Below are 70336 nucleotides of genomic sequence, written 5' to 3'. Positions count from 1 at the left end.
TTCAGAGTAGCAGCCGTGTTAGTCTGTATTCGCAAAAAGAAAAGGAGGACTTGTGGCACCTTAGAGACTAACCAATTTATTTGAGCATAAGCTTTCGTGTGCTACAGCTCACTTCATCGGATGCATACTGTGGAAAATACAGAAGATGTTTTTATACGCACAAACTATGAAAAAATGGGTGTTTATCACTACAAAAGGTTTTCTCTCCCCCCACCCCACTCTCCTGCTGGTAATAGCTTATCTAAAGTGATCACTCTCCTTACAATGTGTATGATAATCAAGGTGGGCCATAACCAGCTCAAATCCAGGGTTTAACAAGAACATCTGAGGAAGGGGGGGGGGAGGTAGGGTAGGAAAAAACAAGGGGAAATAGGTTACCTTGTATAATGACTTAGCCACTCCCAGTCTCTATATGAAAAAATGGGTGTTTATCACTACAAAAGGTTTTCTCTCCCCCCACCCCACTCTCCTGCTGGTAATAGCTTATCTAAAGTGATCACTCTCCTTACAATGTGTATGATAATCAAGGTGGGCCATAACCAGCTCAAATCCAGGGTTTAACAAGAACATCTGAGGAACGGGGGGGGGGGGGGGGGTAGGGTAGGAAAAAACAAGGGGAAATAGGTTACCTTGTATAATGACTTAGCCACTCCCAGTCTCTATATGAAAAAATGGGTGTTTATCACTACAAAAGGTTTTCTCTCCCCCCACCCCACTCTCCTGCAGGAACAAATAATTCTCCATTCAGGACAACAGATCTAATAAAACACCCAAAAGTAAACAAGGGGTACATCTACACTGCATAGCTGTGTCTGGCCTGCGGGGCTATGAAATTCCACTATAGATGTTCAGATCCAGGCTGGAGCCTGGGCTCTGAAACCCCCCAAGGTGTGGGGGGAGGGGCTCAGAGCTCAAGTCTGAAAGGCTACACTAAATTATTCAGCCTCACCCACCCCTGTGAGCAGGAGTCAGCTGACCTGGGCTCTGAGACTCAGTGCTTGGGGGGGGGGGGTTTATTGCAGTGTAGACATTATGAATCTTAGCTGTATCTTGAGGCCAAAGACGACATTGCAGGTGCAAATTATGCAAATTTAGAGAAATATCATTTTGCCTTTTTAAAAATGTATTTTATACCAGTATAACTGAGATCAAATTCTACCCCCTAAATGCTGAACCTTCCCTTCCTGGGGATTTCTAAAGCTAATAAACTAGAAGCATCATCAGACAAGTGACTTACATTTGTGCGTAGTCTAGCTCCTGTCACATCCGTAGACTATCATAGAAACCTAGAGTCGATGCTCAGCCTCTGGCTACTTCAACTGAAAGTGCTGCATCATAATAAGCAGCTTATAACCTTCTGGCTTCTTCATGCTGATGTCTGAGCCAGCTGTGGCTAATTTTTACTGTTTATAATGTAACAAACGCATGACCATTCACTGTGACACAGAGATAACGGCTTCTCCCATGATGCAAATTCTCATGCACTTAAGATAAAAGGAAATTACTGGCAGACCTTAGCAGTTCCCGACTTACTCATTGAACAGTTCAAGAAGTTCTGATCACTGCCAGTAGAGAGCAGCAGTACACATGTCACAAGCTAGTCAACTGCAATAACCATTATTTTCCAATAGAGCAGAGGTTCTCAATTGTTTTCTTTCAGAGCCCCCACCCCACCACCCCGCATGCTATAAATACACCACGGCCCAGCTGTGCCACAACAACTGTTTTTCTGCATATAAAAGCCAGGGCCAGCATTAGGGGGTAGCAAGCAGGGCAATAGCCCTGGGGCCCTATGCCACAGGGCTGCCCTGCAAAGCTAAGTTGCTCAGGCTTCGGCTTCAGCCTCGGGTGGTGGGGCTTGGGAACCCAGGCTGCAGAGCTGCACAATGAGGCTTTGGCTTTCTACCCTGAGTCCTAGCAAGTCTAACGCCAGCCATGCTTGGAGACCCCCCCCCGAAACCTGCTTGCAGCCCTCCAGGGGGCCCCAGATCCCTGGTTGAGAACTACTGCAATAGAGGACTCCCTCTAACTTCTTGCTCGACACACTTTCACTTTGAGAAGTCTGTTGTCACATCAAAGCAAAACTGTGCTTATTTTCAGAGACTTTTGAATCTCCTGCATGTACAGACTTAATCATTTGCCCATTGGCAAGCCCTGTGAAAGCTAACAGTATGTCTGCTGGCAAGATGTGCTGTTAAGCAATAGACTACTGTGATTTTGGGTTAAAGAAATGAGTTTTTTGCATCAGCCTCGGATGAGCGATTAGCAGTTTTCTTGAAGGGAGTAGGGAGGTGTTGTATGCACACGGGAGTTGAGGCAATGAGCCTCTCTGAACAAAGTATAAATGAACAGTGAACAGCAGGAGCACCTGGGACAGCTTGGAAAAGTAAAGGAGTATAAAGCATAGCAGGATTAGGGTGGTTCAATTACCAGTTGTGATTGTGCAAGCAGCAGATAATTTCTGTCCTCTTTATCCCATGCTTTAGTGCAGGAAGAAATTCCACCAGCTTTGTTGCTGGTTGAGGGGCAGGTGACTTGTGCTGGGTGCAGCTGGGTGGTATTTCTAGGGTTCTGAGGCCTGGTCTAAACTACAAAGTTTTACTGACACAGCTCTGTCTGCTAGGAATGTGGGGAAAAATCATACCCAAATACACGCTTACAGCCAATTCTTATTAACTAAACTAAAATTTATTAAAAAAGAAAAGGGAGAGAGAATTGGTTAAAAGAACAGTATACATACACACGAGTCAATCTTGAGATTCAGATTCATAGCAGAGATGGAGAGCTTTGTAGATGCAAAAAGTTCTTTCAGAAATAGTCCATAGGTTATAGTCCAATGTTTATACTCAGGGCGGTCCAGTGAGAACTGGGATCTCAGTCTTTATAGCTTAAGCCTCCCCTGTAGGAAACCTCAAGCAGACCGGTGTTAGATACAAGAACTAGAATGGATAAAGCAGCAGGGAGCCCCCTAACAATCAACGAGCTCTCAGTCCTTTACTGTGAGACCAGCCTCTATCATCTGGTTGGCTATCACCCTCTACCTTGTCATTTCCCTCCTGCTTCCTATGATGGATAATGAAGACAGGTGTACGTAAACCAAACAGGAAATGTGTATTTGGGGAGCTGTATACAAAGCAGGGACAAGGGAAGTGAGTAATCATGAACTGAAGCATATTCTTCTCCAGGTACAGTAACCTAGTGAACGTGTGGTGTGAAGCCAGGACCCAAATCAATACCAGATGAGGTACAAGGTCAGTATGAGACACAGATATCACCCTTCCGTCGGCCGCTCAGGACCTCTATCTCTTAGCTCGTATCAAGTCTTGAGAGAGGAACACTGAGGCGATGCCTCGTCAGTCTGGTCTTCCCTGAGGACACCAAGACAGGTTTCCGCGATGACAGCGGGGCGTCTGCAGGCAGATGATAACGACTGTGATGGGTAACTGGTCCGGAGTCTAGACGGCTTGTTGGAGCAAGAGGCGCGCACCAGCCCTGAGGATGGGCAGCAGCCCCTAACTGAGGTAACTGCCGGCCTTCTAAAGAGTCTAAGGCAGGAAACCCGCCACGCAAAACCGGTTTGAGGTGGTACTTGTTTACCACTGCTGACTGTTGAAAAGGGCGGGAAGCATTCTAGCTAATGCTCAGGTCACATGACCAATACTCCATTTTAGATTATAACATGGATGCCACCCAAATACAATAAACAATAATACAAACACAAACTTTAGGATTTTGCCCCTAACACCTGAGATGACAGGATCAGGAGCCAAGGGTCTTTTATACAATTCCAGGCCTTCCTTGATAGGTCAGAGTCCTTAGGCAAACAATAGGCAATCAGGGCAACTTTGAAGTAGGTTTATTTCCTGAGCACCAGTAATTAGCTACATGAATTAACATAAAACAATTGCCTGTTTTTCCACCATTCACAGATGATTTGCTATACATTTCAAGGAGAGATGAATACAGCGGTATCCTTTGCAGTTCATTTAAATGTTAAGATGTTCTTTTGATCTCCGAATTAACAGAATACAGCAAAGACAGAGACTGTTTGATTATATTGACAGGTTTCAGAGTAGCAGCCCTGTTAGTCTGTATCCGCAAAAAGAAAAGGTGTACTTGTGGCACCTTAGAGACTAACAAATTTATTTAAGCATAAGCTTTCGTGAGCTACAGCTCACTTCATCGGAATGCATCCGAAGTGAGCTGTAGCTCACAAAAGCTTATGCTCAGATAAATTTGTTAGTCTCTAAGGTGCCACAAGTCCTCCTTTTCTTTTTGATTATATTGTTGGCCTCTACCAATATATAGGTATAAATACACAAAAACACAAACATTATCTCCCCATATGTTTTTAAGAGTTGAATTTGAGTCATTTATCCTGCAGGATGCTTAATACTTTCTAGTCATGTGTCACTGGGAGGCTGTGAAGAAAGGAATTACAGGCCCCAAGAGGTGACTGGGTCCGCAAGCTGGTTTGGGAAATCAATAATACTCCATCAAGCCTTTCATCACCTTCACTACTGTCACCTGTCAAATCCAGTCCTGGATGGAAAATTATTGCCATCTGATGGCTGTTAGATGCCTGCCCCCACCTTTGAAAGATGAGCTTTGTCATCTCAGGCTCTCTCCCTGTCATGTGCTAACCTGTCTCTCTGAGGTCTGTTTTTTGGCTCTCTTTTGACTGAACTCCTCTCTAGCCCAGGGCTGTGACTCCTTGGCAGTCACCTGCATAGCATGGTTGCTCAGCTGCTGCTTATACTGTATCTACTAGACCAACAGTCCTGGATGCAGCTGTGCACCTAGCATCTTTCCCTAGCATCACCTCCTCACAAGAAAGCTTTTGCAGATTTGAATCTCTCTGGTATCTTCATCACTTACCCCATGATCTAGTCTCATTATGCTTTCCGCTGTGGCCTTCCTTGAACATATACACACAGGCACAAAAATCACCTGGGCAGTCCTGGAAGTAGCATTAAAGCCTAGAACCAAGAGTTCATTGGAATGCCAGCATCACTCTCTTCCTTTGTGATGCTTGCTAAGCCCAAGGTACAAGGATCTGGGTGAATGGGGGAAAAATCATCATGAGAAGAAATTATTTGGATAGTCAAACCAGCATGAAACCAGAACCAGTGGAACTGGGGAGCTGTGTGTGTGGTGGTGAAAAGCAGGTGGAAGAACAGTGTTAGGCTGCTGGAATCCCATTCTGTTTCCATATTCAGGAGGAGTTGCAGCAGGCCAATTAAAATGGAGGAAATGTAAGCTCTGGCTTCAGCCCCAGGCCCCAGCAAGTCTAAGCCAGCCCTGGCAACCCCGTTCAAAGGAGGTCACAACCCACTTTGTGGTCACATCCCACAGTTTGAGAACTGCTGAGTTAGAGCAACCTAGGGGCTACTCTAACTTACCCTCCAGCGCCCAGGACACCCTGTGGGCTTGGGCAAGCAAAGACTAGCCAGAGGGTAACATGCTCCATGTGGCCCTCTCCTGATAGGTCTCTTATTGCGGTGCAATGTACCCCTGCCTAACTGACTCCCAATCAGAATACAGGTAGTCCATTCCTGAACCCCTCTGAGAATCTGGGCCATTAGCTTTCCTTTCAAGTTTGTAAAATTATTGAGTTTCCATATAATTATCACTCAACAGCAACACGTATATGGGGTGGGGAGTGGAAACAATACATGCCAGAGCAGGGAAATAATTTGCTGAGGCTTTACCAATGCTTTCAAGATCTGAAGGCACTAAGCCAGAATTCATGAACAATAGCACTTTGCTAGGTTCAGGGCTTGCCTATGCAACAAAGGCTTTGCTGGAATCAGTATGCCAGGAAAGCCCTCTAGAAGAGATGCAGCATATACGAGCAAAAAGACTTCTTTTGCCAGCATAGTTAAACTTCCTCCCTGAACAACATAAACTATGCTGGCAAAAGGACACTTTAGCCAATATGAACTGCATCTACAGAGGGGAAATTGCCGGCACCGCTCTGTCGGTGAAGGATGTGATTTTTTCCCCACATTCCTAGCAGACAGAGCTGTCAGTAAAACTTTGTAGAGTATACCAGGCTTCAGAACCCTAGAAATACCACCCAACTGCACCCAGTATAAGTCACCTGGCCATCAACGAGCAACGAAGCTGGTGGAATTTCTTCCTGCACTAAAGCATGGGATAAAGAGGACAGAAATTATCTGAAAAAAAGAAAAGGAGTACTTGTGGCACCTTAGAGACTAACCAATTTATTTGAGCATAAGCTTTCGTGAGCTACAGCTCACTTCATCGGATGCATACTGTGGAAACTGCAGAAGACATTATATACACAGAGACCGTGAAACAATACCTCCTCCCACCCCACTCTCCTGCTGGTAATAGCTTATCTAAAGTGATCACTCTCCTTACAATGTGTATGATAATCAAGTAGGGCCATTTCCAGCACAAATCCAGGTTTTCTCACCCTCCGACCCCGCCACACAAAATCACTCTCCTGCTGGTAATAGCCCATCCAAAGTGACCACTCTCTTTACAATGTGTATGATAATCAAGCTGGGCCATTTCCAGCACAAATCCAGGTTTTCTCACCCCCTCCTTTTTTTCCCCCCCAAAAAAAATCCCACCATGATTTCAACAATTTCCATCCCACCATCAACCTCAACCTGGTCCAGTCCACACAAGAGATCCACTTCCTGGACACTACAGTGCTAATAAACAATGGTCACATACACACCACCCTATACCAGAAACCTACTGACCGCTATTCCTACCTACATGCCTCCAGCTTTCACCCTGACCACACCACATGATCCATCGTCTACAGCCAAGCTCTGCGATACAACCGCATTTGCTCCAACCCCTCAGACAGAGACAAACACGTACAAGATCTCTATCAAGCATTCTTACAACTACAATACCCACCTGCGGAAGTGAAGAAACAGATTGATAGAGCCAGAAGAGTTCCCAGAAGTCACCTACTACAGGACAGGCCTAACAAAAAAATAACAGAACGCCACTAGCCGTCACTTTCAGCCCCCAACTAAAACCCCTCCAACGCATTATTAAGGATCTACAACCTATCCTGAAGGATGACCCAACACTCTCACAAATCTTGGGAGACAGGCCAGTCCTTGCCTACAGACAGCCCCCCAACCTGAAGCAAATACTCACCAACAATCACATACCACACAACAGAACCACTAACCCAGGAACCTATCCTTGCAACAAAGCCCGTTGCCAACTGTGCCCACATATCTATTCAGGGGACACCATCACAGGGCCTAATAACATCAGCCACACTATCAGAGGCTCGTTCACCTGCACATCCACCAATGTGATATATGCCATCATGTGCCAGCAATGCCCCTCTGCCATGTACATTGGTCAAACTGGACAGTCTCTAAGTAAAAGAATAAATGGACACAAATCAGATGTCAAGAATTATAACATTCATAAATCAGATGGAGAACACTTCAATCTCTCTGGTCACGCAATTACAGACATGAAGGTCGCTATCTTAAAACAAAAAAACTTCAAATCCAGACTCCAGCGAGAAACTGCTGAATTGGAATTCATTTGCAAATTGGATACTATTAATTTAGGCTTAACTAGAGACTGGGAGTGGCTAAGTCATTATGCAAGGTAGCCTATTTCCCCTTGTTTTTTCCTATCCCGCCCTCCTCAGACGTTCTGGTTAAACTTGGATTTATGCTGGAAATGGCCCACCTTGATTATCATACACACTGTAAGGAGAGTGGTCACTTTGGATGAGCTATTGCCAGCAGGAGAGTGAGTTTGTGTGTGTGTGTGTTTGGGGGCGGGGGGTGAGAAAACCTGGATTTGTGCTGGAAATGGCCCACCTTGATTATCACACACATTGTAGGGAGAGTGGTCACTTTGGATAAGCTATTACCAGCAGGAGAGTGAGTTTGTGTGTGTGTGTGTGTGTTTTGGGGGTGTGTGTAAGAAAACCTGGATTTGTGCTGGAAATGGCCCACCTTGATTTTCATACACATTGTAAAGAGAGTGGTCACTTTGGATGGGCTATTACCAGCAGGAGAGTGAGTTTGTGTGGCGGGGGGCGGAGGGTGAGAAAACCTGGATTTGTGCTGGAAATGGCCCAACTTGATTATCATACACATTGTAAGGAGAGTGATCACTTTAGATAAGCTATTACCAGCAGGAGAGTGGGGTGGGAGGAGGTATTGTTTCATGGTCTCTGTGTATATAATGTCTTCTGCAGTTTCCACAGCATCCATCCGATGAAGTGAGCTGTAGCTCACGAAAACTTATGCTCAAATAAATTGGTTAGTCTCTAAGGTGCCACAAGTACTCCTTTTCTTTTTTCGAATACAGACTAACACAGCTGTTACTCTGAAACCAGAAATTATCTGCTGCTTGCTGAATCACAACTTTCAGAGTAGCAGCCGTGTTAGTCTGTATTCGCAAAAAGAAAAGGAGTACTTGTGGCACCTTAGAGACTAACCAATTTATTTGAGCATAAGCTTTCGTGAGCTACAGCTCACTTCATCGGATGCATAAAGTGGAAAATACAGTGAGGAGATTTATATACACACAGACCATGAAAAAATGGGTGTTTATCATACACATTGTAAGGAGAGTGATCACTTAAGATAAGCTATTACCAGCAGGAGAGTGGGGTGGGGGGAGAGAAAACCTTTTGAAGTGATAATCAAGGTGGGCCATTTCCAGCACATTTCCAGGAGTTAACAAGAACGTCTGAGGAACAGTGGGGGGGGGGGAATAAACAAGGGGAAATAGTTTTACTTTGTATAATGACTCAACCACGCCCAGTCTCTATTCAAGCCTAAATTAATAGTATCCAATTTGCAAATTAATTCCAATTCAGCAGACTCTCGCATTCCACACAAAGATGGACTACAAGCCATCAGGAACACTATCCCCAATAATGTCACGGCAAACCTGGTGGCTGAACTTTGTGACTTTGTCCTCACCCATAACTATTTCACATTTGGGGACAATGTATACCTTCAAATCAGCGGCACTGCTATGGGTACCCGCATGGCCCCACAGGATGCCAACATTTTTATGGCTGACTTAGAACAACGCTTCCTCAGCTCTCGTCCCCTAATGCCCCTACTCTACTTGCGCTATATTGATGACATCTTCATCATCTGGACCCATCGAAAAGAAGCCCTTGAGGAATTCCACCATGATTTCAACAATTTCCATCCCACCATCAACCTCAGCCTGGACCAGTCCACACAAGAGATCCACTTCCTGGACACTACAGAGCTAATAAGCGATGGTCACATAAACACCACCCTATACCGGAAACCTACTGACCGCTATTCCTACCTACATGCCTCCAGCTTTCACCCAGACCACACCACACGATCCATTGTCTACAGCCAAGCTCTACGATACAACCGCATTTGCTCCAACCCCTCAGACAGAGACAAACACCTACAAGATCTCTATCAAGCATTCTTACAACTACAATACCCACCTGCTGAAGTGAAGAAACAGATTGAGAAAGCCAGAAGAGTACCCAGAAGTCACCTACTACACGACAGGCCCAACAAAGAAAATAACAGAACGCCACTAGCCGTCACCTTCAGCCCCAACTAAAACCTCTCCAACGCACCATCAAGGATCTACAACCTATCCTGAAGGATGACCCATCACTCTCACAGATCTTGGGAGACAGGCCAGTCTTTGCTTACAGACAGCCCCCCAACATGAAGCAAATACTCACCAGCAACCACACACCACACAACAGAACCACTAACCCAGGAACCTATCCTTGCAACAAAGCCCGTTGCCAACTGTGCCCACATATCTATTCAGGGGACACCATCCTAGGGCCTAATCACATCAGCCACACTCAGAGGCTTGTTCACCTGCACATCTACCAATGTGATATATGCCATCATGTGCCAGCAATGCCCCTCTGCCATGTACATTGGACAAACTGGACAGTCTCTAAGTAAAAGAATTATAACATTCATAAATCAGTTGGAGAACACTTTAGTCTCTCTGGTCACTCGATTTCTGACCTCAAAGTGACTATCCTTCAACAAAAAAACTTCAAAAACAGACTCCAATGAGAAACTGCTGAATTGGAATTAATTTGCAAATTGGATACTATTAATTTAGGCTTGAATAGAGACTGGGCGTGGTTGAGTCATTATACAAAGTAAAACTATTTCCCCTTGTTTATTCCTCCCCCACTGTTCCTCAGACGTTCTTGTTAACTCCTGGAAATGTGCTGGAAATGGCCCACCTTGATAATCACTTCAAAAGGTTTTCTCTCCCCCCACCCCACTCTCCTGCTGGTAATAGCTCATCTTAAGTGATCACTCTCCTTACAATGTATATTTTTTCATGGTCTGTGTGTATATAAAATCTCCTCACTGTACTTTCCACTTTATGCATCCCATGAAGTGAGCTGTAGCTCAGGAAAGCTTATGCTCAAATAAATTGGTTAGTCGCTAAGGTGCCACAAATACTCCTTTTCTTTTTTATAAATGCTTAGTATCCCAGCGCTGCGAAGGTAGTGCCCTCTGGTGGAGGATGGCTTTTTAAGGCACTCCTCAGAGTCCTATCCCTCTGATGAGGAAGGGTTTTGCTGTCTGCCTGATGACCCAGTCCCTGCTTTTTAACTACAGCCCTAGAGTACGCTGCCCTAACAGTCTACAGAATGCAAAATCTTCCTCCCAGATCCCTACAGTGGAGCGTGCCCACTGGTCTCAACTTTGGGACCGTTTGAAAATCCTTTCTCAGAAGGAAATGCCCCATCTGGGTTAGAGAGGTCTCCCACTGCAGTTTGCTGATGTAGGGAAGCAGACTAACTCAGCTGTGGTGCGGCATGGGACCCCGACAGATGAGTTTATAACGCTGAGTGCGAGCATGCACCTTTCTCTCCATTTATATACTGCAAACAGTCTTCCACAGTCATGGTCCCAATCACTCTTGCTTGCAATAGTGTTATTGCAGCGTTTAGGGACATCATTAATATATTCTTTCCCAACAAGTGTTTGCACCTGAAGCAAAATCCTCTTTTCGGATCTACACGCTGCAGCTCCACTCTGCGAGCCTGCTCTCCAGCTATGACAGGTACATGTCTTGAGAGCAGAGCACAGCCGGGATGTGAGCAGAGAATTTCATCCTCGGAGAACACGGCTGTTTTCCTGTCCATAAAACCAAACCAACCAGCTCCCGTCCACAAAACCAAACCCGTCAGTGCTCTAGAGCCAGGGTTGCACACTGCAGCTTGCCACCAGGGGGTTGGTGAAGCAGCAAGGACCAGAGCTTTTTAAATAAGTGTTTCCACAGATCAAAATCCTCCTCTTGGTAAAGGTTCAGCTGTATCCAAAACAGGGGTGGAGGGAGGACTAGGAGAGACTACACACGTCCTCACAAACGCTGGGGAGGTCCCATCTGCCTTTTCTCATGTCTGCAGTTTTTCCTTCCCAGGGGTGCACGGTTGCAGCCTAATTCCCCAGCGCCCACGTTCTGCTGTCCAAGCGTGAGAGAGCCCAACATGGTTCAAGCGCAGGAGAGACACGTGCAGCAGTATCCGCTCCCGCTGCACGCCAGGGGAAGCGACCCTGGTCCCGCTAGCCCTAGTGTCTCCACAGTTTGCAAGCGCAGCATGTGGCTTGCAGAATCTTGCTGCAGCATTTAACCAGGGCTTTCTGCGGGGAGCAAACTGCCCCCTGGAGGCTGCATGGTGCATCCACGCTGGGCTCTGCCTGCCTGGTCCCCACAGGACTGAGGGGGCGGCACGGCTCTTGCAGGGTGGGGGAGAGGATGCTGCGGGGGAAGGAACAGGAAACAAGGGTGTTTTCCTGCAAGGCAGCTAGTAGAGGCTGAGGAAGGTTTCCACGCAGCCTATTAACCAGCTGGTCCCATGGTGTAATGGTTAGCACTCTGGACTTTGAATCCAGCGATCCGAGTTCAAATCTCGGTGGGACCTCTGGGGACTTTTTGCCACCGAGTTCGCAGTAAATTCACGGACAGCGCAGAGGCGGGAGGGGGCGAGCCCCAAACTACCCGTCTGGCTAATTTCAAAGGACGAGGGGGCTAAAGTGGGACTCCATTTTGTGTATCGGGAGCAAAGGGTAGCGTTTGCACGTTCTTGCGCATGCGCGAGGAGGTGGGGTGCCGAGGAACCGAAGAAATCCGAGTGATGCCGAAGGGCCTGGCCCCGCCCTCCCTAGCGCAGATTGGCTGAGTCGGGGCGGGCGCCCGCCTGCCCCGCGCTGCTATTGGCTGGGCAGCGATGCCTTTCCTCGCATTGGCTACTTTCCTGTGGCCCGCTGGGTCTTGGTGCCGCCGGGTTCGGGGGCTGAGCGAGGACGGAGAGGGAAGGCTCGGGGGCCGCGCGCCGGGTCGGCGTCGTAGCCTTTTCCCGCCCTCGCCCCTCAGCGCCCCCGCCCGGGCACCGCGGGCTCTGCTGAGCGGCCCGCCCCCGTCTCGCGGGGTCGGTGTCTGTCTCCTGGGCCTCCCTGGCGGGCCCCTCAGATTCCCAGCCCCCGCCCCCTTAGCTCTGACCCCCAGGTTCAGGCAGTGTTACAAGGGGGCTCTGCAGCCCGCCTCCCCTCTGTTCGGAGGCGGATTTACCGTGAAACAAGCCGTGCGCCCCCCCCCCACGACAGCCCTCCCGCACCCCCCCAATGCAGGACAAATCTCATCTGACAACCTGCCTCCCAAGTCCCGGCCGGAGACCCGCTGCCCCCCTCCCCACAAGGGGCGCGCCGAGACCTGCGGGCAGCCTCCCCCCCGCGCCGTGCCGCTCCCGGAAACGGCCGGCATTCCCCGGTGGCCCCTGGGGGGTGTCTCCGCACGTTACCCGAGTGCCGACTCCGCAGCTCCCATTGGCTGGGAACTGCGGCCAATGGGAGCTGCGGGGGCGGCGCACGGAGACCCCTGGCTCTCCCCGCGCCTAGGAGCCGCTGCCAGAGGGGTGGGGCGGTCGCTTTGGGAGCCGCACTGTCCAAGGTTAGTGACGCCCCCGCTGACCGCACCCGAACCCCCTGCCCCAGCCTGCACCCAAACTTCCTCCCAGAGCCTGCACCCCTCCCACACCCGAACCCCTGCCCCAGGCCAGAGCCTGCAGACAAACTTCCTCCCAGAGCCCGCACCCAAATTTCCTCCCAGAGCCCGCACTCCTCCTGCACCCGAACCCCTGCCCCAGGCCAGCGCCTGCACCCAAACTTCCTCCCAGAGCCTGCACCACTCCCACACCCGAACCCCTGCCCCAGGCCAGAGCCTGCAGACAAACTTCCTCCCAGAGCCCGCACCCAAATTTCCTCCCAGAGCCCGCACTCCTCCTGCACCCGAACCCCTGCCCCAGGCCAGCGCCTGCACCCAAACTTCCTCCCAGAGCCTGCACCCCTCCCACACCCGAACCCCTGCCCCAGGCCAGAGCCTGCAGACAAACTTCCTCCCAGAGCCCGCACCCAAATTTCCTCCCAGAGCCCGCACTCCTCCTGCACCCGAACCCCTGCCCCAGGCCAGCGCCCGCACCCAAATTTCCTCCCAGAGCCCGCACCCCTCCCGCATCCCTGCCCCAGCCCAGAGCCCGCACCCTGCACTCAAACTTCCTCCCAAAACCCGACCCCCGCACCACCTCCTGCACCCCAACCCTCTGCGCCAATCAAATACCTCACTTTATTGTCATTTACTTCCTATTACTTATAATATAGGAGGAGGATGAAGAAAAAAAGAATGAAAAACAGGGGGAAGATAAGAGAAAGTTCTTTCTCTTGGCTGTGTCCTGAGGGGGGGAGGCAGCGAAAATGAAGCTGCACACAGGGCCCCACTAACTCTAAGTCCGCCACTGCCTCCGTTCGCAACCCTGCCTGTTCTCTCGCGCTCCCCACTCTTCCCCCCTCTTCTCTTGGTACCCCCTAGCCTGAGCTCAGCTGCAGCTCCGCTCTTGGAGGGAGATATCGGAATTCACTGGTGAGGTACTGTGGCCCAGTGGGGAGTGTGCTGGCCTGGCGCTTGGGAGACCTGGATTCTGGTCCTAGCTTGGCCACTGACCTGCTGGGTGACCTTGAGCAAGTCACTGTCCTGCTCGGTGCCTCAGTTTCCCCTTCCCATTGACCAGCTGTGAGTCTGACTCAGTGGGGTGGGTACCCTGTTTGGCCCTCTCACCTCTCCGCTCATACTCCCAGGGCCTGGTTTTTAGAGGTGTGTACACCATTGACTTGGACTGGAGTGATGGACGCGCAGCGCTCCTAATAAGCAGGCCTGAAGTAACTTGCCTCTTTTAACCAGGTGTTTGTGACGGCCAGCTGATGCAGTGGCTTTGAAATACTGCAACTTCTTAAAGCACAGGTTCTTCAAATCCCAGCCCTTTATCCTTCAATTCGCTGCTAGGTCTGCTGTGTGCCACGGGCAACTGCCTTTCCGGAGTGTCGTGTGTCCTTAGAATGAGAGATGCTAGCAAATTTTAAAATGCATCGTGTAGATTTCAGGATGATTTTTAAGGGCCATTGATGTGTGGACAAAAGTTGTGTTGCAAGAGAAAGGAAGCTATTTGTAAAGAGGCTGTAGCATTTGTTGCCATACTGATGTTGCAAACAAATGAAACATTGGAGTACTTCAGTAGCTCTCCTGGTATTTGAAACCGAGATTGCTCTGACTGATTACAGTGAAGGCTTCCTAGTCTGGGGTGAGATAACTGGTTCTCTCTTTCTGGCACCTGGATAGATGATACTACCAGCAGATGGCAGACTGGCCACAGGCGGAGATCTGACTGATTTTGTGACTCCTGGTGTCTGTCAGCTGCTGAAATAAGAGTGAGTGAGACCACTGCCTGTCTTTTGTCTATGACCACCTTTTGAGAGGGCTTCACCCTTCCTCTCTCCACTTGTTTGCAGGTGGTTCTGGGGAGTGTGTCTGAATTGCAATGTCAGAGTCAATGTTGCTTCATCCTGTGAGTCTGAAAATGGGGGAAAAATGCAGACTGAGGAATGAAGATATGCCCCCAAAAGGGGCTGAGACCAGGGAATTAGCTGATTTGGGAATATGACAGGCAGAAAAGCTGAAAACACTAAATTACCTGATGGAGACACTTATCCTTTGCTCTTACTAGAATGTTAATTTCCATGTACTAGTTAGTCTGCAACAGTTTGCCACTTACAGTGTGGTTTTACTTGCAGAAGGTGGCTAGGTAAAAATGCCCCGCTTAGTCAGCAGATCTACACTGCACACCCTCCAACTGTGTATGTTCAGAGTCAGAAATATTGGTTTTTAGTGGCAAAAATAAGATTCTCTTAGCTCAGCTGAAACACAGCAAAGAGATGGAGCTGGGTTGTCACCATTAACAGAACTTTTAACTACATTCTAATTTGGGGCCAAACTCTGCCTTGTTATACTAGTGCTCCTTCCCCCCCCCCAGAGATAATGGGGCTACCTGAGTGTAAATGAGTGCAAGATGTAAAGACAACAGCATTACACAGGCGAGGGCAGAATCTGACTTGCTGTTACTGGTGATGATGTATGTCAGAAATAACCCAGCTTGATATTCAGATCCCAAGACAGGGTTGGAGACTGGCCACTGCTGGTAAGCAGAACAAACTTAATTTGGAGTCGCTGAGAGAAGATAAACATGAAGCCCTGTGGTAACATGTCTGCAGAATTGCTTTTCAGATTAGAGCTCCACTCTTCATTCGTGTGTCTTTTAAAGAGAGACTTGCAAGTTGTAGAGGGGGAGCTATATTGCACCGTTGACTTTTAGGCAGAAGTCTCCGTGGAAGAGAGAGAGCAGTTCTGTCTAAAACCAGATGGTATAGTTGACCTGCTTGGGCCATCAGTGTGATCTAAATCTGGGACCTTCAGATCTAAAAGCATGACTCTTCTCTTTGAGCTAAAGGACTAAATCACCTGGGTGGGAATAATAATATTCTTGTAAACATTTTGTATGGCCAAGGCACTAAAGCAGAGCAAACGCCCACATTCTTTTAGGATGGGTTACACAGGCATTATAGGACACTGGACTCTTTTTTTAGGACCCTTTATATTGGCACAAATAAAGTTATTTTCCCTTAATTTTCTGCAGAAATATAACTATGTAGCAGCCTGAATCATAATGGCCATAGTTATAAGCAGGGAGTCACCATGCTGTGCTCATTTTAATTTCCTGAGGGCAGCACTTCTTGTGTCACACTGGAAGGGTGACTTTGGTTTTTCCCCCATCACTATTAATGCATTGTTAGTTCTCACCACCTACTGAGTCTGCTGCCTCTTTCTCCACAACTGTATTGTATGTATGATCCTGGACCTTGGAAATCCCACCTGCCCTATGGAAGACTTCTGACCTGCGGAGGGTATTCCATTGACTAACACTGAGTTCCTGTACCAAGCTGGTGGAATCTTAAAAGTTCCAGGATTGGAGTTGCTTGGTTGCTTCAGGGGATTCTAAGGACGCTGCAGGCAGGGTTCAGGAGGCCCTTGCTTAAACAAATTTCGTAGGCTGGTTACAACCCCTGCTTTCAGTACTGTTGGTAAATCCTTTGTAAAGACCAGAGGCCAGTCAAACAGGAAAGGCCCAGAAACTCAAATCCCTTTAATACAGATTATTTCACTCTGACGCAGGTTACAAGGAGCTCAGCTTTGATTAAATAGGTCAATCTGCTTTGAGAACGGTAATACCTGGGTATATTTGATCTATCTCCCTCCTCCCCTCCCTCTCAGGTTGGAAATGGAGACAAAGAACAAAGCTCTTATCTGTCAATGGGCAAGTTTTAATTTTTCATAAGTGCCTGATGGTGACATGATGGGTGACACATTTCCAGCAGAGGCTGTTGGGAGAGGAAGATTTGGGGGAGGGGTATGAGAAACTGGGTCTTATTTTTAACCTGAAGATGCTTGTCTAGATTAGAAAACAGCATATTCTGTGTGCTGATTGGAAAGACCCTTTGAAAGGATGTCAGATGCTTTGCCCTTTCAGTGCCAACAATGGGCCAAACCGCGCTAATCCTGATTCGGGCTAAATTTCCATGAACTTAAATTGGAATTTCACTCAAGGAAAGATTGCTGGGTGGTTTTGCCCTGTGTCAGGTTAACTGAGCAGAGGGTTCCGCGTTCTGAGCTATAAACTCAGGAACGGGTACTTCTCGAAACTACTAATACCAACACCACAAAAAAAAAAAAGAGGAAGAATGATGAGCAATGTTTAAAATATTCAGCAGATTTATTTATAGTCCACAACAGAATGAACAAAACATCTGCTAATTGCATACAAGACATTGAGCAGGATGATGTCGGCTACTGAGGAAATGCATAATTCTCAATTTGGCTTAAAAAATTAGTTTCTTGTTATTCCCCCTCCCCACGCTCATCTCTTCTATGGGAGCTGGGCTCCTTTATGATGCATGTAGGGCCTGACCCTGAGAAGGCTGAGCCCCCCTTCCACTTCCAGGAGGTTCAGCAGTGGTCAGGACTGAGCCTCAAGTTAGTGCGAGTGGTGGCTTGGCAGACAGAAATCATGCAAGTCAAATGGCCAACTACAGAGATTTGTTCGTACGTGGTGCTGACTAAGCCAGTTCTGATGCGACTTCTACTTTGCCACAAAAGTATCAGAAGCTGGTACTTTGGCATGTTCCAGCACAAACACTTGACATGCAGAATTGCTACAACAGGCACCAAAAGATAACCCTGCCACCTCTTCCCACGTGTCAGTTGTGTTTTATACGGGAGGGAAGAGAATGGACAATTCCTTCACTGAAAAAGCCTTTATTGTCTTTAACGCTACTAAATCTTACACTGATACGTGCCTGCTTCAAACATATCTTTTGTACCTCTGAAGTAAAGTGTTTCATATCCTTTAATATCAAATACACTATTACAGAGAAATCACAGGATGCAGCAGGGCTCTGAGTCGTGGTCTTGGCCACACGTCTCACTCAAAGGGGAAGTGGTAGTGGTGTAGACAGCTCTGCCTCAGGAAGCTTGGATTCCTCGCTGTCTTATTTTCAATATACATTTTTTTCTGTTGATTTAGGTTACTGCACAAATCATTTTTTGGGGGGGAGGGCTCCCCAGAAAATGAAGACACCCATAACCACATCGGCTCTTGGAACATTTCAGTCTTGGTGGTTGCAGACGGATACACTTCATCTGTTGGACGGGTAACAGCACGGGAGGTGGCAAGGTGAGTGCCTCATGCTGCCCTGCCAATGCCTCAGATCTGTTGTAGGAGGCTCAGTCTCACACTATAGCTCATTTAGTGCTGAGCCTGTTAGCAAGTTAGTGCTAAATGTGGGGCAGCTTAGGGGTACTTGACCACTGGGGATTTGACTGAGATCCACCCGCTAATACCACCCAAGCCATGGAACTGCAATCTGAGGAATAACTCTCACTATCACCCCAGGCTAGGTTTGAGCAGATGGAGCCTGCAAACATTTCTTTGTGGTGCCTTTCCCCGTCAATGCTTACTATTGGCTCCTTATTATCTTCCTCTTCTGCATACCCCACACCAGACTCAATTTGTATTCTAAGAGGGTGTTTGTGTTTTAAATGGTTAAATTACATCTGTATTAAATATTTGTTCTTGCGTAGTGATCTGAGCGCATTGCTGGGGGCAGACGAGGTAGGGGGTGGGAGGGTCTCTCCCCAAATAATGTAATTAATAAAGGAGCAACATCCAAGTAACTGGTAGCCTGGAATGTGGACAGAGTAAATATGTCAATTTATCAGTTCCCCTAAAATCCTTGGGCGTGATAGTTATAATAATACTTAGCACCATTGAAACTTAGATCTCTACGTGCTTTGCCAAAGGCGAGCAAGCATTATTATCCCTATTTTACAGGTGGGGAAACTCTGTCACAGAGGTTAAGTGACTTGCTCACAGTCACCCAACAAGTCAAGTGGAATTGGCTTCCACCTTGTGCTAGAGAGGTCAAGTCTGAAGTTAAGCTTTATAGTCTCAGGGTTTTCTTAATGCCTGATTTAAGTGTTGATTGATAGAAGTGCAGCGAGTTCAACAAATGTGTATGTCTATTAAATTAAATGGAAATCAGCTGTGAGGGCCTAGAGAAGAAGGCTGCCTTCTTGCTGCTAAATTTAGGTACGTCTCAAATATCCCTTTTTTTCGTCCCATAAATGTACTGCATTTCAAAAGGGCTGCCCCACCCAATGGAAAGATCACGCTACAGTGGTAAGCAAAATTCTCACAGTCTTCGTTTTGTAGGAGGAAAGGGTCCGAAGTTTGTGAGTGGTGGGGATCAACTAATTATACAGCCTCCCTTCTCCTTAAAAGGGTTCTTATCCTCAGGAACACCTTTCAAAAGAGGGTCCTCTGCTGCCATGGATTCTATATACTCCTTGAGCTCTTTGCCCGTCTTGGAGACCTGGAGAGAAAGAAGAATCTCTTCTTAGGTTATGATAAAGAAATCTCATTACATAGGATTGGCCAGACTGTATCAGACTCATGGTCCCTCATACTCCACTGTTGGAGAGAGGACAGTGGTGAGTCCCAGATGATTCATAAGAAGGTGCATGAAACCTCTCCCTATGTTGGAGTCATCCTAGCCCCTAATTGTTAGAGATTGGCTGAAGATTTTGGAGCATGCTGTCTTAGATCCTTACCAAACCCGTTTCTTAGCATTAACTATTCTAACTCTGAATAGCCTTGTTACCCATATAAATGTCCAATCCCTCTCTGAATCTTGCACCTTGATGGGAATTATTTTTCTGAAGCAGGCCACTTCCCTGAATCAGCAGCAGGAATTTCCCAGAGCCCTGGGGCATGGTGCTGAGAACCCTCAGCAAGCCAGTAAAGGCTCACTGGAGCTGAGGGTACTCAACACCAGGAGGAGTCAACAACTTCGCTCCTCTGGCACTATGGAACCCTCAACAATAAGGGTAAACGCTCATCTGTACGGGACACAGAACCTTCTTTGGGGCTGGTCTGAGACTATGTCATGAATTCCCCCAGGCACTCAGGGCTAGAACAGGCCTCATCACTTTTCGCTCCAAGTGCAAGGCACGTTTTTTTGACCATGCCTTCTCTAATGTAAATGTGTACAACAGAGATATATTTAACAAATAAACCAAAAACCCTAGTAAAGCATGACATTCCCCTACACACACTTCTCCCTCTGGGGAGAGGATAAGAGAATAAACATGTGACAGAGATGTAGTCACGTTGCTTAATGCACTACAGGAAGGTACTCAGATACTCTGGTGATGAGTGTGCTATAAAAACCGATATAGAGTAGACTAGCAACCCTGGGCCAATGAAATAGCCAATGAATTCCATGCAGAGAGACCGCATTGCTACCCCTGCTCCTGTTTTAAGAACTCTGGCCATGTTAATTCAGCTGGGTTATACTGTAGTAATTTAATGGTACAAGATGGAAACTGGCTAAGACTTTTCAGTCATCTAGTCAATCTCATCCCACAGCCGGTGCAGGATTTTGTCTTCTCTAGCACCTGACTTTGTCTTCTCTGCACGATACAACTAGATTATTTTATGGGGTCTCCTATACAAACTATTTCTCCTGCCCCTTAACCCCCTTTTTTTTTTTAAACCAAGTGGAACATTGCATATAAGTGTCTTAACTCTAATGTCATTCTCCATCAGTTTGGGCCTGATCCTGCTATCATTGAAGTCAGTGGCAAGATCTTGCTATTATCCAAGCTCCCATGGACTTCAATGGAGCTGGGCCAGACTTTTTATGCAGCAACAGACACTGTGGGCCAGATTTTTCAAAAGATTGTGGTGTGTTGAGTGCTGAATGTCAGGATGAGGCTAAACTCCTAAAAACCTAGCCCTGTGAGACCAATCCTTTGTGCTGAGTGCTCTCTTCTCCCATATACTGTAACAGGAGTTGAGGGCACTTGGCACTGTACATGATTGGACTGTGTTGGCAAACTGCTATTTTCCATCTGTCTTTAAATACTCAAATGGCAGCCAGAGAAGACTGTGTTCCATATACTCAGGGACCAAGATCCTTATGCCTCATTGATTTCAGTGGGAGTCAGGCACCTAAGTGCCTTTGAGATCTGGGCCCAAATCATTTTCTCTTTGTGCTCTCACTAATTGTCCTTTCCTCTAGCCTTTTTATATGCACTAGAAGCCTGAAATTTGCAATCCTGACAAGTAAAACACAAGGCTAAATCCTATCTTTAACGTGGAAATGTGAAAACTCAGCGACTGGTTTTGTATTTGAGATTTAATTGAAGGCCCTTAAATTGGGGCACACTTTGCCTGGTATAAACGTTGGTCTAGATGGTTACCCCAGAGATTAATTTATCCCATTGTGCTTAGACCCTAATAGAAATACTTGCCATTTCCCTTTCATTCTTCACTTCCTTTTTTAGCTGGTCAAGTTCCATCTTCAGCAGTTCTTTTTCTGTGAGATCTTGAGCCATGTTGCCCTGCAACCAGAGTGGAAGCCCTGTTACTGATTTACATACATCTTCTGGAAATGCTTCTCCTAAGGCAGCCCAAAAGCAGGTATGATCAACAGTTTAGCTTCTCTTAGGACTCAGTGAAGTCAGTGGGGCCTGGAGACACACTAAGGCTATCTATCTGTTTCCCCATTCTGAGCTGGTATGGAAAATCCTTGAATTTCTCCAGCATTCCAAATAGAAGATATAAGCAGATCCTCAGCTGGTTTAAACTGGCAGAGTTCTATTAGAGCCAATGTTGCTATGCTGGTTTAGGTAACATAGGAATTTCCACATTAGGTCAGACCAGTTGTCCATCTAGTCCAATATCCTCACCAGCTGTGACCAGTACTAGGGGAAGGTAAAAGAAAACCTGCAGTGGGCAGTTATGGGATTAGCTGCTACCAGAGAGAGTCTTCCTGACCCCTTTGTAGCTAGGCTGATGCCCTGAAGCATGAGGGTTAAGAAGCATGAGGGTTAATAGCTCTTCCAAAGCTTTTTTTTTTTTTTTTTTGTTACTATAACTGGATTTTTTTGTTACCCAGAAGAACATCTAATGGCTTGATGCTGATTTACACTAGTGGAGGACCTAGACTGATATTAAAACCCCCCACCCAATTCAGTATATATATATATATATATATTAGGTGGGAGATTTTTCCCAGGCACAAATGGCAATTAGGGATTTACCTACCTTTGACTTTTATTGGGTGTTAGACTCCTTACTACCATATGTGCCTTCAACCTGACCCTGAACCTCTATTACCAGGCAGCTTTAAGAGGATTCAATGACTTGAGCCTGGATATTGCCTAGAATTGCCCATTTATCTTAAATTAAAAGAATGCTCTAATCGCTAACTGCATCTTTTTGAACTCAGAGCGTACTATACTGAAAGGGAGCGATTTTTCTCAAACCCTATTCCTCCGGATAGGTTTGTTACCAGGTTGCTATTTCCAGCTAAATTCTAATACTTTGCCCTTCTCTAGCACCTTTCATCCAAGAGTCCCAAAGCACTTTATGAACATTAATGAATTAAGTGACATAATGCCCCTGTGAAATACGTAAGTATTATCCCCATTTTATAGACTTGGTGACCTGAAAATCAAACAGCTCTAGTCACTTGCTCACGGTCACAAAGCAAGTCAGTGGCAGCGCTGGCCATGGAACCCAGGAGTCCTGGCTGTCTGTCCTAGCCCAAACCATTATCTGTGCTCTCATTGTATAAAGAGCAACATGAACACAACTTCCTGGTTCTAACTGAAACACTGTTCTTAAATTCATCTGGTATATTTAATTATTGAATATCTCTCAGAATGCTGTGGGCTGGATTTTCAACTGGAGTAAAGCCGCATAACTCCCTGGAAGTCAATGGGTCTGTGCTGATTTACATCAGCTGAGGTTCTGGCCCTTGGAGTCTGAAACTAGTTTCATAGTTGATGTGGATGGGGAAAACAAATGAAGTATTATTCTGATTTTTCCCCCCTGGCCTTTGTCAGTTTAAGCCAAAACTTAAATATCTCTAATGCTTTCAGGGTTTGTATTTTATTTTATTTTTTTTTTGGCAATTTTGCTTTAATTTGCAATAATTTAACAATTAACTTGCAAAAGTATTAAAAGGAAACAGCACTATAAGGATATTTTGAACTGTCTAGAGAAATTGAACTTGTTCTGAGTATCTAAATATGTATTTAGACTATACTTCTGATCTTTATTATTTATAAGCTGGGAGATAGCAGATGCAATTAGTTAAGCAACTCCACATAAAACAGAATCCTGTTTATGGAAATAGAAGAGGGGATATGGAATCTGTGAATAAATTAGGGTTTGCAAAGAATGAGGAATCTTTAGAATAAGTGATGTGCGTGAAATAGTCATTGTTATCTTAGCAGTATTCAGTAAGGCTTCTGGCAAGAATAAGCTTGGCTGCGACTGGTCTGATGTTTGGGTCTAGTTCAGAGAGACTTTTTAAGCAAGAGTGATGTCTTTTACATAGTGTCCTTTTTTTTGAAATGTTATTCAGAATACCAAAATTAAGTGGCCCACATGATAGATTAATCAGTTTCATATTTAGAATCAAAACATGTTTGGAGGTCTGAGTGCAAAATGTATCTAAGTATAAAGCTGAATGGATTAATTTTAACACACACACTGTGATTCTTCCTGTATATTGCTAGCACTGTTATTGCCATTTTTCTTTGCTCCATCACTTCGTAAGAGTGCACTCTCTATAATGCACTGCAATAGAAATATTCAATATGTCTTGCCCTAGCTTCCTCTACCTAGAGTGGTATATAAATACTGTCAAATTCCATAGCTGAGACTGTTACACTTTCGTGCCGACCTGCAACTCATTGACACCTGAGTGATAAACCAAGGAAAAGCGAGGCTTTGAAGAGAAGCCAGGACACAGCCTGGAACACAGTGACACGAATGAACACTGCCGCAAAACAGCCCATGCTCTGAGGAAATGAAGGAAACTTACCTACTGGGGTGAAGGCTTTTTCCTTTCCGAAATGCTGAGAAGTTTTAGAGATACATCTGTACAGGCTGCTGAGAGGATGGCCTCTGCTCTCTCCTTCTGCTTCCCACTTGAAGACTCCTTCAGACTTACCAGATGGCCAATGGAGCAGATGTCTTCAGTTCCTAATCTGATAATAAACTCCGTTTATTAAGCTGGTCAGGTGTCAGGCATTAACCTCAAAATCCAGGGTAACCAGACAGGGGGTTGCAGAGGCAGATTTTAAAGCTGATCAATAATTTCATAGCTGGCAACTAACATGCTGCTTGAGTGTTGGTCCCACGATATTAGAGGTGGATGAGGTAATCCCTTTTATTGGACCAACTTCTCTCTCGGAAGTAATGCTTCCTTTTTCTTCATGTTGTGGCATTTCTATTTCAGGCAGCAAAATTCGAGATCTTCCCTGGTTGTTGGCAGAGTTCTTGTAGCTGTGTGGGTCCAATGAAAGCGGTTACCTTGCTCACCTTATGCTACATAAGGGCAGTCTAGAAAGCACCTCCAAAAGCTTGGGAGTCGGATTTCCAAGAGGCCCCAGAGTGCTCATGTGACCAGCTTCCAGTCCAGGCTGGTCATGAGTGAAAAGAATTGCTAGAGATGGGCACAGTAGGCTAAGTTATCTGGGATTTTGTCCGAGGGTCATCTTGACCCATTGCTGCCTGAAGGCTGCTCAGTCGCTTTGTGAACTGAGCTTGGTGGGTCTGAATCAAGTTCCTGGTGAGCAGGGGTCAGTAATCTAAACTGCCCTCTCTTCTCCCATTCCCACACACAACCACCGTTGGCGGTCTCCGCAGAGGGAGGTAAGGATCGAGTGGGCCTCTTTGCCTCCTCCAAGCCAGGACTGAGGAATGCTGGTAGGGCAGCATGGGAAAAAGTTTGCACTGCTTCTATAGACAGGAAACTGACTCCCCGTGTAGACATGGATAGGTTGACAGACGGATTCTTCCATTGATCTAGCTACCACCTCTCGAATTAACTACATTGATGAAAAAACATCTTCTGTTGATGTCAGAGGCGTCTACGCTGTGGCACGGCTACTGCACTGTCGTTCTGCTGTAGCAGCTGTAGTGTAGAAATACCCTGAGGGCTTGTCTACACAGGGAGCGATTCCAGAATAGCTACTCTTGATTATCTCCATGTGTGGATGGTCTTCATCTGCTTTAAACTCACACCCTACCTTATTCTGGATTAATTTTCACGTGTGGACAAGTCCTGAAACTTGTGACCTCCTTCCCCAACTTCCCCCAGGGAGAAGCAGTGATCTCTCCCTTGTCTGCAGCCCTTCCCCTTCAGCAGAAGAGCAGCCAAAGGCTGAGACCGACTGAGAATGGAGTTGCATCTACTTACTGATCTGGCATGGCGAAAGCAAGTAGGAGGGCTCCTGCACTTGAGACATAAGAGGAATTTGCAGAAGCATTTAGGGTGGGATTCAAGATGGTGCCTAAATCCCATTGATTTGAATGGGAGTTAGGCACCAAAGTCTTTTTCAGTTTGGCATACCTCTGCTGCCTTTGGAAATCAAGGTAAAAGTTAAATTTCCCTGGATTTCATCACGAGCAGTCAGGCTCACTGAAAAGGTTAATGAGATTAGAACCTCAGCCAGTGGTGAGCTGGAGCAAGTTCGCACGGGTTTGCTAGAACTGGTTGTTAAATTTAGAAGACCTTTTAGAACCGGTTGTTCCATGAGGGACAACCGGTTCTAAACGGGCTTCTAAATTTAACCGGCCCAAAGTGGCGCCTTAGGGGCCGACTCCACAGGTGCTCCAGCCCTGGAGCACCCAAGGGGAAAATTTGGTGGGTGCAGAGCACCCACCGGCAGCTCCCCGCCCCACCCCCGGCCCCAGCTCACCTCACCTCTGCTCCGCCTCCACCTCCTCCCCTGAATGCGCCACCCCTCCCTGCTTCTCCGCCCCCGCAGGCTTCCCACGAATCAGCTGTTCACGCGGGAAGCTGGGGCGGGCTGAGAAGCAAGCAGTGGCTTCAGGCTCAGGCCCAGGGAGGCAGAGAGGAGGTGAACTTGGGCGGGGGGGCACGAGGAGGGCCACCCGCGCCGCAGCAGATAACCTGGGGTGTGTGTGTGTGTGTGTGCAGGGGAACCGCTCCCCGCCCCAGCTCACCTCCGCCACCCTCGGCCTAAGCTGGAAGCCACCGCCTGCTTCTCAGCCTTCCGCAGCTTCCCGCCGAACAGCTGATTTGCGGGAAGCCGGAGGCGGGGGGGCACGGAGAAGCAGAGTGGGGCGGTGCATTCAGGGGAGGAGGCGGAGCGGAGGTGAGCTGGGGCCAGGCATGGGGCGGAGAGCTGCCGGTGGGTGCTCTCCACCCATCAAATTTTCCCTGTGGGTGCCCCGGAGCCCTCAGGGAATTGGTGCCTAAGGCGCCACTTTTGATGTGATCAGTGGGGGGAGCGGCTGCTCCCCCCGCTAGCTACGCTCCTCCGCCCCTAGGAGCCAGAGGGACGTGCTGGATGCTTCCTGGGAGCTGCCCTAGATAAGCACCACCGGGACTCCCCACCTCGCCCCCCAGCAGGTGCCTCTGGCTCTTAGGGGTGGGGTGGGCACCCACTACGGTTCTGGGGGCAGTCAGGGGACAGGGGAGGGGGGTGGATGGGGAACGCAGGGGGGATTGGATGGGGCAGGAGTCCCGGGAGGCGGGGGTGGGCAATGATGTGGGGTGAGGAGGGAACCCGTTGTTAAGATTTTGGCAGCTCATCACTGACCTCAACACAATGTATATTAACAACAAGGGGAAGGGAATGCAAGCCAAAATAGGGAAAGATCAGGGTAAAGAATATTTAGATAAGTTAGATTTAGATCAAGTCAGAAGGGCCTGAAGAAATTCAGCCTACACTACTTAAGAAATTAGTTGATGCAATCTCAGAACCGTTAGCAATTGTCTTTCAGAATTTGTGGATGATGGGTGAGGTCCCAGAGTGCTGGAGAAGGACAAACATAGTATCTATCTTTAAAATGGGGAACAAATAGGACCCAGGGAATTATAGACCAGTCTAACTTTGATATCTGGAAAGATACTAGAACAAGTTATTAAACAATCAGTTTGTAAGCATCTAGAGGATAATAGAGTTATAAGGAATAACCAATATGGATTTGTCAAGAACAAATCATGCCAAAACAACCTAATTGGGAGGGCTTATATAGTGGGATCTTGGGGCACAGGGGTCAGTCCTAGGTTTGGTACTGTTCAATATGTTCATTAATTACTTGGATCATGGAGTGGAGAGTATGCGTATAAAATGTGTGGATCACACCAAGCCAGGAGGGGTCGCAAGGGCTTTGGAGTACAGGATTAGAATTCAAAATGACCTTGACAAATTGGACAATTGGCCTGAATTCAACAAGATGAAATTTAATGAAGACACAGGCCAAATATTTCACTTAAGAAAGAAAAAAATCAAATGATAACTATAAAATGGGGAATAACTGGCTAGGTGGTCCTGCTGAAAAGGATCTGCAGGTTATAATGAATCACAAACTGAATATGAGTGAACAATGTGCTGCAGTTGTTAAAAAGTCTAATATCATTCTGGGGCATATTAACAGGGGTGTTGTATGTAAAATGTGTTAGGTAATTGTCTCGCTCTACTCAGCACTGGTGAGGCCTCAGCTGGAGTACTGCGTCCAGTTCTGGACACCGCACCCTAGGAAGGATATGGACAAACTGAAGAGAGTTCAGAGGAGAGCAACACAAGTGATAAAAGGTTTGGAAAACCTGACCTGTGAGGAAAGATTAAACAAACTGGCCATGTTCAGTCTTGAGAAAAAAAGATTGACAGGGGAACCCGATGAAGCCCTTCAGATATGTTGAGGGCTGTTATAAAGAGGACAGTGATCAATTGTTCTTCATGTCCACTGAAGAAAGGACAAGAAGTAATGGGCTTAATTTTCAGCAAGTGAGACTGAAGTTAGATATAACGAAAACTTTCTAACTCTAAGCATCGTTAAGCTCTGGAATAGGCTTCCAAGGGAGGTTGTAGAATCCCCATCATTGGAGGTTTTGAAGAACAGGTTGGACAAACACCTGTCAGGGTTAGTCTAGGTTTACTTGGTCCAGTCTCCATGCATGGAGCTGGACTTGATGACTTTTCGAGATCCCTTCCAGCCCAACATTTCTATGATTCTGTGATTAGAGCAGCCTAGGAGCTGCTCTAAAGTGCACCAACTGGCTGCGGCCCCCAAAGGGCCATCTGCCAATTGTAGAATAGCTTGAGCTCAGCAGCACTGTGGTCGCATCCCCTGTGCTCTGGAGAAGAGTAGGAACAGACTAAACTGGCTGTCAATGGGGACTTGCTCACATTGGGAGAATCCCCAGCTGGGGAGATAAAGTGGCAGTGCAGCACAGAGGGGTTGGAATGGAAGAGCCCCACTGTTGCACTTTATAGTGTAGACTGGACCATAACCAGGTTAAAGCTGTGTTTATGACTAAGTCAAGGAACAACTGCTATGTAGCATGTGGAGTGATGCCAGGCCCTGCATGATCTCTGGAAAACAGAACTGAGCTCATGGCACAAATATCTGAGCCAGATGTTGGGTTTTGATCTGCCCGAGTTCAGAGCTGTTTCGAGGGGTTGGTTCAGGCCTGTCTCTGCTGGAAACCTTGGTCCCCCTGAATATGAGGAACCCCATTGCTTTATTGTATTCATCTCTAAGGTTTCCCTACTCGTTGGTTTCAGTAGGGCCAGGATTTGACCCCCTAGATGTGCTACGGAGGAGCTGCAGCCGTAGAGAAAACTGAGCATGGCATCTAGGTTCGGCTGTGAACACAGGAACAAATGCCTCAAGCAGATGACAGGAGTGGGACACAAGTCGACGCCTAAGGAACCTGCTGTTGCCTGATAGTTTAGCTTCCTAGCTGCTGGATTCTTCTTGGAAATGCTTCTTTTTCCATCGCCGACTTACTTTTCTGCCAGCGGGAACATGACTCACATCCTTTATCGCTGCTGCTTTTCTCTCGCCTGGTCCCCAGAGCTTCCCATGAGCATGTCTGGTGGCTGTCTCCATATCCCTGCCTCCGTTGCTCCTTTTCCATCCACCCATTCCCCAAGAGGATCAGATCAATGGTTTGACACCAGCTTCCTCCTTGCTGCAGCCCAGTGCATGTTGCAACCCCTCTGTCCTACAGAACGTGGGAACCCATTTGTAGCAATCAGTAAACAGACCCAGAGCTAAAATAATAGTTTCCTCTCCTGGCAAATCCTAAGTTTCCTGAGTTATTCCGATCACCTTGGTTTCTCGTTGTATCAGTCAGCCTCCAGATCAGGGGCTGGGATGCAAGGAACCAAGGGTGGTTAGCAGAGTGTTAGGGGCTGGAAGTCGGGTGTCTTTGAATTAACCCCCAAGATGACTGGGCAAGTGACCAGTGCATAGTGAATCTGAGGCAGATGACTGAGGTCCTCCATTCTCTATGTGAAATGCGAAGGAAAAGGGTCACTGCTGCTGAAGGCAGTTGAAGTGTGACTGAGCTCCTCCCCAGCCAATGACTGCACCAGCGTGTCTGAGAGCTGCAAGGTTCAAAACCCCAGGCTAGGACAGCAGCTCTCTCAGAGAAGGAAGTGGGAACAGAGCAAAGCAGCAGCATGTCTGAACTGCAGAAACTTCAGCAGCATGAAATCCCCTCTGCCAGGCAAGTCCTGAGGGAGAATTACAGCAAACTTCACAAAGTGGCTGACTACTGTGAGAACAACTACATGCAGGTAGGTGCATGCTGTCTGCCCCCACACACCATGCCGATCTCTATGGTACTGCAGCAGGTCTTCAGGGGCTGGGGAGAATGTGTGCTGGGCATGTGGTGGGCTTCCCCTAATTTGATTGGGCATGTGCCAAAGAGGGGCAGAATCATGAGGCTGCAGGTGCAAAGATCTTGGGCATGCTGTTAGGGGCATGAAAACTTCAGAGACTCTTATGCAAAGGATCAGACATTGCTGTCTGTGCAGAGTAAAAAAAGAAGGAAAGAAAATCATCTTACCTTTGGAGAGACCAGGACTTGGAAGACCTGGATTCTGGTCTCTGTCATCTTAGAGAAACCACTCCATCTGCTGTGCCTTGGTGTCTTTTGTGTCCTTAGATTGTAAGCTCCGAGGTGCAGAGAGACCATGTCTTCACTGTGGTGGGGCATAGTGGGGGAAAGGTATGTTCTTAACTCAAATCCGACCCCAGGGGAGCCTGGTCTTCAACTTGACCTGCAAATGTCTGTGAGACGTAGCATCTGCCTTCTCGTCACTAGGCTTCTACCTTGCACTAGCTAACTTGAGTGAAGGACAAACCTTTTTCCATAGTGAAGACAAGCCCTGTGTGTTTGCAGAGTGCCTAGCACAATAATAATATGTAGCTCTTATATAGCACTTTTCCTCTTTAGAGCTCAATGAGCTTAGCTAAGCAGAAAGCGTTACCCCCATTTACTGATGGGGAGCTAAGGTACAGGCAGGTGAAGTGATGTGCCCAAGGTCACAGGGTCTGTGGGTGGCAGAGCTGGGGAGTGAACCTGGATCTTCTGTCTCCACATCCAGTCTTAATGACAACCCATCCTGATGATCTGTAAGTATAAGCACTGTACTATATGGCGATAAAGACTGGATCCACCCTAATAAGGTTTTCCCTTTGTTAATTTCTAGATAGGTTTTTAAAGGGGAAGAGTGACCAATTATTCACATACAACTGGGGCAGGAGGGGGTGGAGATTCAGTGGGAGGGGGATTGTTCCGCGTGGTGACACCAAGAATCATGTGTCAGGAAACACAGAGGTAAAAGCTGAAACTCTGTGCTCAGCTCATGCACCTGTGAAATAGCAGAACCCCCAAGAGCCGCAAGCGGCAGCCTTGGCTTTGCAGTTTCTGGCTTAGTCACTGCCACAATGCTTCAGTGATAGCTCCTGGGTGAGCAGCAGTCTTCTTCTGCGACTGCTTCATTGAAGAAATTGCAGCGTTGTTCCCTTCCATGTTCAACCTGGGAATTAAAACCCACCTCCTTCCCTTCTCCAGATGGGAGTGGAGAACGATCTTGGTATCTATTCTTGTTTCCTTTGCATTGTGGTAGCACCTAGCAGCCTCAGCTGAGATCAGGGCTCTCGTTGAGGGGTGCTCTAACAAAGCAGTTACAATCCAAATAAACAAGGGGAGCATTATCCTGATTTTATAGGTAGGAAACTGAGGTACAGAGGGTCTCTGGCAGAAGGAAGATTTTAATCCTGGTGTGCGGAGTCAAAGTCCAGTGTGTCTTAACCATCTTTGGTCCATGTGGATTCTAAAGGGCTGTACAAACTCTTGGTTTGAGGGATTAAACTAGTCACTCTGAAATGCAGCCACTTCTGGGGTGGAACACAGATGGCACCACACAACCATTCAGGGCACAAAGAGAAGAATCACAATGTGTCCAGTTGAAAATAGAGGTGGAATTTCAATACACAGAATGTAATTGTTCGAGCTGGAATTTGGGCAGGACACCAAGGGTAGCACTTGCACTGTTGTGAAAACGGCAATGGCTGAAGTGGATCTTGAGTGACTACAGATGGCCAGCCGCTTGGTTTTATTTCTCCTGTGAAAATCAGCACCCCCAGCCCCGGAGGTGTGCTAACACCATGACCACACACTGACTCAGAAAACGTTATCTACCAAATGGCTAGCACTGCTGAGGGGTTCCCGAGAGGATTGCGTCTAAGAACTAAGCTTACCTGACCCTGCTTAGCTTGAGAAGAGGACAGCTTGCAGTGACACAGCAACAGGCAAACAGTGCTGTAGCCTACCTAAGACTCTTGGGTTGTTCCCTTCAGTTCCCGCAGAACATGGGGGTTTTACAGCCTGATCCAAAGCCCATTAAAGTCAATGGGAGACTCACCATTGACTGCAGAGCCCTTTGCATCAAGCCTTCATTTGTTTCCACCCAGGTCATCTAGAACAGAAGATCCATTTCCAGCATGTCCTGGGCTCGGGGTGCAGGATTCTGGGGCCATGTCTATCGGTACAGAGTCACAGCTGTACCAGTACAGAGAGCTCTCCCATCGGCATAAAAAAACCACCTCCACAAGCGGCGGTAGCTATGTCAGCGGGAGAAGCTCTCCCACTGACATAGCACCATGTACACAAACATTTATGTCGGTGAAATATTCACACCCCTATGCAACATAAGTTTTGCCGACGTAGGCGGAAGTGTAGACGTAGCCTAGCTGTTTTGTTTCCCCTTCCCAAGTGAGAACACCCTGGCATCCTTGTCCAGAGTAACAGCAAGACGAGGCAAGCAAGGGAATATCTTTTATGGCACCAACTTCTGGTGATGAAAGAGACAAGCTGTCGGGCTACACAGAGCTCTTCTTCAGGCCTGGGAAGGTGTGTGTAGCTCGAAAGCTTGTCTCTTTCACCACCAGACGTTGGTGCCATACAAGATATTCCCTCACCCGCCTTGTCTCTCTAATATCCTGGGACCAATATGGATACAATACCGGCAAACGGGGATTAACAGCTGCCTTTATCCTCCTGTCAAGGCCAGGGTGGGGCTGGAGTAATAGTGTAGTTTCAGGCAGACACAAGTGTCCCTGAGTAATGGGTGTCAGTGACCTGCTCTTGTTCTGTTGACGCAGCTGAAGGAAGTTTGATGCATTTGGAAAGCAGAAGGAAACATCTTAAAATTAAGCCCAATGCCAATTAAAAGACGCTGTCTCTTCGCAGAGTCAGTTGGTTCCGCTTCCTGAGAGCCCCACCCCTTGCCAGCTATGAACTATCCTCCTCGGGGTCTAATTGAGCAGGGACACCACCCGGTTTGCTCCTTGTAAAAGGAATCACGCTAGTGAGCTGGGGCTGGGCTATGGGACCTTTCAACTCTGCCTCTGGCCCTGATTGAAAATCATTGTAACAAATCCAAGGCTGTTTAGGAGTTCATTGTTGTCTCAAACTCTGGCCTCTCAGAACTTCAAAGTGATGCTGGGGATAGAACATGGGATTTTCCTGCTCCAAAACAAGCAGGCATTTAACCTTTGAACTAAAGGGGAATTTCCATGTGCAAAGTAATGCACATTGGTAAACATAATACCAATTATACATATAAAATGATGGGGTCTAAATTAGCAGTTACCACTCAAGAAAGAAATCTTGGAGTCATTGTGGATCGTTCTCTGAAAACATCCATTCAAGGTGCAGTGGCAGTCAAAGAAGCAAACAGAATGTTGGGAATCATTAAGAAAGGGATCGATAATAAGACAGAAAATATCATATTGCCTCTATATAAACTCATGGTACGCCCACATCTTGAATACTGCTTCCAGTTGTGGTCGCCTCCTCTCAAAAAAGATGTATTGGAATTGGAAAAGGTTCAGAAAAGGGCAACAAAAATGATTAGGGGTATGGAACGTCTTCCATATGAGGAGAGAGTAATAAGACTCGGACTTTTCAGCTTGAAAAAGAGATGACGAAGGGGGGATATGATTGAGGTCTATAAAATCATGACTGGTGTGGAGAAAGTAAATAAGGAAGTGTTATTTACTCCTCATAGCACAAGAACTAGGGGTCACCAAATAAAATTAATAGGCAGCAGGTTTAAAACAAACAAAAGGAAGTATTTCTTCACACAATGCACAGTCAAACAGTGGAACTCTTTGCCAGGGGATGTTGTGAAGTCCAAGAGTATAACAGGGTCCAAAAAAGAACTAGATAAATTCATGGAGGATAGGTCCATCAATGGCTATTAGCCAGGATGGGCAGGGATGCTGTCCCTAGCCTCTGTTTGCCAGAAGCTGGGAATGAGTAACAGGGAATGGATCACTTGATAATTACCTGTTCATTCCCTCTGGGGCACCTGGCATTGGCCACTGTCGGAAGACAGGATACTAGGCTAGATGGACCTTTGGTCTGACCCAGTATGGCCATTCTTATGTTCTATGACAGTAGAGGGCTTATGGCACATACAGCTGAGCAGTTCTGATCCATCCAGCAGAGGGCAGTGGTTCACATAGACAGTAGCCAGTCTGTTACACCACTGACAGCTGAAGGCTGATTGGCAGGCTGTGTGAATGGAGTTGGTGGTCGTAGATTAGTTCCTAGGTCCAAGTGTCCATGTCACATTTGGCCCCCTGGTTGGCTGTCTTAGAAGAGAAGCCAGGAACAAATGGCCCATGGAGATAGAGGGCAGTTTCTCCAGAGCAGCATCTAGACATGTCAGCTGGGGATAGTACAGGGAGGAGAAGGAGTCTTCACTGACACTACCCAGGCTGTGTTTATCCCCAGGGCAAGTAGTCTTCAGAGTGGTCCACTCCTGCACCTTACACCAGCTCTTCATCCCATGTAAACGAAAACTGGCCTGTTTGATCTCCTCTTGAGACACCAGAACTGTTGGCTTAAATATCAAAGGGCTGGTATCCAAGTCCCGAGTCCCTGAGCCTCTCCAGTACAAAACATCTTAAAGATTATAGTGGTAGAATGTCAGAGAAGCCTGTGGACCCTGAGACCACGCCAGTCTCCTGGCTCTCCCGTTCGGTTGGGTTCTTATACTGTGCCATCACAATGGTGTCAGAGTCTGGCCAGGGTGACTCCCAAACATTTTTGTTTTCTGTTCCAGGCAACAGACAAGAGGAAAGCCCTGGAGGAGACCATGGCTTACAGTGCGCAGTCCTTGGCTAGCGTCGCGTACCAGATCAGCAACCTAGCCAGCAACGTCCTCCAAATGTTGGACCTGCATGCAACGGAACTCCACCAGGTGGAAGCCAACGTCTGCTGCATTGCGCAGGTGGGTGGGAAATGCCTAGAGACAATGGGGGTGGTTCACCCTGGGTATGTCTACACTGCAGTCAGCGGTGGGACTACAGCACACGTAGACCTCCCCGAGCTAGCTTTGATCTAGATGGTGAATAACAACAGCAAAGAAGCCGTAGCCACACGGGCTAACCGCTTGAGTGTATGCCCATGCTGCCGCAGCTTCACTTATTATGTGAGTCAGCTAGATCACCGCAGGCTCCGGTGTGTCTGATCGCCCCTCTGATTGCAGCGTAGACATAGCCTCCGACTCCTCACCCGCCGTCTGTGACTTCTGTGCTGCACACAGGTAGGCCACGCTAAATGTGTGGATCTTTGACGCTGGGCTAGGGGTTGGTCCACGTAAGAGGTTTATATTAGCAGCTGATGAAAGTGCTCCTTTAGCTCGTGTGGTAGAGGCTCGTGTTTTCAGTGCTGAAGGTCTGGGGCTCAAATCCTGCTGTTGGCTCAAGTCGGGTTTGATACCCGCATGTGAGGGATTTCTACTGTACATGCCCCGCTCCGCACTTACAGCCTGCAGTCATTGCTATTGGCGGAGCTACAGCCGTCCTCAGTGTATCTGGGCCAAGCACAGTGAGGCTGTCATCCCTGATCAAGCCACTTAGGTGCTGTCATAGCACGAAGAATAATTGGTGATCCTTCAAAGTGCCCCAGATCCCTTTGGGGAGACAGTGGGGCCTGATTTTCACAGGGGCTGACCACTTGCAGCTCCCGCTGAGTTTGAATGGAGTCGTGGGTGCTCTGCACCTCCTGAGAATCCTGCACTGGTACTTAAGCGATGGCAGTTTTCGAGCCCATGTGCATACCCTGCAATGCAGGCAAACGGCACGAAGACCTCTTTGCCCCACAAGCGGGAAAGCCCTGCAGGAATGGGCCCCAGGAGCCCTGTTCATTTTGACACACAGAATAGCGAGCTGCTAACTTCGTGTGGGCTCTGTCCCTTACTGCACAGGAAAGACGGCCCCATAGCTGACTGAAGGGTTTGACTCTCTGCCCAGCAAGACCGTGTGTATCTGACTGCTCCCCCACCCCCATCCTTATCCTTTTGGAGTCTACGGATGTGTATGGAGCGTTCAGTGACAGCCAGCCCTTTTCCTGTGCATGAAAGTTGCCTGGTAACTTTCCTGTTAGCTGGAGAAAAATAATTAGGGGGTGGGGGGGAAACCTGCTCAGGAAACTGCAGAGGAATGGATTAAATGCTGCGAAGAGCTGGGGCCTTTGCTTGTTTTTAGTGAGGCTCTCAAAGGACTTTCTGAACATGAAGGGCCAGATCATCAGCAGGTGTAAATTGGTGTAGCTCCATTGAGGTCAGTGGAACTGTGTCCATTTACCTCAGCTGAGCATCTGCCCCCACATGCCTGATCCTGCAGCATTAAAGTGTGGGAACTGCACCATGGAGTTCAGGAGCAAGCCCTCATTAAGTTTCACCACTCCTCCCCGGGAGGCAGCAACCCTTCCCTGCCCCCTCCACCCCCAACTTTATAGATGGAGAAACTGAGGCACTGAGAGGCGTTGGGACTTAAGGACCATTGCAGAGCTGGGAAGAGGACCCAGGAGTCCTGGCTCCCAGGCCTGTGGTCTCCACACAAGAGCCTCTCATTTAGGGGGAAGAGTGCTTTTGGAGCCCCACGAATTTCAGATGGAGAAACTCATGCCTCTTAGTGGAATAACTATGGGGGTTTGAGGTTCCTCCAAGAGGAAAGGCCCTGGCGGGGAAGGTGACCGATGGCGATTGTCTCTCTCTGCAGATGGTAGACGTGCACAAGGAGAAAGTGGCTCGTCGAGAGATTGGAACGCTGACAGTCTGCAAGAGGCCCCCCCACTACCAGAAAATCATCTATCCAACATATCAGGAACCCCTGGAAGCTTACTACAGGAAACCCCTCAACTTTAGCACCCTGGATGATGTTGGTCATGGGATAAAGGTCAGAATAAACCCCTCAGGTGAAATCCATCCGGATGGATCCCAGGTCACAGGGAGCTTGAAGTGACCACACTCAGGCTCCGTAATGAGAGAGGCTCTAGTTCAGTTGGGAGTTATTGGGATTGATAGACTAGGGACCGAATGGCTAGGCAGCAGTTCTGCGGAAAAGGACCTAGGGGTGACAGTGGACGAGAAGCTGGATATGAGTCAGCAGTGTGCCCTTGTTGCCAAGAAGGCCAATGGCATTTTGGGATGTATAAGTAGGGGCATAGCGAGCAGATTGAGGGACGTGATCGTTCCCCTCTATTCGACATTGGTGAGGCCTCATCTGGAGTACTGTGTCCAGTTTTGGGCCCCACACTTCAAGAAGGATGTGGATAAATTGGAGAGAGTCCAGCGAAGGGCAACAAAAATTATTAGGGGACTGGAACACATGAGTTATGAGGAGAGGCTGAGGGAGCTGGGATTGTTTAGCTTGCAGAAGAGAAGAGTGAGGGGCGATTTGATAGCTGCTTTCAACTACCTGAAAGGGGGTTCCAAAGAGGATGGCTCTAGACTGTTCTCAATGGTAGCAGATGACAGAACAAGGAGTAATGGTCTAAAGTTGCAGTGGGGGAGGTTTAGATTGGATATTAGGAAAAACTTTTTCACTAAGAGGGTGGTGAAACACTGGAATGCGTTACCTAGGGAAGTGGTAGAATCTCCTTCCTTAGAGGTTTTTAAGGTCAGGCTTGACAAAGCCCTGGCTGGGATGATTTAACTGGGAATTGGTCCTGCTTCGAGCAGGGGGTTGGACTAGATGACCTCCTGGGGTCCCTTCCAACCCTGATATTCTATGATTCTATGATTCTATGATGGTGTTGCTTACATAGCAGGGAAGACTAAATCCACTGGAGGACTCCCTGGGTGAGATTCTGTGGCCTGTGTTATGCAGGTCAGGCTGCTAGATGATCACAATAATCTCACCCGGCCGTAGAAAAGTATGGTCATCGGTTTGAAAGTATTAATTTTGTTTGAGGTCCTCCAATTTTTCTTTGGGAGGCCAACTTGACACATCTGAAAAGGCCAGGTTTAGAAAGTGCTGAGCACCTGCTCTGGGAAAATCAGCCATCCTCAACATCTGGCAAATCAGGCACTCTGAATCACGCATCGCCTCTGAAAGTCTTGGCCTATTAGTCTAAGGTAAAGAGCTCTCAGCTTCACTGAATTCTTCTTTATTCACTCTTCATAGTTTCATCTAGTCTGACGTCCTGTATAGCACAGGTCAGAGAACTGCTCCAAAATCATTCCTGGAGGATTTTCTTGTAGAAAAACATCTAATCTTGATTTAAAAATTGCCAGGGATGGAGAATCCACCATGACCCTTGGTAAATTCATCCAGTGGTTTAATAACTCTCACAGTTAAAAATGGTTTCAGAGTAACAGCCATGTTAGTCTGTATTCGCAAAAAGAAAAGGAGTACTTGTGGCACCTTAGAGACTAACCAATTTATTTGAGCATAAGCTTTCGTGCCACAAGTACTCCTTTTCTTTTTACAGTTAAAAATGTGTGCCTCATTTCCAGTCTTAATTTGTCTAGCTTCAGCTTCCAGCCCTTGGGTCATGTTAGACCTTCTTCTGCTAGTTGAAGTGTTATGGTGAAGAGTATGTAACTTTCCCCTTTGATCAAAGAGGCTCCACCATGTTTTACAGACATTAATTAACCCTTCAAACACTCCTGCAAGGTAGGGAATTATTATCCCACCACAACAGGTGGAAGACCTGAGGCATAGCAAGGTGAAGTGAGTTGCCTGGGGCCGCAAAGTGAGTCAGTGGCAGAAGTGGGAACAGAATCCAGAATTCTCCCAGAGCCCTGCTCTAGCCAGTAGCCCACACACCTCCCTGAATGCAGCCAACATTGCTGCTGATCCAGATGACGCAACAATCCCAATCTCAAAGCGTCCAATCCCAATGTGCAGTAGGGTCTTGTATAAAACCTGGGATGGATCTTGTGATGTCTGCCTCTAAGTCAGCCGTTCCAGAGTTCCAATAAAAGGGATGGAAGGGATTTTAACCAGGCATTACAATCCAGAGTCACAAGAAAATTGCTGTAGAAAACACTAGAGTCCAAATCTTGCTCTCATGACTTGGGCAACCTTCGTGAGTTTGGTGGGGTTGCGTGGGTGTATGTGAGACACACCAGGAGTTCTGATGTCTCATGCAGAGACAGGCAGACAGACACAGCGTCTCTAAGCGTTTCCTTTGTGGACAGCTAGAGTCCTCTGGTGAACCACAGCCCAGCCCTCCTCTTCCTCTTTGAAAGGAAAAAGAGCAGAGCTTGATGAGAGATGGAAGCCTTGGCAGGAGCTGGAGCCAGAGTGGTGCTGGTGTTATTTGCCCTAACCACTAGGCAACCCAACCTCTTCATCTCTCTGGGTGCTGCATTTCTGTCTCCCAGGCATGTGTTGCTCAGACTCTGTTGGTAAAGATCATTTGCCAAAGAAAAAGAAAATGGATTTGTGCCGTTTCCCCGCCTTTTTATATGACGTAGTAAAATGATCTGCAAGGGTGTCTTTTTGCTGCTGCTTATTTTATTTTTTTTGCCTTCCCTGTTTTTGATGGAGAACTTCTTGGATGCCTCAGAGATGCGTGCATGTCACTTTCTCATCCCTGAATGGAGTCGGGGGGCGAGATGCTGAGCCGTTACCATGGAGCTTTGCTCCCCCAGGTTTACAATTCAATAGCCATTATGCACTTTGTTGTTGTTGTTCTGAGACACCGACTAAAAATCCTTTCTTCTCTCGGGGACTCTGATGTTACTCCCTTGGTATCTGTAGTGTTATAATCCTCCCAGTTCTCCAGCTGCCCAGCGAGTTCTTCAGAGGAGAAGATGTCTGAATCCCTTCTGGTATCTCTTCTGAACGCAGCAAAAGTGCCACAACAAGCCCTATTATTTTCTCCTTTTGTGAGTCACCTTTAAGAAACCAAAAGAAAAAAAAAAGTCCCCATGCAGGAGGGTTTCATCAGCTAGGTGCCCAGCGAGCTGAGACGACCGTAACCACCCGAGATCGAAACTGCCACAGCTAGCTTAATGCAGACGCGGGAAGTTGTCTGCTCGGGCTCTCTTTTCCCACGATCGCCTCCGCTTTCTCAGCAGCGTGCTCGCCACAGCTCTAAGGGCTGCTTCCTCCACCCAGCTCTTGCATGCTTTCTGCTGCTCCCTGTGGGTAAGTGATCAGCCCCATTGGTCTGAAGGACCTTCTCGGTGCTATTTTGTGCATGGCAGATGTCAGACTTTTTCCAATGAGCTTCGCTTCTGTCAAGGGAGCTAAATAAAGGCCAGATCTTCCGATGTGCTCAGCTCCCCATGCGATGCCAATGGCCATCTTGTCAAAGCATCAGCATGTACTGGCTGCGCATGAATTCATGTGACAGTCTGTTCCTTAAGGCCCGATCCAAAAGCCATTGAAGTCAATGGAAAGACCCTCCCCCACCCATTGACTTTAGATCAGCTGCTTAATGGTTCTGATCCATTTCTTTCTTGCTAATTCTGGTAGCCTGTGGGTTAATGTTCTCTTGGCTCCTGGCCCCTAGTAAAATGCTGCATTTACCGGAGTAAGAGCTTTTTCTTAGGGTTTGGGCTTGTCCAGTTTGTATTATTTTTCCCTTTAAATATTTTAAAGGGCAGGTGAATGTGGCACTGGTGACAGATGCTGGCTGTGTGGCTTTACAGCCTGGCTAGCCACAGAAAGATGTGTAGCCATGTACCCAATCTTGTCAATATGGTGGCCCAACCTTCTTCCACCTTGTCCTCAGCTCATGCCTCTTGATCCTGTTAATTTGGCTCTCTGCTGAGAGAGCCACTTTCTGCTGATCGCATGGATGCTTGTCCACCGGGAGCTGGGCTGAAACAGAGCAGACTGGGCCCTGAACAGCTCTTGGATGCTAAGACCTTTTGGTTGCTCACTAGAACATGGGCTTAATTCCAACTCGGAGGTCACTGGCTCTGTATCCCAACTGCTTGAGCCATCCAATCCCAGCTTTGGGACAAGCTGTCTGGCCTGCTTGTTTTATTCTAGACCTCAGGCCAAGTGACAGGAAAATCTTTCCACTCTTACATCTTCCTCCTGAGCCTTTCAGATAAACTCATTCGCTGCACTCCGGCAGGCATGACACTTTATAAGAGGAGTCACGCACTAATACGGGGCGGCAGGTTCAGAAATACCCTAGTGCCTTGCTCAGCAGGACTGTCCCGAGAAAGTGAACAAGAGTCTGAACAGATCAAGAGGCCAGATTTGCCCCTGCTGCTGCTCCACTGGCTTAGTGGAGTTACCCCAGGGGAAACCCGGCCTTCTGCGTTCATGTGTAACAAGGTGTAGGACACTATCAGCCCAATGTTACAAAGTTTGGGCTCTGTTCCTCTGGAAAAGTGCCTGGCAAAGGGAGTGATGCACCGTGTGCCAATGCTCACCATTTTGAGGGGGCGTCTTTCCTGAGAGCCTTCTCACCAGTGGTGCATTGGCTTGCTGGCCTTGTCTCTTTCACCGTGTGTCTCCTAGCAGCTGCAGCTGTGTAACCTCCTCAGTGGATTGACAGCATGTCCTGTTTCGTTTTGATCTAGCACTCGGTGCTGGCAGGGTACAAAAGAACATGCAGTGATGCATAGTGAGGAGAGTGGCAATTCTGAAATGCGTATTAATATTTTAGGATGTTTTGCCTGTTGGTAACAGGGGAAAAAAGACTTCATCCTATTACTGGGGCTGCCAGGGCTGCTGCTCCGAAGAAACAAGATTGCAGGTTGTGACAGTTAAAGGAGGAGAGCATTTGCACTTGAAAGACGCTGTAGTTGTCCGTCTAACTTACTTTACACCTGTGTAGCCATGGCAGGAGACTCTGGATTCCTTGGCTGGTGTGGTGTAGCGGGAGCCCTGTGAGACAGGACTCCTATGTCAAACTCTGGGAGGGAGTAGGGTCTATTGGTTAGGTCAGGGAGCGGGAATTCTGGGGTCCTGGGCAAGGGAGTATAGTCTGCTAGCTAGAGCAGGACCTCAGGAGTCTTGGATTCCATTCCCAGCTCTGGCTGAGAGCATAGCACGCTGGCTATGAGAGAGAGCTGGAAATCATGACTCCTGGAACCCATTTCCAGTGCCACCCCTTCTGACCCAAGCAGCTAGCCACAAATTGGGGTCTTGTAGGCTGTTCCAGCTGGAGTCAGGGGCCCTTTGATGCAATCTTGTGTAGTTACAAAGTCCTGATTCCATGAACACTGCAGGAACCAAACAACTGGAGATAGTTTCTTTGATTACAGCCCCAAGCCTCTTTTAGCCAGCTCCCCACTGTACTTGTCCAGGCTGTGTGTGTAGCTCTGTCTGCTTCTGTGTGCTTTCTTGCCTTGTCTCATCTCTCTCTCACATACACACCCCCTTACCCCAAAAGATCACCAGCAAAGCCCTCTGCTCACATAGTTCTATTTCCAGGGCAGACTTGCATGTTTGGAGTGGGGGCTGCTATAAAGGAGCTTAACCGTTTCTTAATACTATCTTAAATGAAGGGCGGTGGTTACACCCACTAGCTCCATAAAGGTTTAACCCAGCCTAAGCACTGGCTTTGCCATGGCTTATTTTGTGGCCTTGGCCAAGCACTTTACTCTTGCCCCTCAGAAGGTGGCATGGGATGGTTGGAGAATTCATGAAAGTTTGTAAAACGCTTTGTAGTCCTTTTTTCAGAGGCCTGGTGTGAGGCCTAAGGCCTGAGCTAAAGTAACGGGCAAGACTTTGCTGATATAAAACAAAGTTAAGCTGTGAGCAAGAAGCAGGCCCTGCTCACAGAATCTGGCATGAAGAGGGCTGATGCTGCAAAAACACACATACCTAAAAGGTAGTGGGCACAAGTGGTGTAAACACGTGCCAGGATGGTACCAGCACACTCCAGCACAAGCACATTCCCCCTCAGCTAACAGGAACATGCTGACCCATCCTAAAGACAGGGTTAAAAGGATAATATGATGGATAGAGTTGTTTTGCTTGAACCAACATGTACAAGGTAATAGGCGGCACCTGGACATGTAGAGGGGTCGTAGCTCAATACGTCAGGAGTGAGGTGTAACTTGTTTGTATCTGTGTATAAAAATGGACCTCTGAGGGGTTGTCTTTGTCTGGCCTGGGGGGCAGTGGTAAATCCCGCCACTGACTGAGCCAGTCCATTGTCAGGGAGCACATATGTACTAGCAGAACTGTAGACAGCTGATCCGGGGAGCTAGAGACTGTGTTTCGTTTGGCAATAAACCTGGATGGGTGCCTTTGTAACTTATCGGCATCTGTGGTCATTGGGGTTTCTCTTGGGGTCTGCTGTTCCAGTTGTCTGCGCAGAGCCAGGCCAGCACATAAAGGGAACACACCCACTCAGCCGACTGTTATCAACATTGGACAGAGCAGAGCACCACATTGGTGACGTCTGACGATATTCCTCTGATGAAAGATACAGGAAATACAAAGCATTATTATTATTAGTGTAACCCTGCTGCCAGGTGGAGCTGGCAGCAACCATGGCCAGGTTCAATAGCTAGGGGTTCCTTTTCAACAATACAACACAGAACTGGCTTGAGCCCCCACCCAGTGACCTGGGAAAATTATACACCACTCTTGGCACCTCTTGGAGGCAATACTTCCCCACTCGCAAGCACAGAGTCTGAGGGTAGAAAAGAAACGTTTAATGAAAGGAGGGAAGTCATCCGACATTAATCAGGGAGAATGCCACAAGCAGGATTCATAATCAGAAAACTATGAGCAGGACACCCACCCCAGAGTGTGTGGGGCAGAGCTTCCGCCTCATGTTCTTGAGTTCTACAACCAACAGTTCCTTTTCTGTGCCCCTCCCTGCTCCCTCACCATACCCCACTCACAGTGGTTGTCCCGGTCAGAGGGGGCCCAGGGTTTAGAGATGCATCTGTGTGAGTTCACCTCCCACCTGGGGAAGAAGGCACCTTGCTTGCACTTGCTCTGGCTGGCCACCCTGCCAGATGCAGCTCCTTGCCGCCTGGCTGCCCCGCCAGCTGTGGTTCCTCACCAGCTGCATGTTGCCTCCCCAGCTGCTCATTCTGCTCACTGCCTCACTAGCCCACTCATTGACTGTCAGCCACCTTCTGCTGCCACCTGCCTCTTCTGCTGTGACTACTGCAGGTCAGTCTCTTAGTAATTTTCAGCTCTTTGCAGGCTGGGCGGAAACATTGCCCCATGTCAGGTGATTTCAGCTCTCATTTGAGCACTTTAACATAACAAAGAGGTTCCTAATGAAGCCTGTTTAGCTCTGTCATTGAACAGTGGAGAGGAACAGGTTAAACCAGACGGAGGACCCTTAGAGAGAGGCCACACCTCCTGGCTGAGACACCTGTCCCCACCTCTCTTTCTTTCACAGGGCGCTGGCATTCGAGCCCCTGGCTTAACAAGGTGCTTTCAGCTGAGGGTGGACCCCCTCATTTTGGACAGGTTAAGCACAGTTCTGCTCCCCTTTATTCATACAGTAATGACAACAACATTGGTAACAGCATTTCACTACCCCTGCATTCAGTACTAAAGTGATTTGTATCCCAACACCAGCCAGAGTTGATCACTTTGAGCAACACCGCTTTATCTGCTGGATATCTAAGCAGAGTGGGTGTGTTCATGTAAATACAGTTTGCTTCTGAAGTCTTTCCCCCTCCCAGCTAGCTGTCAGGGGAGAATTCATTCAGATCCATCTTACATCAGCAAGGCCTTGTTGTCTGTGTAATCTAGAAGTGGAGACTGTTGCAAGCGTCCTGGCACAAATTAATTTGTTTCTCTCTCAGGGCCCTGGCAGCACTGGAGGGTTTTTTGCACTGCCACAGTTGTACCACTGCAACTGGTAAATTACCTGGGCTAGTTGCACTGGAAAAATCTCCATGTTTTGCGCCCGTGCAGTGTGTCTGCATTATGGGTTTGCATTGGTATCCAGTGCAAATAGCCCTCGTTTCAACAAGGCTTAAGAATCAGAATGATCTTGGCCACACACAGCTGTACCTCTCTGTTGGAAACCCCCCCGGATTGGTGAGTCTTTGTAAACAAGCTTCTCAGGGTTTGTTCTCTCTTGGCAGCCACTGATTCTTTCTCTCTTCTTCCCTGGCTGTAGGACCAGAGCACACAGTTGTCACGAACGGGAACCTTGACTTGGAAAGGATCCAAGACATCATCTGGACAGTCTACGGGCACCCTGGGGTGAGATGGCATCACTCTCTTGCACTTGATGCCTGGCAGTCCCACTGCCCTACTTTCCGCCCGCCATCCTGTCCTAAAAGAGACACAAGCCTGATAAAGAGGTGGCAAGTTTCTCCCCTCCCCACTGGAAAATAAACCTTTCAGATTAGCTTCCGAAAGTCTGACATCTGCCTGAGACTGCCCCTTATGCAATTAATGGTCATGCTTTTCACAGTAAGGTTCCATTTATAAATGGTCTAGAAAGGGTTAATTAAAAATTGATAGATGCGTTACTAAATGGTTGATCGTTTGTTGTAGGGTCCATTAGGTCAGGAGGTTGCTTTTAGCCATGGCTTATCACCCTCTGTAACACCTACTGGTCTGCATATGCCATCTATAACAGATTCTACTCATGTCAGTAACATGCTTATGGCATCCACAAATAATTTATGAACCCTTTGTAAGCATTTGTAGGCCGTTTATAAATGTGCCCTGACTAGATCATGACCAAAATAATACTAGTCCAGACATAGCCACAAGCCTTGCAGCAGAGCTGGTCAAAAATGAAAGTGGTATTGTTTGTATTTGTGTTCCAGGGAAAATGCTGAGATTTCAAAATTTACTTTCATTCTGCATTGGGATGATAAAGTAGAAACCTTGGACTCTTTTGCGAGATGATATTCCAGAATATTTCATTTAGGGAAAAATTCCATTTAGACCTTATCAAAACGTTTTGTGTAGGAGATTACAGAGTAACTATAACATACATTATCAGATACAAGATGAAACGTTTCAACTGCATCAAAACAAAAAGGTTTCAATAATTTTCTCTTGGAAATGCAGACAACAGCAGAAGGTCCCCAGAGCAACATTCTGATTTTTGCCAAATCAGTATTTCCAAACATTGGAAAATCTTCCTCCAGCTGTGCCCTGTAGTGTCATTAGTGCAGCTGTAGCATTTGGGGGAAGAACTGTTGATAAGGGACATGCTGGGCTACATTCACGAAAGGTCTTAGGCACCTACCTGCCACTTCAGGCACCTAAATCCCAGAATCAGGGATTCACAAACCCCTGCCCAACTGCCCCCATACTCTGTAAGTGACCAGCATTGCTCGGCACCTACGTTTCTGCAGGGAAAGTTCCCACGGCACCGAGGATTCTTCATGAATGTAGCCCACTGCCTTTAAGCGACCCAGCATATTGAATGGGCCTGGAGACTGACCTCCCTTCTCGGGCCCTCCAGAGCCCTATCAATGCCATGAAGTTGGTGCTTGTTGCAGAAAACGGTCATCATCCAGTTTCCTGGTGTCCGCAGGGCGTGGGTGTCAGGGTGAGGCACACAGGTGGAGTCCAGGGGAGGGGAAAGGTGGTTTTGCCCCTGCCTTTGCGGGACCTGGGCTAAGGCGAACAAAGGGCCTCAATTTGTCAGGCTGAAAGCGCACGGAGTAGTTTTAATCTAAGGTGAAGATTTTCATCTCTGGGAAGCCGGTTTGTTTTTTTCATTGGCTGTCTGGTTGTGCGGAGCCCTGCTCTATGCAAAAGGCCATTTGCTATTACTGTTTCTGTTACGGGCAGCACGGGACCCCTTTGTGCTTGGGGCTGTACAAGCACATAGCGAGACACAGTCCCTGCCCCAGTAGACTAGACAGGCAAAAAGTGCGAGGGGAAAACAGAGGGGGGAAGTGACTTGCCCAAGGTCACCCAGCAGGTCAGTGCTAGAGCTGGGAATAGGACCTAGGTCTCCTGGGTCCCAGTCTAGTAATCTGCCCACTGCCTCACACTGATTCTCTTTATACCATCATGACAATCTAACACTGAATCACCACAGCTCTGGCATTGATACTTTCAGGCCAAATTCAGAATAAAAAAGTCTCGCATTCAGCGGAGAAAGGGGAATGAGTTTCTTCCCCAAGATGCACTGGGGATCTGATGGTGTATTCTGTGTCTGTCCTGACTGCAGGAAAAACCCTCGTATCCCAGAGCCCATTCAACTGCCTGTGGTTCCGGAAGGCAAACTGTCAGCAGCGTCCTCCACATCATCTTTAACATCCCTCAGGTAGCTTGCGTGAGGGCTCCGGCTGGGGGTGTGGGCTCTAGGGTGGGGCCAGAAATGAGGAGTTCAGGGTGCAGGAGGGGGCTCCGGGCTGGGGCAGGGGGTTGCGGTGAGAGGGAGGGGGGAAGGGCTCTGGCTGGGGGTGTGGGCTGTGGGGTGGGGCTGGGGATGAGGGGTTTGGGGTGCAGGAGGGTGCTCTGGGCTGGGACCGAGGGGTTCAGAGGGTGGGAGGGGGATCAGCCCCTGGGGCGCAGGAGGAGGTCAGGGGTCCAGGCTCCAGGCAGCACTTACCTCAAACAGCTCCCAGAAGCGGTGGCACATCCCCCCTTCCAGCTCATACATGGAGGTGTGGCGCTGGCCAGGCGACTCTGCACACTGCCCCATTGGCAGGTGCCGCCTCCGCAGCTCCCATTGGCCGTGGTTCCCGGCCAATGGGAGCTGCGGGGGCGGTGCTTGGGACAGCGGCAGCATGCGGAGCCCCCAGCTGCCCCTACACATAGGCGCTAGAGCAGGGACATGCTGCTGCTGCTTCTGGGAGCCACACGGAGACACGGCAAACGTGGAGCGGGGTAAGCTCCTGCTCCCCAGCTGGAGCTTGAGGGCCAGATTAAAACATCTGATGGGCTGGATGCGGCCCGTGGGCCATAGTTTGCCAACTGCTGGCATTCACTCCTTGAGTATGGTTACATATGATTCTGTCACTCTCTCATTTATACCCACAACAGTTCCAGTGGAGCAGTTGGCAACATCAATGCCAAGGTGCCTATCGCACAACCTATGCCGCCCTCACTGCCTCTTCCATTGGACATAGACACAATGCCTCCTCCTCCCCCTCTGCCTCCTGTAGACATGCCCGAACCTTCACCCATTGGTTTTGAGATGCCGCTCCCAGATGTCCCGCCACCATTCGCCATGCCAGGTGGGGCTTGTATTTGACACAGCTTATCCTCAATCAGCTAGCAACTAGCGTGGTATCCCTATGCTGAGCCGTGCTGGGAACTTTGCACCATCAGTGCCCAAGCGTAGCACTGGGTTGTTACAGGCAGAACTGGTTGAAAGAAGATAGAAAACAATTTTTTGGGGAAAAAGATGAAATGTGGAAGTTGCTTCCATTTTGCTTCAAAGCTGGTTTTTCGGTTAAATTTTTTTCCACAAAAGTGTCTGAAAAATTGTGAATTGTCAGAACATAACGGTTTCCCCATGCCCACCTCTTTTGGCCACTGCGTGCAATGAAATGAGTGAGCTCTAGGTTTTATCATCATTGTGACTCTGTAACCTTTTCCAAAGTTGGGGCTGTTTTTGAAAGTGACAGCATGGCACAAGTGGCAAATGAACCCCCGAAACTGCGCTCTGTAACTTTTCGAAATAGCCCCAGCTTTTCCACATAAAAGTGGCAGAGTTTGAGTTTCATTTTTCCTTTGGCCATGCAATAACCTTCCCCCAGCTGAGGAAGTTCTGTAAAAGTTGAGTGGCAAAATAATGAAGAAAAAAAAGAAGTGGGAGAAAATAGAATAAAATCAACCTAGATATCACTTATTTGATTGTATTCAGTAACAAAAAGGGTGGAAAGACTGAAAATTCTTTTTTTGTTTTGTTTTATTTTATTTGAACACTCCCCCCCCCCCAAAAAACAAAAAAACAAAACAAACTCAAAGTTTTTTGGTTTGGAAAAAAAATACCATTACTTGTTGAACAAAAATTTTGTCCAAATCTCTGGGCTCAGCTGTTGCCCCTAGGACCTCAGCAAATCTCCACTTACAGGGTGAAATTGCTGTATCAGGTGCATTCACCACTTAACAGAGGAGGCTTAAGTGGGACCTATGCAGCACCTAGCCCATGTGCTGGCTCTCTGTATAGGGGTCAGTTGCACTCCCAGTGAAGTTATTCTATGGCAGAAAAACAGATATTCACTGGAGGAGGCTTCCCTAACTGATCTGTTTGCTCCAGTCGCACAGTGGTCAGCCCCACGTGTTATGCTTTTTTCTAAATCATGAATCAGGCTCCCACAAATTGATAAGCTTAAAAAGAATCCCATTTGGGTTCCTTCTGATTTCTGGCGTTGGAGGCTGAAGCGGCCCTGCTGTCAAGCTGTTCTCCACCGCCACGAATCACCATTTTTTAAAAATGAAAGCTGTGTGTCCCGGTTAAGATGATGCCAGGTGGCGGGGCTTCCAGACAGCCACCGAGTACCAGGACACTTGGGATAAAAACAACCACGGCTGGCAACGCTTGACCTCTGTTTTGCGATTAGGACTTCATCCCCCTCGTGATTCTCTGGGGATTTTTCTGCAGATGCCGACTTCCTGGAGCTCCCCCCTCCGCCCCTGCCAAGCTTGACAGACTTTGAAGATTTTGCCCCTCCTCCTCCTCCTCCTCCTCCCCCCCTGGGTACAGAGGAACCTGCGTGGGCGCCAGACAGCTACTTGGAGAAAGGTATCTTGTCCCCCCGTCACTCTCCCCGCTTCATTTGGTTGCAGCAGTGGGGTGGGGCAAGCTATCTTGGCTTTAGCAAAGCTTTTGACACGGTCTCCCACAGTATTCTTGTCAGCAAGTTAAAGAAGTATGGGCTGGATGAATGCACTATAAGGTGGGTAGAAAGTTGGCTAGATTGTCGGGCTCAACGGGTAGTGATCAATGGCTCCATGTCTAGTTGGCAGCCGGTGTCAAGTGGAGTGCCCCAGGGGTCGGTCGTGGGGCCGGTTTTGTTCAATATCTTCATAAATGATCTGGAGGATGGTGCGGATTGCGCACTCAGCAAATTTGCAGATGATACTAAACTGGGAGGAGTGGTAGATACGCTGGAGGGCAGGGATAGGATACAGAGGGACCTAGACAAATTGGAGGATTGGGCCAAAAGAAATCTGATGAGGTTCAATAAGGATAAGTGTAGTGTCCTGCACTTAGGACGGAAGAACCCAATGCACAGCTACAGACTAGGGACCGAATGGCTAGGCAGCAGTTCTGCAGAAAAGGACCTAGGGGTGACAGTGGATGAGAAGCTGGATATGAGTCAGCAGTGTGCCCTTGTTGCCAAGAAGGCCAATGGCATTTTGGGATGTATAAGGAGGGGCATAGCGAGCAGATCAAGGGACGTGATCGTCCCCCTCTATTCGACATTGGTGAGGCCTCATCTGGAGTACTCTGTCCAGTTTTGGGCCCCACACTACAAGAAGGATGTGGTAAATTGGAAAGAGTCCAACGAAGGGCAACAAAAATGATTAGGGGTCTGGAACACATGACTTATGAGGAGAGGCTGAGGGAGCTGGGATTGTTTAGCCTGCAGAAGAGAAGAATGAGGGGGGATTTGATAGCTGCTTTCAACTACCTGAGAGGTGGTTCCAGAGAGGATGGTTCTAGACTATTCTCAGTGGTAGAAAAGGACAGGACAAGGAGTAATGGTCTCAAGTTGCAGTGGGGGAGGTTTAGGTTGGATACTAGGAAAAACTTTTTCACTAGGAGGGTGGTGAAACACTGGAATGCGTTACCTAGGGAGGTGGTAGAATCTCCTTCCTTAGAAGTTTTTAAGGTCAGGCTTGACAAAGCCCTGGCTGGGATGATTTAATTGGGGATTGGTCCTGCTTTGAGGAGGGGGTTGGACTAGATGACCTCCTGAGGTCCCTTCCAACCCTGATATTCTATGATTCTATCTGAATGGGAGGGGGGCTACAGCTCACCAGCCGACCACCTGGTCTCATTTATTGATTAGATTCCTTGGGCGCTGATAGCCTAGTGGCATGTTACATTGTAGCCTGCGACCTAGCTCATCGCTTGTAAAGGGATCAAAGGGCTAATACTCCTCCGCCCTCCCCTGTGCTTCTGAGCATAAGCAGATGAAGAGCTGTGGTCAATTAGGGAGCATCACCTGATGGATAGAGTGGGCAGCATAGTCTTGTAGGTAGGGCTGGGACTTAGGTGACCTTCCTAGTTCTGCCACTATCCTGCTGTGTGTGGACTTGGGGAAAACCCCCTCCCCCACAGCCTCCGCTACTTGAGTTTCCCTATCTGTGAGGGGGTTCTGCGCATGAAAAATGCTGCATCGGAGCTAATGATCTGTAGTTCTGGAGCCTGTCTTTGCCACTGCAAGGTGGAGCGTCTCTCTCCTTTCACAGCTTCCCCCCAAATCAGCATCGGGTCAGGAAACCCCATTGCGGAGGAAGTCCTGATTTAAACCGACCTGCTCCCACCCTCTCACTCTCTCCTCCAGACCCTTTTGGCTGACTTGCAGCCCGGGCAGTGCTTTCTGACTGGGTGCAGGCTTAGAGCTCCCACCCATGTATTTTCACAATGATCCTGGCTCTGTTTCCTTCCTTCCCATTCTGAGCTCCTCCTTCCCCTTTCAGTGGTGACCCTCTACCCCTACACTCAGCAAAAGGAGAACGAGCTCTCGTTCCCAGAAGGAGCCGTCATTTACATGACCCGGAAGTACTCGGACGGTTGGTGCGAGGGCGTGACCAGCGAGGCAGAGGGGTTCTTCCCAGGCAACTACGTGGAACCTTTCTGCTGCTGACCCTGCGTGGATGCAGGAGATGAAACCACTAAGGACCAGCAGACGTTTTCCTCCTTCACCCTTCAGGGTTAATGGAGCCCATTCTCTCTGCCAAACCAGGGAGGCCACCTCCACTGCCCCTGGCTACAGAATTTATCACTATCCATTTACAATGCAGATTGATCAGATTATAGATTCCCTATTCCCCGTCCTGCGCTGGGGTACAGACAGACCCACCTCCCTGGCAGACGGCGACAGGGAAAGGTAGCGCTCCGCATCCAAGACTTATCAGGAGCAGCTTTGGAGGCCCAAGAAAGTGCCCTGCTTTGACGCTGCTACTTTCAGGTCAAATCTTAGTCCCCCAGAGCTCAATGCGAGTTTTTCCATTGCTTACCCCTGGGGACCAGGCTTGAAGCCTTTAACCTGAAATCCCTTTGCTTGAGGCTTTGATTATTTCTCAGCTCTTTTATTTCCACCCCCTGCACGTGCACCATGATCAGAGGATCCTCTCCTGGGTTCCCCAGGGAGCCTGCAGCCAGTCCCTCCCCCTCACCAGAACGAATGCGGCTGAACAGCAGAATGCTGTTGACTAGCTGGGAAGGGAGTCCGAGGTAGACGTGTGGAGTGCTCGGAGATTCCCAATGCTCGGGGCTGCTCCAAGGCTTCCCCGCTCATGAGTCCTGCAGTAGCTTAGAAGGTGCTGAGCAGGCTCTCGTGGGTCTAGGGAAGAGCCTTTTCCCCAGCAACTGGGATAGTGGTGCCCAAACACAGAAGCAGTAATGGGCAAGAGACTGAATCTCAGTTCCGACAGTCACCTGGTGACCTTGGGCAAGTCTAGTTTCTCAATTTGGAAAGCAGGCACAGTGCTTCCCTGCCTCACAGGGCTGGGCTAGAGATTAATGTGGGCGCATGGAGTGCCTTTGGCACAAAGCGTGATGGCAGAGCGACCGGCAGCAGCCTAGACAGGCAGAGACACGAGAAATGGAAAAACAACTGGGGAAGGTGGTTGGAAGATAAGAGGATGTTTTGCAATGAGCTTTGGCAACGAGACTAAGTTGTATAAACCAGAGCCAGTGGATCCAGGCTCAAGTGCACAGGAATAGCCCCCTTGTTTCCGGCTGTGTAAGGATACAGAGCCATGTAGTACCCTATCAGGTTGCTGCTTGGAGTATTATGAGCCTTGTCCCCAAAATGCAAATGTCAGCAGAGCTGCAGCTTCTGCTTTGCCTCGCTTGATTCTTTACTGAAAAATGGCAGCTGATTGCCTTGAGGTTTAGAGTGAAAGAAAGGCAGCTCTGCCTTTAAGCCCCACCCTGGGCCTTGCCTCATGGAATTTTGGGGGGCAATCCATGCTCTGAATGTGCTGGGGGGACCCACCTCGCTGATGTCTCACAGCACATTAGAAGTAGAAAGGGAGGCTCATTGAACCTGGTCCCCTCTAATGCCAGGTGCTGTTGAGAGCATTAGTGAGCAGGTCCTCTGCTGCGTGCTGTTGCTCCTGCCTCCCAGCTCCCTCACTGCTTAGATAAAAGGTACCCACTTTTAATAAAGAGTTCTAAAAGCTTGTGTCTCCCCCGGCTGTAGTGGATGGGTGGGAATGTCAGCTGCAGGCTTGCCCCTGCTTAAATATAGCTGAAGTGTACCAGCAACACACCTGGAAACGAGGGGTTAACGTACCTGCAATACCTTTTGTATTTTTTTTTGTTTTAAGGTGAGGTTTCCAAAGCGGGGAGAGTGGATCATGGGTGGTTTATGGTGCTGGCTCTCCACCTTGTTGCCAGTTGCTAAACTGCAGACAAAAATAATGATCTCTGGGCCATTTAAAGCCTCCTCCAAGAGCAGCTGGGTGATGAGGGAGGGGAATTAATCATACACCTCCCAGCTGGGTGTGGGAATGGCAAAAAAGGGAGAAGGAATCTTCCAAACAGCTGGCTGTATTATTTTCTGCCATGGGCACGCTCCATAGACCTAGCCCTACTCAGTCACTTTGCCCTTGGCCTGTTCTGTTTAGCCCCCTGCTTCATGAGCGACAATGAGAAATTAACACGTATGTCCTGGAACTCGGGTAGGTAAGTGATGAAGGGAAACGTGTGGAAAAGGACAAGCTCCAGGGTCTACTTAGCCTAAGAGCAGTCAACAGAAAACTCTCCCCAACTTGACAGATGACCAACAGTTACATCACCTGTGCAATGTTTGCCTTTGGCCTAGTTGTAGCACCTTGGGGCCCCAGTCAGAGACCAGCCCCTTTGAAGTCAAGTATTTACAGGACTCAGCCCCTGGTAACATCTGGGTGGATGTGTGGTAGCTTTTAAATGAACAGCATCATTGCAAGGAGTCAGACTCCACAGGAAAAGCCAGTGGCTGATGGAAGTGGATTAAACCTCCTAACTGCCACGTTTACATCAAATGGTCCCAGTGCTAAAAAACACTCACCCTTCCCTTCATGAGGGTATTTGCCTCTGCACCTGCTAATTAAACCCATTTTACTGAGGGATCTAATGAATATGCCAAAGTCCCAGTGAGCCAGGAACAGATCTCATCAGAGGCCCTGCTCCCTTTTCCTGGACCACAGCAAGTCAGTCGACATAATTACCAGGCTTTGCCAGGAGTAAGACACATGACTAGTGGCTAGTGCTAATGGGACCTCTTCCTAAGCTAGTACTCTGGTTTCTGGCACCAGGAAACATCACTTGCTCCCCCTTCCTCCCCTACAGAGAACCCGCTCCCCACAGCCTACCTTCCTTCTTCTGCGTCCTGGGCAGCAGCCCATCAAAGATGAGTGACTAGAGCCAGAGACTGCACAAATGGCTTCTCCAAGTGCCACCCGCACTGCTTTCAACAGCCCCAGGGAAAAGCTGAGAAAGTGAAGTCACAAACCTGTAGTCGCCTGGGCATGTGCATATAGAGATATATATTAATATATTTATGATCGTTAGGGGCAGGTGGGGTGTTCGTTTAAATGTCCACATCAAAATACAACATGCTCAGCAAATTCCAGACAAATGTTTTGTACCTGCTGTTGATATTTACTAGATAACGTTCTGATATTTGTTTTAAAAAATTCCATGGCTTTACGTTCCACATGATTGGAGGGAGGAAGAACAAACAAACAAACTGCAAAGAGGAAGGGAAGCTGGGGCAGCTTTGGTTAGTTCTGTACTGCGCAGAGTTTTGGTCAGGGCTATTGGCTTTGGAGTAGACAGGCTGCAGTTGATCCCGGTAGAAGCCACCATCATGGGCAGTCAATGCTGTGGCTGCCCCTGCCGAGTGCAATCACGGGGTAGTTAATACTGCGGTTGCCCAGGGAGAGAATACTGACAAGCAGAGTGGAGAGAGGCTTTGATCCTCTAGCAGTCTGACCCCCCAGGGGATGCTAAACACCACAGGTCCCCTTGCAATCAACAGGAGTTTCAGCACCTCTAGGGATCAGGCCAAGGAAGCGGCTCCATCCTAATATAACCCCCATGCCACGATCTGACCGGTGATTAGTCTACGGCACAAGGAGAGCTTGGTTTATTCTGCTACTTGCTGCTCCACGTGCACTGGAAGCAGCCCGTAGCTTGGGAGAAATAGCTCTCCTGGGTGCTGTCCACCAGGCATCTCAAAATTGCCTTTCAGGAGCTGCTTCAAAGCACAGCTGCAGCACTGCAGTTCAGACAGGGCAGTGGTTAGGCTAGATTTTAAACTAGTTCAATAAACAGGCTTTGGGATCCAGTATGGACATGGGCTACTGAGCACAAGCAGCTGATGAGTAGGAGCTTCGGCTTTGGAAATCAGCTGTGTGTGTAAAAGCATTTGAGGAGGGATGCTCACTTTCATGCTTAAAATAACAACAGAGAAAGATGTTTAAGTTACTATGGAGAAATTTCTGCCCTGGGGGAGAAAACGAAAGCAAAATGGAAGCAAAGTGCAAGGACTTAACCCTGACATCAGGACATCCAGGAATGGTAATCCAAATTAACTAAAGGTGCAAGTTAAAAGTAGATTAGTTAAACTGCATAAAACCCGTGTGGGCACACTGATTCAGAATTAAGGTGGCCTTACTTCACTTCAGTTTAATTCACGTTTGAATTAAGCTACACCAAATTAACGCCACTTTAGTTCAGAATGAGAGTATCCACGCCGGGGTGTAATGGGATTTTAAACTACTCCACTTTACTTTCCTGAGTATGCTTGTGCAAACAAGCCTCAGAAATCCAGATTCAGTGGAATGTTTTAAATGCAAACTAGTTATATTTTGGTGGGGGACAGGGCTTTCCAGCTACATATCACACACTGCCCCCTACATCTCATTATTCCACAGCCCTTTCCTACTGTGATCTGCTCAGAGGGGACAGGGCTGGGGAACTGGAGCCTTGGGGGATTTTCAAAGGTCAAAATGACAGTGATGTGCCTAATTCCCATTGGCACTTGTGGAAAATCTCACTTTTGCTTGCTTAGAAATGTGCTTCAGTGAACCACCCGTAATTGGAAACCTAAATCAACGGTGTCCTCCTAACCCCACACCTGAATCTGGTACCACACCCATGTCTTCTTGTTGTAGCAGCCTTCCTGGAACAAGGGGATATGGGCAGGGTGGCTCTATGAATAGAAACTGCCCCTGATTAGGCTTCCACCTGCCTCCTGGACAGAGACGAGCCCCGACAGGGATTCTCAGGAGGTCAGTTTCAAGTCACCTGATGTGGTGAGAAGGAACAGAGGGGTCATGCAGGGGGTGATGACATAGGTGGACCCCAGCTGCTGTGATCAAGTTACAGATTCGGAGACCTCTGCCCTGGGGCTAGCGGGAGCATGGGCACTTCGTAGCCGCATGAGAACTAGTTTGTTTTTGTTTCTTTACAAAAATTAAAGAATCATTTGAAAAAAGAATTCAAGGTGAAGGTAAAAATAAAGATCTTGGATGAACACCCACTCTCCTGAACGGGTGTGCAAACTGCATAGAGAACACCTTGTCTCCAGATTGGGAGGAGGGGGGAGAAAAGGGGATCCAGAGAAAGTGCTTTTTAAAAGAAAAAAAAGTAGGGGCCGGGGGAAGAAATCCAGAAGTTCAAAGAGTCCAACTTTGCAAAGCTAGAAATGGAGTCACATCAGCCACTGGGTATGGAGATGCTCCTGAACCTCCCACTTTCCTGCACACTGCCCCCAAGCTGCCTCAAGGGCAGCAGGAGTCTCTTCTGAACCATCAGTCCCTCTCAGCATTTCCTCTTGAGGAGCTCCTGCAGATAGCGGCAAACTTCTACAGCCGAATCCCAGGGAACCACACTGGCCTGGAAGGCTCTGGGTTGCTTTTTCTCCATCTCCTGGGTCATCTGGTGCATGGGGTAGCCCTTCCGCGGGAAAGCAATATCTGTCGAAGTCAAAGCCACGGAAGGGCAGAAGTCATTGGCCCCGTCCCCGACATAGAAAATGCTCTCAAATTCGGCTCCCTCCTGGGCCCGCTCCATCAGGTACTCAGTGAGGATTTTGCGCTTACACATGTTTGCGGGGCACTGGGGGCACTTGTGAGTGTGATAGGGCCCCAAGGTGAGGTAGCCCCTCTTATCAAACCCAGAGGGGTTGCTAAAGATTTTGCGGAAGAGGGAGTAGACACCGGCGGCTCTCAAAGTGCACTCGATGCCAAACATGTTGGCGTCGGAGAGGAGGATGATCTCAAACTGGTCTTGGTTCTTGGAGAGGAACTGGAAGAGCTCTGGCATCCCAGGAGACAGCGGGATGTTCTCATAGACCGTTTTGTAGTTCAGCATCTTGACCCCTTGGTCTCCCAGGTACTCGAAGACGCGCTGCATGTACTCGTTGTAGAAGCCATCCCGGAAGGTCTGGCGGATGTGCTCTGGAAGCGCCTGGCCTGGAGCGGCCCTGATGATGGAGTCATCGCTGTTCTCATTGATGATGGTCTCATCAAAGTCAAAGGCTAGGAGGTATTTTGGAGGCTTGGGGGCAGCCATGCTGACACCCTGTGAGTTGAACCAATGAGACATGTCAGTTACTCAAGACAAGGGAGAACTCTTTACCCCAGACACCCTGGTGTTGTTAATGGAATCAATCTGACATGGGTTGAGAGCGATCAACGTAACGCTATTTAGGTAAAACAGGGCCATCTCTCCCTCTCTCTGTGTATTTTTCTATCCTAGCTGGGGACCTAATCTGTTCCTTGTATATCCTAACCCTGACCTAAAGAGGCTTACATGCCCTGTAAAGAGACCATTTTGTCACTCTTAATCCTGGACTTCCCTGCCCTCAAGACATGCCGAGTGGCGTACTGGACTCCCTCTCACAAGAGGGTCTAGGTAACCCTAGGGCGGCACTTTGACTCCACAAACCAGCAGCTGCGTCATCTGTGTGTATCTGCCTCTCAATAAGTTCCAGTCACTGTGCTGGGTTTACATGCAGAATAGTACGTGGGGAGGTTGCCCCTTAGAGCTGCCAGATTTGCAGGCTCACCCTGGCCTCCGAAAGCCAAGCTAGACTCTTGGGCATCGTCCTGCCACTGAGAGGTTCTGCAGGTCGAATTCTGCTCCCACATGCAACTTTCATCACCTTCAAGTTTTGGGTCTGATTCACCCCCCAAGTCATTCCATTGACACCAGACATGGGCAGTGGCCCTCATGTCTTCAGTTACCCAGGTGCAGCCCCCAGTGCCTCAAAAGAAGAGGGGCCCAAGCATAAGGGAGCACAGCGTCCAGCCCTGCCATTTGAATGCAGCGAGCAGAATTTTGCTGTGGCACATGAGACAGGACAGAATGCAGCTCAGTGTCCCAGAGCCACATTTTCTCTGTAGGGCTAAGTTTAAGTACTGAAGTGGCAGAACTGTGCTTGCTTGGAACCCCCAGACTTAAAACGGGACTCTGCAGGGGTGAGACTCTGACCATGTGGAGAGAGACAGGCAGGCTTGGGGCCTTATTTCTGTCACCAGAAGCCAGCAGCTGTGACTCTGAATATGCACAGGGTGAGTCGATCAGCTGAGCCAGCTTTGCAGCCACTTTTCAGGGCAGGATTGCGCACCAGTGACAGGGGATCTTTATTAAAACAGCTGCTTCATAAGCCGGAGAGGGAGGAGGAGACAGCCCTGTACAAAGAAATCAAAACGTTGGAGAATTGCACTAACCTTAAAAAGGCATCGCAGCCCAACACCCTCAAAGCACCCGTTCATTTTAAGGACACCACTCGCCAAACACCGCTTTTCCCGCTGCTACAGTTTCAGGCTCCCTTTGTGCTGGTCACATCACTGCAAACCACAAGGGTAATTTGGTTAACAACCACTTTGTAGGCCCCCTTGCACTTTAGGGTACTGTGTCAAAAGTCACAACAGATTGCTCCAGTTCCAAAGGAAATAATCTCCCCTCCCTGTCCCGGATGGAACATGCTGGCCTCCAGCACCAAGAACTATAACAGTTATTGTGCAGAGGAAGGGCTGAGTGAGCAGGGAGAGATTGTTTAACGCAGCCGATCCCTCTTAACCCCTTCAGATGCTAAGGGCTTGTCTACACTGCCTGGCATAGGTACTCCAGAATAGCTTTCCCAGGTGGAAACACTCTTCCCAAATAAAAGTGACTTTATTCTGTAATAATTACTGTGCTCACAAGAACAACAAGTATCGGGGGTAGCCGTGTTAGTCTGTATCCAGAAAAACAACTAGAAATTACTGTGCTCACAAGAGAAAGTCACTTTTATTCTGGAAGAGTGCGTCCACATGAGCTATTCCAGGATAGCTATTGGAGAACAGTTATTCTGGAAGAGCTATGCTGGTCCATTTCCCCATGTAGACAAGCCCCTTAAGCAAAGTGAAAACCTAGGGGAGCATAAAATGCACTGGGCTGTGCACTTACTCTTCCTGGGTTCTGCTGACCCCTTGTGGCCGGTAACTGTAAAAACTGGGCTCTATAAACAGTCAAACCTGCTGGTAATTTTCTGCTGTACTGAGCACCTGCAGCTCCTATTGGAGTCTAAAGTATAAATGGGTGCTCAGTGCTCCTGGGAAATCAGGCAGCTGTTAGCCAAGGGACTGTTCTGGGGGAAGTGAGCATTTGTTGCTCAAGAATTCTGATTTGATGGGGAGTGAGACTTCAATCAAATTTCGTCGGCTTCCTGATCCAACTTTTTTTTTTTTTGGTGGCCTCAAAATCATTTCTTTTAAGTCTGTTTTGTTCTAAATCCAGTTTCATAGATTATTCTGGCCAGAAATTGTACTAGGAAGAGTTTTTGCCCTGAACCCTTGTGTTGAACTAATTGCTGCTACTAGAATAAACAACACAAGTTATTTGAACACGTGAAAGTATTTTTAAGTGTAAAGGGACATAGACAACTAAAGTTAGGCTCTAAACATTGAAAACATGGCAAGCATTCCTGCACCCAATATTGCTGCACTAAGAACTTGAAAATGAAACTGACTATAAGCAAAAGTGAAACTGACCTCCTTGATTTTCATTGTCCAAGAAGAGAGAAATGCAAAAAGTAAACAGTACAAACATGAAAAAAGTCATTTGGATTTTTAGAAATTCTTTTCTTCTTAACAATGATTTAATACTAGTGGGTAGCAGAGGTGAGGAAATGTTTGTTTACATCTGATTAAGTGGACAATGTCCCTTTAAAATAGCTTCTATACATGTTCAGCAGTTATAGGCTATGCTATTTTATACCAACTTTCCATTCACAAAATTCTAACCAGCGAGAGTCTCTGGAGAGCCAGGGCCAAGAATTAAATGGTGGGGAAATAATTTCAGTCTAAGCCCAAAGAAGGTGTTAAGATATCAGCGTGAAAGCGGCAATGAAAAGGTGTTGGAAGGGACGTTAATATGTCTCCATAGAAAAGAGTTACTAGTTAAGCTACACCTAAGGGAAAATGGGTCAATCCACACAGATGTGGGAAGCAAACCCGTGTTTTGAAAAGCTCTGCAGGGGCCCAATATTTCTGTGTTTACTCACATGGGTAAGGGCTGACAGATCAGACCCTCGGATTCTTTAAGCTTAGCATGTCAGATTACACACGGACATTTAAAGTCAAGAAAAATAATTACAGTAAATAAGCAGAGTTTTTTTTTAAGTCACGCCTTTCACTGGAAGATCTCAAACACCATGCACACAGTTGCCTCCTTTGAGCTAAGTGTTGTTACACAGCAGAAAAATCCTGGTTCAGCAATAAGTGAAAACAATTGAGTCAGTTAATTTCTATTCTTCATCCCATCCATGAACAATAGTTCTGAGGTCTGCAACAGTGTGAGCCAAGGAGATCACACATCGTGATTGTCTGCTTGTCCACAGAGGAGTTCTTGGAAAGGTGGTTGCTTCTCGGGAGATAAAATTTTTCTCTTGGACTTCCAACTTTATCTTCCCCTTAAATGTGTTATTTTCTGTGGAACAACTTTTGAAATTTGTGGCCACCATGGGGAGAATTCTAGCTACTTCTGATGAAGGCTGCACCATCCAAACATATGTAACAATACACATATCAACCTCATGTCCATGAAGGTAAAACAGTGCACTGGGATCAATAAATGTTGATACTCACTGCAGTGTCACCCCTCCCCCATTTTTACATAGGGGCAAGTGAATCATGGACACATTTAGGCTGAAGTTTTCAAAGTGCCTAAAGGAGTCAAGTGTCCAAATTCCACTGAGTTTCAATGAGATTGGGTGCCTAAGAGAGGCAAGCATCTTTGAAAATCCCACTCTAAATGACTTGACCAGGGCCATATAGGGAGTTGGTGGCAGACCCAAGAACAAATCTCCTGCAGAAGTCCTGGCTCCGGCTTCTCCTCTGTAACCACTAGCCCACACTCCCTCACCCCACAGCTTCATCAGAGAAGCTAGACTAATAAGTTTCATCAGTTATCATCAGTATCCCCATCAGTTTCCCCATCTGATGATACTTCTCTTCTGTAAAATCTTCCAATTAAAAGTGCTAATTTTTATTATTAACCCAGAGGTTGTGAACATCTTGCCATTCTCATATTGCTAAATGGGCTAGGTCCTGGCTAGCGTGAGAGGGAGGGGAATGGTACGGAACAGGGGTTCATGTTATGGAAGGTTTGAGAACCACTGACTCAGCCAGTTTAGAAATGAATTAAGATCATGTCTGGTAAAATCCATGTCAAAAGCTGGCTCAGTCTGTGAGCAGGAGGGGAGACCAGAGAAGAGAAAAACACTGTTTAACAGGAGTCTCTCTTCTCTCTGTCCTGAATTACCCCATCTAGTAAAGCAGTGAGCATGTGTAATGTCCGGTGGGTGAATCAGCAATGCCACATGTACAAAGCATGTGTACATGGTCACGAGCCATTGGTTTTGGATTTGCCAGGGGTTAACCACAGAGAGAGAGAGAGAGAGAGCGCGAGCGAGCTGTCCACAACCATCATCTTCCTTCACAACAGACTCAGGGCTTGAACCAAAGGTTAGTCTTCCTCCTTGCGCCCCACCCCTACCTTTTTGAAGCCAGATGTTGGTTTGGCTGGAATCAAACAGGCCCACGTAGCACCAGCTGCTGGCACTTATTGGTCACGCAGAATAATAGTGTGGTCAGTGTTAAAACAGAAGGGAAATGAGGGCCTATGAACTCACAGTCAGCACACTACTTAGTTTTTTAGGCTGGCATTTCATAAGAACCCTGCTATGCACTGGTACTGCAACTTTTATCAAAAGGCTCTCAAGCGGGTATTACCCCTGTAAGGAAACGGACGCACAGAGAGATGAAGTGACTTGCCTAAGGACACACAAAAGTCAGTGGCAAAGCTGGGGATAGAATCCAGGTCTCCGGACTCCCTGATCCTGTACACTAGCCATTATACCACATTGTCCCCCATTTTGCCCCAACAACAGCCTTGGGCTCCTCTTGAAGGTAGGCTGGATTGCTGTTAAAGAACTTGTGGGTTTTCAAAACTTAACAACTGTTGTCAGCTTTCCTTTAAGAACTTTCTGCTTCGTGGCTGGACCAAGCATGGAACCTTGGGTAACACTCTCGCCAGAACTATTTATATATTGCAATGACTCACCTAAGGGCTGCTTCCTGGGTGGTTGTTCTTCCACCTTCTGTAAAAAAAAGTAGTCCCTCCAAAATAAAATAAAAGTGGCCGTACTTCCTAACATTATTCAAAGCCTGAATGTTGAAACAGAAAATAGAACAGAAGTTTGCTTATTAATTGCGTGAAATACTGTTTTTTGGAAAAGGTTTAAAACAAAATTAAATTTGGGGCAAGGCTCACGGTGCAAAGTGGGGCAGCCATGGAAGGAAGGTTCAGGAGGAATCTGTCTCATGGAGAGGAACTGGTCATTGGGGGAGGGGGCAGATGGAGCTTCTCCCCATGGTCCCTCACCTTTTTTCACCCTGGAGTAAAGAGAGGAACATACAGTACCTCCAAGCCTTCCTACAGGATCCTCCTGCATTCACTGGGGGGAAGAAAGGGCCAGCAATACTCCTCCCCTTGACTATTTCAATTACAGTGCATTCTGGGGAAACTCTGTGCCCTCCTGTCATTCTTGTTAACCGAGGGCCTAATCCTGTAAAGGGGTAGACATGTGAACCCTGGGAGTATTAGGAGCAGTCCCTCACCTGCGTAAGCCTTTACAGGATCAGGCCCATAACTAATAAAAATCACATGAAGTCGAGCCTGCATAGGATTTACGCATGTGCCTACGACTTTGTGGGATGAGCCATTTATTTCCAGAATCTAGAATCGCTGAACTTTGGAATCATCTCAGGCCATATAAATTTCCCAAGGAAGAAATAAATAAATATACAGACCATTAAACGTTAAGTGCAATTGTTTTTCGGGATTCAGTCACACTGTCCCTGTGCTATCTATTCTCAACTCGCTTTGGTCACATCATGTAAAACAAAAGATTAAGACTAAACAAAACTCTGTTTCTCCTGAATGCTTGAAACAATGGGGGAGCTTTCAGGTCCTAAGGGGCCACAGGATCCAGATCCTCAAACCTACTTCCTCAGGTATCCCCCACAAAATCAAAATCGAGACAGAGAGAAGCAGAAGACTACTTATTGTTGCCCCGAATGCAGGCAACTGAAAAACCATGTCCTCCTCAGCCCGTTGTCAATTACACTAATATTTTTACATGCTAGAGGACTCCAAAGGTGACCAGAGAGCCTGTTTGCCTCACTGGATACTGTTGCTTTTCAATTTATGGGTGACAAGCACAGAGGCTTAGGAACAAGATTTTCAAAAATAGGAGCCTAGAATTAGGTACCTAACAATGGAATTAGGGTTGGATTTTTCAAAGGTGCCTATGTGACTTCGGAGTACAAATCACACTGAAAGTCAACACATGTGCCTTGTGCTCTTAAGATGTCTCAGTGCTTTTGCAAATCCTACCCACAGGAGGGTAAGGAACTAGTCTGATTTTGAAAGTTGCCAACACCCACCAGCTTAACGTCATCAGAGGCTGTTGGGTGTTCAGCACTTTTGGACATCGGGGTAACATTTTCAAAAGCATCTAAGTAACCCAACATCAGTGGGTCTTGGGTGCTTTTGAAAATTTTACCCTAGCCTGCTTATTTAGGAGCCTACATAAAGAATTAGGAGTCTAAGGTTTTAGGCTTCGGACCAAATGATTATAGTTTGTTTTACTTCGGCTCTTTAAGAAACTGAACACCATGACCCAAGCTATCTGGGAACTGAATTCCCACCCGCCCAGATGAACAACAAAAAACTTACACAAAAACCAAAATTCAACCCCCCCAGATCTGGATAGTTTGTGACACTACCAGAGGGTTAAACAGATTTGTGGAAAGCTCTAGGTCAATGCATTATCAGGGTTACATTTTTAAGATGCCCCACAGAAAATTAACCACCAAAATATTACATTAAGCTCAGTGGCTTTTGCAGCAAACATTGAGGCTACGTGTTTGATTTAGTAATAGATCTAAAAGTGCCTATTTCTCCAGTTTTGGTGTCATGTGCTAGATGCCTCACAGGGAAACGGAGGCATATGTCAAGTTGGCTCAATTTTGAGTGGCATGTCACTTGCCCTTCAGAGGCAGCACTATCTGTAAAGCTACTTTAAAACATGGTCTTTCCAGTTCGTAATATGTAGCAAAGTTACTTTTTAATTTTGACATTGTGAGTTTTCTTTTGGTGCTTCATTTTTAGGGGAGGGATTTTAATTTACAGCGGATTCAGTTTAGTAGGGAGCTTCTACACGTAGCGTTCACTGTTGATCTCTCTTTTAAATATTCAGTACAGTTTGAACTATCTATTCCACACGCACATAAAATCAGGCCAGATGGCAGCTGGTTTGTGGGAGTCCCACAGAAATGCCTGACCCAGAAAAACCTGGAGAAGAACAAACAAGAGGGAGGGGGAAGGGAAGCAGGGAGTTAAATAAATAAAACTTTGTATAGCAAAGTCTGTATTTGTATTATATACTCCATAAACCTGTGGGACACCCTGCTACGGAAAGAGGATCACCTAGGAGCTATATTTAAGGAGTCTGGAATAGAGTATTTTTGGACACATCTCAGTCCAATGCTGTTCCTGTCCTCTCCCTACCCCAGGCTGAGGGATGAATATGCGTAGTTTGGCGGTACGGTGTTACTCACCTGAGGCAGAGGGCAATGGGAAGAGGCAAAGAAAGCAAAGGAGAACAGGATCAGGAGTCAGAAAGGGTATTCTGGAGTGCATGTGTGTGCAGGGGAGGGTAATGGGGTAGAATGGGACTTTGGAGCAGTGAGTGTAAAGATAAAAGGTACCCGGAAAGGAGCAGGAATAGGATATTAGGGACATCAAAGAAGTCCAGACCAGGGCTGAGCCAGAGAGGGTGTCAGAACCCTGTACACATGGATTGGGTGCAATGAATGCAGCATTTCCAGCCCCTTCCCGCAGAAAGTACTAGGGTCCTTCCTGGACTGGGACCTAGTTCATCAGCGTATTGACACCTGCTAAACGCTTTTCTCCAATACCAACCCCTGGATCATTGTTCCTGGACCCCCACCCTCCATCCTGGTATTGGTCCAACTCACAACCCATTGCTCCTAGGCACCAAGACCCCTTCTGGTACCAGTGCCAACTCCTGGTCCACGCTTCCGGGATCCCTCCCCCCATCTCCACCCTCAAATAAAAAAAACAAACAAACCCCCCAAAACTTCTGGTTTCAGAGTAGCAGCTGTATCCGCAAAAAGAAAAGGAGGACTCTGTAGCACCTTCGAGACTAACCAATTTATTGGAACCCAAGCTGTTGTGAGCTACAGCTCACTGCATCGGATGCTGTGGCCCAGGAAAGCTTAGGCTCAAATAAATCTGTTAAAAGGTGCCCCAAAAAAACTTCTGTTACCAGTGCTACGCCCAGGCCCGCCGCTTCTGGGGGCGCCTCACCCCTCCAAGTACACGAAGGGAACCAGCACCGCCTCCTGGCCCATTGCCCCCCAACATCTACGGTACCGGTCCCAGCTCTTGGTCCATTTTGCCCCCGTAACCCCCCCCCCCCCCGTCTAGTACAAACATCACCTCTTGGGCCCATTTTCACGGTCCCTGTGGAACCCGGAACCGTCCCCCCCCCCCGGCTCATCGCCCCTGACCGCCCCGCGCGGCTCCCGGGGGCCAGCCTGCGGACTCACGTGCCATGCCCCGGGGCTCCTTCCCTGGGCGGCTGTCTCCAGCGCCGGCCCGCTCCGGCGCCAGGGGGAGGCTGCAGCTGTCCACGGCAACGTTTTCTTCCCTTCTCCCCGCCCCGCTCGGGAGCCTTGCCCCGGTTCGGGCGGATCAATGGGAAACGCGGCGCCTGGCCTCCCTCTTTGCCCTCGCCGCGGGCGGGCGGCTCGGCCCGGCCTCCCACCCCGAGCCGGCTCTCCGGGCTCCCGCCGCCCCGGCCCCTTTAAAGGGAGGGACACGGGGCCCGGCGCGGCTCCAGGGGACAGCCGCAGGGCCCCGCACGTCACAAACGGGCCAGCCAATGGCAGCCGCGCCGGCGCGGATCAAAGGGGAACGGGAGGCCGCCGCGGAGCAAGAGCATCCGAGCCGCCCCCCCGCCCGCCGCCCCAGGGGCCGGGTCTCTGCCGCTCAGGCCCCCGCTGCACCGCCCGCCCCTCCCTGCGGATGGGCACCGCTGCCCCGGCGCAGGGATGCCAGCGAGCCCCGCACCCGGGCCCCCCCCCCCACAGAGAGAGAGGCCTCCGGCACAGGGACCCCCCCCCCACAATGCCCGCCCGCCCGCCCGCGAAGGGGCCGGGAGCCTTGGCAAAAGGCAGCTAAAAACGACCGGAGCCTTTTGCGCGGGGTTCGGCGTGTCCCCCCCCGCCCACCTGGCTTCCGCATGTCCCCCACCTGGCTTCATTCGATCTGCATTGACGGTCAGTACAATTACAGGCGGGAGGCTGTCCTCGAATCGGTCCCCGCTGCAGCTCTGAAAAGGTCTGGAAACATCGGGCTTGCAGATAGGGCACAGCAGGCAAGGCTGCCCACTTAGGCCGGGCAGGGCTTTCCCTAAAATGCTAACAAAAAAAAGAAAGAAAACAAGTAAGGCAAGCCTAAAACCCAGAGACTGCAGGAAGTGAAGAAAGCGACCTTAGCCTTTTTAACGAGCCTGGGAGGTGATGTGAACTGGGAAAAGGAAAGAGGCCAAATTGGGTAAGAAATACATTGACTTAAAACTCTTTTGCCATCAGAAACACAGATGTGACCCTCGGTACTGTAGCGCTCTAGTAAGACATTTGTACACCTCTTGCGTCCCATCAATTTCTGTAAGCGTTAGATCTTTGGACTCTTTTATATTTAAGTCAAAACCCTACAACATAGCTCCCTACAAGATAGCCAAAGATAAATGATAGAAGTCAGTGTGCTTCACTGTACGTATTTCTTCCCCACAATTCATCTCTCTTTTTTTGGTTCAATTTTAACTTAAAACGCCCAGTGAAAAAATTGGAGACCAAAAGAACACAAATACGCTCTCTTTGGCTAAACAAGTTGCCCACAACTGGGCAATGGTCTGGTATTAATGGCTAATTTTAGATCTCAACTCTGCCACAGAACAGGGGATTACAGAGAACTCTTCCAAATCAGTCTTCTACAACTGAAGACACATTAAACAAGTTTGTCCACACCCTAAAATATTATCAACAACGCTGTAGGCGGTGCCCTAAGTATCATCGTTGGTTTTGCAGGACTTTTTAATTTGTACCATGGGCTTCAAAGATAAAAGAGAAGCTTGTTCTAAAATTGGAAGGCATGGGGAGAGAGGGAGGGAGTGGTCAGAGCAACATGACATTAAAAACCAAATAGGAGAAGGTTACAGAAGTATTTTTATTTTCTTTTAAACCAAGCTTCCAAAAATGAAAGGACCAGACCAAAATCCAAAAGGATCCCCCCAAACAGCACAACTCCCTGGACCCTGAACCCTACGTTTTGATGGTGTCACTGTATTAGACAGCATACATTACACAAAGCGGTTCTGAATTAAGCTCGATCCCCCTACACTTTCAAACCTTGGCTTGGACTTCCACACTGAGCAAATTTCCCCCTTTTGGTAACAGGGGTTCAAGGTCCACAGGTGGGAGCCATATCAGGAGCCCTCTGGCAGCCAGGCCGCTGGAGTTTTGAGCACTGCCTTGATCTGACCCTGCTGTTAGCAAAGGTTAGGTAGCACAGTACTTCAAATGCTGGTGGCAGTTGATCCACACTAAAATTTCCAGCGTTGCTACCACTAGTGGTAGTTACCATCATTGGCTGGTGTTGCCGACAATGGAAACTAGTGAAGACAAGTCCACTGACTCCCTTCTACACTCAACCTCCCTTACACTTAAGTGTAAAGGAGTCTAATTAGCATGCCAAGGAGTCAGAAGGATGTGTAAACTAAAGTAGTCAACCCCCTACTTGACTTAAACCCATCTGTTGGTCTTTTTTCTTGCTATACTCCTATTTGCTAGCCCCTCAGATTGAGTTACACCATCCTGAACTCTCACACACAGATAGACTCCCACCCACAAACAAAATTTAGGTGGTGTGTGTAAGGACCAGATTCACTACTGCACTACATCCCCCTGCTAGTGGATAGCACCAGTGCAGGTGGCCAGTGCATCATCTCCACAGAAGCTCCCAGCGCAGGGGGCATTCCAGGAGATCAAAAGGAAGGGAGGGCCATACTCCAGGGTAGTCGTGTTTCCCAGAGATTTCCCACTGCTGCAAACCCCTAGAGAGCAAGCGACGACAGCTTTATCCTGCATTGAACTAATCCCTGGAAACCCCAGAATAGATGAGATGCAATCCATCTCATCCGTTCCTCTGTGAACACAAGAATTCCCTGTAATGGTGTAACAAGTTGGGTGCAAAGAGCCAAACTACACAAATTTACATTTACTTCTCTTTGAACTTTGGTCACTGTTCTGAACTTGTGAGAGCTTGTGTGTAGTCTTAACAACTCAGCTACAAGCCCAGAAACATTCATGCATGCATGTTCCTTCCAGCTGTTTTTCGCTAACTCTTGATCGTATTTTCAAGTGGTAAAAACCGAGGCAGCTTTAAAGCCTGAATTGGTTCAGTGGCCTACAAGAAGTGAGTCTTGCGCCTCAGCCCAAGTGTCCAACACAACTGGCATTATTAATTGGCTCTGATGTTCTCTCGGGAGAGGGCCCCAAAAGCGGAACTAGTTCTAGAGGCAGGTGTTCTCTACAGCACGGACCTGAGGCACACTGACAGGAAAATCAACGGCAGCTACACTCACATTGTATCAGCCTTTTCCCAGTACAAAATTCCCATTACCAATGTTTCTTTTACTATTGTCAGTGATTTGGCATCTGCATAAAATGTACATGTTCTTATGCTCCAGTGGCTAGGGCACTGGATTGGCTAGCTGATCTATTCTACAGCCAGTTTTTCCATTGACTTACTGTGTGACCTGAAGCATCTCTCCTCTGTGCTTCAGTTTCCCCATCAGTAACACAGGAAAATGCCTACCCACTTCTGTAAAGCACTTTGAAATCTATGGATAAAAAGTGCTATATAAAAGCTAAGTATTAGTCAACTGATGTAATGCTACAGTTAGATTTTCAAAGGTTCCTTGGCTAGGAAGTAGCCTCATGGTGTGCTGGGTTATTGAAAAGGACTACCTGCTGCTGACTTACGTTGCACACCAAATGCAATTAGTATTGGGCTAATAAGCATTTCATTAAGAAGGGGAGAGAAAGAAAAGGGCAAAAATGAGTAAAGAACTCGGAGCCAGGGACATGTATTGCTAATTGAGCAGTGGTGGAAAGGCAGTTTGAAGACTACGGCCTACACATTTAAAGCGTAGATCCCCAAGAGCAACTACAGAAGCTGTGGGCTAAGAGTCTCAAGGCAAAAGCCACACACTGTATAAGAATAGTAGCGAAGAAAGCATGTAACATAAGGCTATAATTCCATCAAGGGTGTATACAATAAAAAGAAGCTGTAATGGATTGTTAAGGGAATGCCAAGTTATGATTACGCAGCCATACATAAAATAGGCAACAGGAAAGGGGCCACTTATCAGCTGGCAGAGGTTTCAGCTGTGGTGGTACATACGTACACACAGCAGTACAGGTCAGCCCTGGCTAGCCAGTTTAGCCACCCTCACAGCAGTATGGTGATGAAAAAAAGACTAATAAAGCTCCTTCGCAGCAATGGCAGTTCACACTGTAAAATACGACCATGCATTTCTGCATTTAATCAGATAGCCGACTTCTTGTGCATGCAGGTAAATTCAATCTTGTTCTGTAGTACTATCCTATCAATTCAAAACTAGGAATCACCCCTCCCTCTCTCTTTTGTCAGTTCCCCATAGCTCCCACAGGGTAGCACACAGCTACTGTTGTGATGGATGCTATAAAAAGCCTACGCAAGACAGACAGGTAAACTACATACTTATCACGATCCAACAAGCACTGGTTGTAGATACCGCTAGAAAACCCAAGAACAGCACGTGCAGGAATTGGATTCAGTCTGTGCAATTCACAAGTGGTCAGACAATCCTGCTATCAGAACAGCTGCCATGAAAATGGATACAGCGTCACAGAAATTGAATTGTGGTGCTTTACACTGATTAAGAAAATCAGGTTACATGTGACATTAGCATCCCCAAAGGTAGGATTGTAAGCATT

The 70336-nt window shown here is 47.9% G+C and overlaps 3 protein-coding genes across 11 annotated transcripts; 1 reads left to right on the top strand and 2 right to left on the bottom strand.

Moving 5' to 3' along the window:
• The first annotated feature begins 12889 nt into the window (after positions 1 to 12889).
• On the top strand, positions 12890 to 54086 carry ABI3 (ABI family member 3). Of its 4 annotated transcripts, XM_084615571.1 has the most exons (10): positions 12890 to 12966; positions 14686 to 14774; positions 17981 to 18130; positions 34441 to 34608; positions 36383 to 36559; positions 44682 to 44767; positions 46707 to 46802; positions 47525 to 47718; positions 49092 to 49232; positions 51140 to 52849. In XM_084615571.1, the coding sequence occupies exons 4-10, from the start codon at positions 34474 to 34476 to the stop codon at positions 51304 to 51306; spliced, it is 996 nt and encodes a 331-aa protein (XP_084471697.1). In that variant the 5' UTR covers positions 12890 to 12966; positions 14686 to 14774; positions 17981 to 18130; positions 34441 to 34473; the 3' UTR covers positions 51307 to 52849. The 4 variants fall into 4 exon arrangements, with proteins under 4 accessions (XP_084471697.1, XP_084471695.1, XP_084471696.1 ...); XM_084615569.1 differs by lacking the exons at positions 12890 to 12966; positions 14686 to 14774; positions 17981 to 18130 and adding an exon at positions 21323 to 21439; XM_084615570.1 differs by lacking the exons at positions 12890 to 12966; positions 14686 to 14774; positions 17981 to 18130; positions 51140 to 52849 and adding exons at positions 29457 to 29595; positions 54000 to 54086.
• GNGT2 (G protein subunit gamma transducin 2) lies at positions 19203 to 21354 on the bottom strand (the record flags this gene model as incomplete). The annotated part of the gene is made up of 2 exons (XM_084615579.1): positions 19203 to 19328; positions 21271 to 21354. 2 exons carry the CDS (start codon positions 21352 to 21354, stop codon positions 19203 to 19205), a joined length of 210 nt encoding a protein of 69 aa, XP_084471705.1.
• A 2382-nt stretch (positions 54087 to 56468) lies between the features above and the next one.
• On the bottom strand, positions 56469 to 66845 carry PHOSPHO1 (phosphoethanolamine/phosphocholine phosphatase 1). 6 transcript variants are annotated; one of them, XM_084615575.1, is made up of 5 exons: positions 65843 to 66125; positions 62478 to 64562; positions 62268 to 62371; positions 58391 to 58510; positions 56469 to 57239 (listed from the first exon to the last, which is right to left on the bottom strand). In XM_084615575.1, exons 4-5 carry the CDS (start codon positions 58433 to 58435, stop codon positions 56478 to 56480), a joined length of 807 nt encoding a protein of 268 aa, XP_084471701.1. In that variant the 5' UTR covers positions 58436 to 58510; positions 62268 to 62371; positions 62478 to 64562; positions 65843 to 66125; the 3' UTR covers positions 56469 to 56477. The 6 variants fall into 6 exon arrangements, with proteins under 6 accessions (XP_084471701.1, XP_084471700.1, XP_084471703.1 ...); XM_084615574.1 differs by having other exon boundaries at positions 62268 to 64562; XM_084615577.1 differs by lacking the exons at positions 62268 to 62371; positions 62478 to 64562; positions 65843 to 66125 and adding an exon at positions 66527 to 66845.
• Between the last annotated feature and the right edge of the window lie 3491 nt (positions 66846 to 70336).

The sequence above is a fragment of the Lepidochelys olivacea genome, assembly GCF_965140295.1.
Source record: "Lepidochelys olivacea isolate rLepOli2 genome assembly, chromosome: 27".
NCBI classification, from domain to species: Eukaryota; Metazoa; Chordata; order Testudines; family Cheloniidae; genus Lepidochelys; species Lepidochelys olivacea.
This window is presented reverse-complemented; position numbering and strand designations above follow the sequence as displayed.

Excerpts from the sequence above, each read along its gene's own strand:
- ABI3 (XM_084615568.1), top strand. The coding sequence starts at position 29,479 with ATGTCTGAACTGCAGAAACTTCAGCAGCATGAAATCCCCTCTGCCAGG. Across the intron at positions 36,560-44,681 it reads ATGTTGGTCATGGGATAAAG|GACCAGAGCACACAGTTGTC; the intron begins GTCAGAATAAAC and ends CCCTGGCTGTAG. Across the intron at positions 49,233-51,139 it reads AGACAGCTACTTGGAGAAAG|TGGTGACCCTCTACCCCTAC; the intron begins GTATCTTGTCCC and ends TTCCCCTTTCAG.
- PHOSPHO1 (XM_084615577.1), bottom strand. The coding sequence starts at position 58,435 with ATGAACGGGTGCTTTGAGGGTGTTGGGCTGCGATGCCTTTTTAAG. Across the intron at positions 57,240-58,390 it reads GGCTGCGATGCCTTTTTAAG|GGTGTCAGCATGGCTGCCCC; the intron begins GTTAGTGCAATT and ends TTCAACTCACAG.